Genomic DNA, 72089 nt, shown 5'->3' on the forward strand with positions numbered 1-72089 from the left:
GTCCCAGTTGTGTATTGGACACGATGTGGGCTGCACGACCGCTGTCTGGGACCTCCTGTTGTGTTCATTTACGGCCTGGTATCACCGCTAGGTACCAGGGCTATTATGTCACGCTGCCTGCTTGCTGCCACACTCACACTACTCCTCCATTCCTCCTGTTGCTGCTGTCTGTCTGTGTTTCCCACTGCCAGGGTACACAGAATTACCTTCTGCTGCCACACTGCCACCAGCTATTACGTCAAACAATAGCTGCTCACATTACTCCTCCATTCCTCCTGCTGCTGCTGTCGGTCTGTGTTTCCCACTGCCAGGGTACACAGAATTACATTCTGCTGCCACTCTGCCACCAGCTATTACGTCAAACAATAGCTATATATCTGTGTAATTTGTTTTACAAACAAAACCAAAAAACCATTAAAAAAAAAAAGGTTTAATTTTTCTGAGGTGCCTGGGTTGAAAACTGTGTTGTCCCAGTTGTGTATTGGACACGATGTGGGCTGCACGACCGCTGTCTGGGACCTCCTGTTGTGTTCATTTACGGCCTGGTATCACCGCTAGGTACCAGGGCTATTATGTCACGCTGCCTGCCTGCTGCCACACTCACACTACTCCTCCATTCCTCCTGCTGCTGCTGTCTGTCTGTGTTTCCCACTGCCAGGGTACACAGAATTACCTTCTGCTGCCAGTCTGCCATCAGCTATTACGTCAAACAATAGCTGCACACATAATTACTCCTCCATTCCTCCTGCTGCTGCTGCTGTCTGTCTGTGTTTCCCAACGCCAGGGTACACAGATTTACCTTCTGCTGCCACTCTGCCACCAGCTATTACGTCAAAAAATAGCTATATCTGTGTAATTGGTTGTAAAACCAAAACTACAAAACCATTACAAAAAAAAAGGTTTAATTTTTCTGAGGTGCCCGGGTTGAAAACTGTGTTGTCCCAGTTGTGTATTGGACACGATGTGGGCTGCACGACCGCTGTCTGGGACCTCCTGTTGTGTTTATTTACGGCCTGGTATCACCGCTAGGTACCAGGGCTATTATGTCACGCTGCCTACCTGCTGCCACACTCACACTACTCCTCCATTCCTCCTGCTTATGCTGCTGTCTGTCTGTGTTTCCCACTGCCAGGGTACACAGAATTACCTTCTGCTGCCACTCTGCCACCAGCTATTACGTCAAACAATAGCTGCTCACATAATTACTCCTCCATTCCTCCTGCTGCTGCTGTCTGTCTGTGTTTCCCAACACCAGGGTACACAGATTTACCTTCTGCTGCCACTCTGCCACCAGCTATTACGTCAAAAAATAGCTATATCTGTGTAATTGGTTGTAAAACCAAAACTACAAAACCATTACAAAAAAAAAGGTTTAATTTTTCTGAGGTGCCCGGGTTGAAAACTGTGTTGTCCCAGTTGTGTATTGCATAGTTTCTCAACCTGCGGTACGCGTACCCCAGGGGGTACTTCTGAGTGTTCCAGGGGGTACTCGGGCTTGATATACTTAACCAAGAATAACAAATTTAGAGTTTTAGAAAATGATAAATCTTATTTAAACAACACCAAATTAGTATTTTAGCTAATTAAAAGCAATAGTAAAAGCTTGGAAATGGTTTAAAACCAATTATAATGTACTAAGATTAAATATATATTTGTCAAGGGGTACTTGTGATAATGTTTACTATGCTAGGGGGTACTTTGTGAGTATATGGTTTTAAAAGGGGTACATACCAATAAAATGTTGAGAAACACTGGTGTATTGGACACGATGTGGGCTGCACGACCGCTGTCTGGGACCTCCTGTTGTGTTTATTTACGGCCTGGTATCACCGCTAGGTACCAGGGCTATTATGTCACGCTGCCTACCTGCTGCCACACTCACACTACTCCTCCATTCCTCCTGCTGATGCTGCTGTCTGTCTGTGTTTCCCACTGCCAGGGTACACAGAATTAGCTTCTGCTGCCACTCTGCCACCAGCTATTACGTCAAACAATAGCTGCTCACATAATTACTCCTCCATTCCTCCTGCTGCTGCTGTCTGTCTGTGTTTCCCAACGCCAGGGTACACAGATTTACCTTCTGCTGCCACTCTGCCACCAGCTATTACGTCAAAAAATAGCTATATCTGTGTAATTGGTTGTAAAACCAAAACTACAAAACCATTACAAAAAAAAAGGTTTAATTTTTCTGAGGTGCCCGGGTTGAAAACTGTGTTGTCCCAGTTGTGTATTGGACACAATGTGGGCTGCACGACCGCTGTCTGGGACCTCCTGCCTGCTGTGTTTATTTACAGCCCTGGTATCACCGCTAGGTACCAGGGCTATTATGTCACGCTGCCTGCCTCATTGACTGCCTGCTGCCACACACTCATCCTCCTCCTCCTGCTGCTGAATTTACCTCCTGCTGTCTGTGTGTTTCCACTGCCAGGGAGCACATACAATGGCGCTTCCAACATGCGTGCGCCACCAGCTATTTGTTACGCTCAAAAATAGCTGCATTTCTTTAAAAAAAAAATTGAAAAGAGAAATAAGTGAAGAAGAAGACGATATAGAAGAAGATGAAGAAGATGAAGAAGAAGAAGATGAAGAAGAAGAAGAAGAAGAAGGAGAAGAAGAAGAAGATGAAGATGAAGAAGAAGAAGATGAAGAAGATGAAGAAGAAGATGAAGAAGATGAAGAAGAAGATGAAGAAGATGAAGAAGATGAAGAAGAAGCAGATGAAGAAGAAGAAGATGAAGAAGGAGAAGAAGAAGAAGATGAAGAAGAAGAAGATGAAGAAGATGAAGAAGATGAAGAAGAAGATGAAGAAGATGAAGAAGAAGATGAAGATGAAGAAGATGAAGAAGATGAAGAAGAAGAAGAAGATGAAGAAGATGAAGAAAAAGAAGATGAAGAAGAAGAAGATGATGATGAAGAAGATGAAGAAGATGAAGAAGAAGAAGAAGACAATATAAAAGAAGAAGAAGAAGATATAGAAGAAGATATAGAAGAAGAAGATATAGAAGAAGAAGATATAGAAGAAGAAGAAGAAGATATAGAAGATAAAGAAGAAGAAGAAGAAGAAGTATATACAGTACTGAACAAAATTCTGGACACAACTTCTCTTTTCACCTTTTTTTTTTTAAAGGAACATCCCCACATAATCACTTGCTGTTGTTACTTGGAAAAAAAGATGTTTCTTGCATCATTCACCCTCAAAACAAGTGGAGGAAGCTATTTAAGGCCAATTCGAATAGTCAGCTCGAATAATGAGCTCGAATACCGACTCGAATAGTGAGCTCGAAGTCCGAGGTCGAATCGAATAGTAAAATTTATTCGACTCGAATATTCGACTGACCTCGAATAATTTACTATTCGAATTCGACCAAACTCGAATTTTGAAAAGGGGTATTTGAGCACCACTACTTATGAGTAGCAACCATTGGGAAAAAGGTTGCATTTGGTTGTACCTAAATGTAGCAGACTCCCTCATGCTTCCAGCACAGAAAGAATTTATTTTAGATGGCCTGTACTCACGCCATTTTAAATTCCTGGAGCAGTTTTACCTCAGAATCAAAGAGAACAGTGATATAGGCAAAGTTTGTAACAGTCTTCACAGACAAGTATATGGGGTTCTTCAAGAAGCAGTACATCTTTGATCCTCAGAGCAAACCTTGCCTTTTACTGGTGGTATATCAATGATATAATCTCTTCAATAATATCAACAATATCATCTTCTCAGCTGGAAGACGGTTCCAAGACAAGTGCATAGTATACCTGTGGGAACAATGGGAGGAAGAAGGAATATGTTGAAAGGATCCCTCTGTTGTCCAGAAAGAACAGCAAAACCCTGAGCAAGAGTCACCAAATGGAGCAGATGTCTCTTTTAGTGATCTTTGGCAGGAGTTATTATATAAGGCAGAAGATGTCAGGTACAACAGTGATGGTTATTTGTAGCAGGTAGAGCAGTAAAAAAAGTAGGCCAATGGAAAGAAAGCCCGCTGGCCAGTTGGATCAGAGAAAACAATCACAAAGAACAGGTAGTAGCCTAAGGCAGTGATCAACACGCTGCCAAACTCAACACAGTGCAGCAAAAACAATTTCAGCTGCAGAGCTGGGACAAGGTCCTCCAGCACCCAAGGCTGAGAAACCAAAGTGCTCCCCTCCATTCCTCCCACCCCAATCCGCCACACAGTGATTGCTATTAGACTAAGAGGCACCCCAGGGCCCCCAACACCTTAATTTCTAGTTATCTGGCTTGCAGTGACTGCCATGTATCCCCTTTTCTTATTTCTCTCTGCTTCAAACATAACAGGAGGATGATAACTGAGTGGGGTGTGCGCCCCCTTCTACACTGTGCCCTGAGGCTGGAGCCTCTCTTGCCTCTGCTTCGGCTCGGCCTTGATTCCAAGCAATAAAAATACAGTACATCTGAATCAGGAACACTATATTCCTGCATCACGCATACTTTGCCAGCAGATTCAAGTATCACCTTAAAGGATACCACAACCGAAGGGTTGTGGTAAAATTGATTGCATCACTGTGTTGGTAGTAAGCAGCACATACCTCCTGTCCCTCCAGCCCCCCTCCTTCTTGTGCCATTCTCACTCTATCCCTCCCGGTGTTGTGCGACTTTCTTGAACTTTGCCCCAGACATACTGTGCCCTGTGTGCGCAGTATGTCCTTCCCCCTTCACTTCTCGCCGGCACATAATGCGAGGCTCAGAAGCACGCTGTCCCCTCTGTGCTGCGTGTGCGCTCCATTACACCGAGCGTCATGTGACTGGCATTAAATGCTGGCATTTAAACACGGGTTTTTATTGCCGCGCTAAGAAAAAGCTTGGCAAACGTGTCTGTGAACCTGCCCTAAGTTGCCTGGTGCAATAAACATACCACCTTAAGCGTTGAATGCTGCCATCAGGCCTATTGGTGGGCAATTTCTATCACTTTTTGTGTACATCCTTCAGTTAAACACATCATACTGTATATTGCTTATTACCACACCAACCTTAAAAAAAATATTTTTAAAATGCTTTTTTTCCCATTAAATATAAAATCTTTCAAGACATATTTAAACTTGTCCCCCATGCAGCCTAGCCAGAATAGCTGAGCCTTCCATCCATCCAGGCTGTTTAAGCTATATCAGCCCCCCAACTTGCAAAACAACCTTGTTCATGGCAAGGGCAATGGGCCCATCTCCCTCCTCAGGAGAAGGTAGGGAATCTTACTTCCACAGATATGTAAGTAGGTCCTGGGGTGAGTGATAGTAGAAATGGTAAGCCTTCTTAAATTGAAGAACTCTAATAGTTATGTACTTCCTGCCGGAGAATGAGTATGGGCATGCATCATCCGAGACAGGGCTTCCCTGTGCATTGTGAGCCGTGTGTTGCCTGAGTTCCACGCGGCTATAGCAGCAATGCTATAGTCCTCCCCCCATCTACAGGTAATTCAGGGATCCGGGATGATTGCCGGACCGTAAAGTACTTCTCCCTCCGAGTTGCTACAACTCGGAGGGGGAATAGTAATTAGCGGCACCAGGAATTTGTGCATCATTCGGCTCACCCTGCACCAAAATGACAGGTGTCCACACCGAATGTACACTGCATCATCAGCCCTTCCAATTCCTGCAAATAGTCTAATGTAAATAAAACACCAAATAGGTATAAAGACAATGAAAAAATATGGAAAGCTGCACACATTTTGTACTACAATGTTTTGAAAGTGTGAAAAGCCATTTAAAGATCAGAGAAAATCTGGATCATGTTTTACCACTTTTGTCATTTTTAACTTTTTCACCATTTTACTGCATTTTAGTGGAGTTTTGCCATGCCTCATTTTCACCACTTTGTTGCATTTCAGTAAAACATCTCTCCCTCACTTCAGGGCATTTACAGTATTTCTCCACCTTCCCAGTCTAGGCCAAAAATGCATGGTCACTTTTATAAATATGGAGAAAAACAACTAAACTATGCTTCTGAGACATAGCAGCATGCACCTCTTCTTCAATATTACACTTCTGGTGATCTAAGGGTGGACAGTAGTGAGTGGAATACACATGCCTAGACTTGTTAGTTGAGGCACATTTTTTATGTGCATTTAACAGAATATCATTGTAAATTAATTATGCATAAAAAATGTTTTGTCGTTTGAAAAAAAAAAAAGACCTGTTGCACCACTTTATAAATCTTCAGTGACTCATATCTACTGCTCTTATTCCCAATCCATTTAAAATCAAGGGTGCCTACAGAATATTAACCATTTCAGCCCTGAGTCATTTTTCACCTTTTGCATCCGTCAATTTTCACCTCTCATTCATTCACCAATAACTTCATCACAAATTATCACAATGAATTGATCTATATCTTATTTTTTTGCCATCAATTAGACTTTCTTTAGGTGGTACATTTGGTGGTGCTAAGATTTATTTTTTTTTAAAATGCATTTTAGCAGGAAAATTAAGAAAAAAATGGAAAAAATGCATTATTTCTCAGTTTTTGGCCATTATAGCTTTAAAATAATACATGCTACCATAATTAAAACCCACATATTTTATTTGCCCATTTGTCCCAGTTATTACACCCTTTAAATTATGTCCCTATCAGAATGTATAGCGCCAATATTTTATTTGGAACTAAAGGAGCATTTTTTCAGTTTTGCAGCCACCACGATTTACATGCTTATAATTTAAAAAAAATATTAGTAATATAATTTCTTGACATGCATATTAAAAAAGTTTAGACCCTTAACTATGGTTTTTTCCAAATTATAATTTTTTTATTTTTTTATTTTAGTTAAAAATTGTATTTGGGTGTGGGGGGTAAACAGTTAATTTCAAATGTAATTTGTTGCGTTTTATGTAAAAAAAAATAAATGTATGTACATGTAGTTTTACTATTTGGCCACAAGATGGCCACAGTCATTTTTTTAATGCCCATCCTACAAGCGAGCACCCTCTCTTTCAGGAAGTATTAGGAGGCCTTTTTTTTTTTGCTCAGAAGGACTGTGGCTTCTTATAAGAAGCTGTCAGTGTTTCTACCGGGGACTTAGATCAATGAATGGGAACTATGTTCCCATTAATTGATCTCCAGGCTAAGAGGGGAAACACGGGAGCGTGCAGGGGAGCAGCAGTGCAACAACAGCCGCCTGGACGTGACAATCCGGTCCAGGCGGCTAAAATGGTTAAGGAGGTGGTTTTGATGTTTTAGCTGATTTATAGTCTTATTTATTTTAAACCAGTATAAACTGAAGCAAACAATTGTTAGTTGTTGCCTTTTAGCTATTAGGAGAAATAAAGATGGAGGTTAGTTGTCCTGGGCAACTGCTCTGTCTCTGTTCCAGCTTTCTTTGCATCTGTCTTGACAAATCAGCCCCGGTGTATTTGATAACATGTTTTTTTTCCCAACACTATAAAATGTACAGTATGGTCAATGCAGAGGCTGTGGAGAGAGTTTCCAGTTTCAAGTTTTTGGGAGTCACTATCACAGAGGACCTGTCCTGGGCTGACAATGCTTTAGCTGTAATTAGCAAAGTGCAACAATGCCTCTAGTTTTTGAGAAAGCTAGGGAGCACTAACTTTCCACAGAAGCTGCTGGTTAATTTCTACAGATGCACCATAGAAAGCATCTTGACCAACTAGATAACAGCATGGTACAACAGTTTCACCAAGGCTGGTAGAAAAGCCCTGCAGTGTGTTGTAAAAACAGCAAAGGTCATTATCGGCACTGGGCTACCATCATTGGAACTCTTGTATAAGACTCGCTATATGAGAAGGGCCAAAAACATTATCAATGCTCACCCTGGAAATGCCTTGTTTGAGCTTTTACCATCAGATAGATGTTTTAGGTTAATTCGCATTCACATAAACAGATGGAAAAACAGCTTTTTCCCATCTGCCATAAACTTGTTAAACTCAGAATCTTCTCTGAAATATTTAACATTAACACTGTGTGCAAATTGTTTACTTATTAGAAATACCTGACATACTTGTATAATTCCTCTATCTCTACCTTTGTTACTATCTCTATGTTCCCCATATGCACCGTGAGGCTGTTATAAAAAGTAATTTCGTTGTGTTACACTATGACGATAAAGTGCTTGAATCTTGAATCCAGTTACATAACTTATTAAGCATGGGGCCCCCACAAAAACTTTGATGGGGCCCCCAATGTATACACCCTTTTACTCGATAACCCGTTGTGACCCTCAGCATGGGACCCTTCTTGCGAGGGTCATAAAACAAGTGTGGCCATCATGATTTTCACACCTATAACAAGTGTAGCCACAAAACACACCTGATCTGATGGATGGACCCATTTATCAGAGGGAGTAAAGTAGTGGTTGGGGCCAGAGCAGGATCATCCACCAGCCAACCTAGGCAAGTGCTTGGGGGTCTAGTGGGTGTCAAGGGGCCCACCGGCCACCTTCATTGACCTCTCTCTAATTTAGCTTACCAAAAGGACCACAAGGGGGCACCAAATCTACTACCTTGCATGGGGCCCCATTACATATTAATCCATCTATGGTTGGGGCCCCCATTTCAGCTCAGGGCCCCCCTGTAGTTGTAGGGACTGCTCCCGTCTAGTTACACCCCTGTTTGAATATTCTATATAAATGTATAAAATATGTATCATTTGTACCATAAATATGTATCATATTTTTTTCACAAGGAAATGTTATGGAAAATAGTTTCTTGGTAGGAAAGCCCTGCTATGTGCTTGGCGCATTCTGTGTGAAGCGAGCAGCAGTGATCAGCCTTTACGTGTGAACTGGGAAACTTGTAATGTACAATTAGCACAGCAAGCAGTAATTATATAGCTATGGAGATACTTCAGATATAGAAATAGTCTGTATTTCCTAATAAGCTATATTTATAGCCTGTTGTGAACGCACTATATACATGTATCTGCAATATATAGAATAATGTTACAGCAGCAGACAGATTTAGTCATAGAAAAAGAATGAATTGTTCCTTTCCCCCCCCACTACACTGCTTTCCAGTTGTAACTTACTATTCTGTCTCAAAGTACCATTTTACAGAACACACTTTTCAAATCAAATAATATACATTTACTAGCCTGTTTCAATTAGCATTTGTTTTACTTGATGCAGAAGGCTGACGGTTTGTGTAATAGAACCTGTAAACATCACTCTTACAGAGATGTTACAGATACGCCAGTTGCAGAGCCCTTTCAATGGGGTTTTACATTGGAAGAGCGGCTTGTACCAGGGGAGTTAAAACAAAGGACACTTTTTTCAGGAGACAAGCTTGCTATACACAAAGCAAATGCTCCCTAGCGCCAGCCTCAATATAAAGTGGCAGTGTTGCAGTATTTTTGCATGTACTTGGGTGATTGTCACATGGTGTCTTTTTATAGATGAAGTGTAAATCACAGTTATATAACGTTTTTTCCTTTTTTTTATGTGATCTCTTCCCTCAGCCAGGTTTGATGCTAAGAAAGGAAAGAAGAGAATGAGAGTAAGTATGCAGCACGTAGGGCTGAACATAAGCTTGAACATTACATGAAAATGGAAAATTGGAGAGATAATAAAAAATAAGGAGCTAACTACAAATTATACTTTTATCTAAAGTAAACCGACAACTGAACAAGGCAAAATTGTAATAGAAGTCAGCATAAGTGAGTATAAAACATGAAGAAAAACAAAATGCTGGACAGAGTACTTGCTTCATAGGCTAGAGTACAGCTCACTTCCTCTCAATTTAGGTAAAGCGAGTGGGCGGGTCAATCATGTTTGACCATGTGACACCCAAAGTAGGAAGAAAGACAAGCAAAAAGTGGTTTCGAATATGAAAAAGTTAAAGTGAAACCAATTATCATTTTTAACTCCCAGGGCAGCTCAAAAGCACATTAAAAATGTGTCCCATTCATAAAAAAAACTTTAATTTAACCTCACCTTTTTACATTTCAGGCAGAATCCTTCTACTTCTGTAAGCTGTCCCGTCCTGCAAGCCACAGAAAATGGAAGGCAGGTAAGGACTCTTCTAATTAGACTTAATTGCCAAAGAGCTGAAATCAAACAAACCCATTCAGCATTAGGGCTGGTTCAGACGGACGTCTGTGGAGCGTTTTTAAATGCAGCGTTCAAAAGCCTGCGTTTTTTTTTCCAAGAACGCCAGCATTTACAGTGGTGTGAAAAACTATTTGCCCCCTTCCTGATTTCTTTTTCTTTTGCATGTTTGTCACACCTAAATGTTTCTGCTCGTCAAAAACCGTTAACTATTAGTCAAAGATAACATAATTGAACACAAAATGCAGTTTTAAATGATGGTTTTTATTATTTAGTGAAAAAAAACTCCAAATATACATGGCCCTGTGTGAAAAAGTGATTGCCCCCCTTGTTAAAAAATAACTTAACTGTGGTGTATTACACCTGAGTTCAATTTCTGTAGTCACCCCTAGGTCTGATTACTGCCACACCTGTTTCAATCAAGAAATCACTTAAATAGGAGCTATATGACACAGAGAAGTAGACCAAAAGCACCTCAAAAGCTAGACATCATGCCAAGATCCCAAAAAATTCAGGAACAAATGAGAACAGAAGTACTGTAATTGAGATCTATCAGTCTGGTAAAGGTTATAAAGCCATTTCTAAAGCTTTGGGACTCCAGCGAACCACAGTGAGAGCCATTATCCACAAATGGCAAAAACATGGAACAGTGATGAACCTTCCCAGGAGTGGCCGGCCGACCAAAATTACCCCAAAAGCGCAGAGAAAACTCATCCGAGAGGCCATAAAAGACCCCAGGACAACATCTAAAGAACTGCAGGCCTCACTTGCCTCAATTAAGGTCAGTGTTCACGACTCCACCATAAGAAAGAGACTGGGCAAAAATGGCCTGCATGGCAGATATCCAAGGCGCAAACCACTTTTAAGCAAAAAGAACATTAAGGCTCGTCTCAATTTTGCTAAAAAAAACATCTCAATGATTGCCAAGACTTTTGGGAAAATACCTTGTGGACCGACGAGACAAAAGTTGAACTTTTTGGAAGGTGCGTGTCCCGTTACATCTGGCGTAGAAGTAACACAGCATTTAAGCAAAAGAACATCATACCAACCGTAAAATATGGTGGTGGTAGTGTGATGGTCTAGGGTTGTTTTGCTGCTTCAGGACCTGGAAGGCTTGCTGTGATAGATGGAACCATGAATTCTACTGTCTACCAAAAAATCCTGAAGGAGAATGTCCGGCCATCTGTTCGTCAACTCAAGCTGAAGCGATCTTGGGTGCTGCAGCAGGACAATGACCCAAAACACACCAGCAAATCCACCTCTGAATGGCTGAAGAAAAACAAAATGAAGACTTTGGAGTGGCCTAGTCAAAGTCCTGACCTGAATCCTATTGAGATGTTGTGGCATGACCTTAAAAAGGCGGTTCATGCTAGAAAACCCTCAAATAAAGCTGAATTACAACAATTCTGCAAAGATGAGTGGGCCAAAATTCCTCCAGAGCGCTGTGAAAGACTCGTTGCAAGTTATCGCAAACGCTTGATTGCAGTTATTGCTGCTAAGGGTGGCCCAACCAGTTATTAGGTTCAGGGGGCAATTTCTTTTTCACACAGGGCCATGTAGGTTTTGAGGTTTTTTTCCTCACTAAATAATAAAAACCATCATTTAAAACTGCATTTTGTGTTCAATTATGTTATCTTTGACTAATAGTTAACGGTTTTTGATGATGAGAAACATTTAAGTGTGACAAACATGCAAAAGAATAAGAAATCAGGAAGGGGGCAAATAGTTTTTCACACCACTGTAACTGCTAAGTGTTTAAAGGCTTTTAATAGCTTTCATGAAGTAGCGTTCGCGAGCGTTGCGTTACAGGAAGTGGGCGTTTGTTAAAGGGAAAGGGCTTGGTTATGTGTCTACAGGAAGCGGAAATACCTTTGTACTTTCTGTACTCCGAGTGCTGGTGACATACTTTGCCCAGAGCTCTGGTTTGTATTTGGAATTGCGTTTTTCTTGCTGGAGATATGGATGAGATTCAAGCTTGCCTTGTTCAGCTGAAGCTTGTGGCTCTCAGGGCGCTTCTGTCGAGGCCTCCGACAGACCAGAGCTCTGGTTTGTATTTGGAATTGCGTTTTTCTTGCTGGAGATATGGATGAGATTCAAGCTTGCCTTGTTCAGCTGAAGCTTGTGGCTATCAGGGCGCTTCTGTCAAGGCCTCAGACGGGTCACAGGGTGAGTGCTGGGAGGCTGTGGATTCATCCTATTGTTGCAGAGAGATCCAGTAGAGGTGCATTTATGTCCCTTTACCACGATCTCAGAAGACATCCTGCTCGTTTCTTTGGCTACGTGCGGATTACCGTGGATTCCTTTGATGAGCTGTTGGTCCTGCTATCTCCTTCCCTTCAGAGGCAGCATACCAACATGCGTTCACCAGTGAGTCCTGCTGAACGTCTCCTGGTGACACTGCGGTGAGTACACCTAACGTATGTAGTTTATTAGATATGTTATCAGTTTTTTTTTTGTGTTTTTGAAGGCTAATTTTTTTCCATTCTTCTAGATTCCTTTCTACGGGTGAGACTTTTGCCTCTTTACACTACCAATTTCGTTTGGGTAGATCAACTGTGCAAGGGATTGTTCACGACACATGCCAGAAGATATGGGAAGTCTTGCAGCCAATCTTCATGCCTTCACCGACCGAGCAGTTGTGGAAGGATGCTGCAGACTCCTTCCTTAAAAAGGCCACGTTTCCAAATTGTGTTGGCGCCGTGGATGGAAAACATATTCGGATACAACTTCCAAGTGGTTCTGGATCACGGTACTACAACTATAAGAAGTACTTTTCAGTGGTGCTCATGGCAGTTGTCGATGCCAACTATAAGTTTCTGACGATTGATGTAGGATCCTATGGCAGTACTGCAGATTCCAACATCTTCCGATCGTCTATCATTGGCAGCCGGTTGTACAATGGTACTTTGAACCTTCCGGGGCCTAAACCAATCCAGGAACATGGGGAACCAATGCCACATGTGATGGTCTGAGACGAAGCCTTTGCACTTCATGTCAATTTGATGAAGCCATACCCAAAGAGAGATCTGGACACAAAGAAGAAGGTGTTTAATTACTGTCTCACCAAAACCCGCCGTTTTGTGGAGTGTGTCTTTGGAGTGTTGTCTAACAAATGGCGGGTTTTCCACAGCACTCTGGTGATGACCTCGGACCATGTAGACAATGTCATAAAAGCAGCATGTGTACTGCACAACTTTGTGCGTAAAAAGGAAGTGGTGAATTATGATAAAATTGTGGATGCGGCCTTCACAGATCACATTGGCAGCTTCGTACGTCACAGCTCAGCAGCTGGAACTGTACGGGGTGGTGGGGTGGCATAGGGAAGCAATAGCAAGTTCCTGGAAAAATCCTTGGGAACAAGCATGCGGTTATAGTGACCCTTGGGGAAGCAGCAAAATATGGCATGCTAGTCCATATTCTGGTGCTTACTTACTCTCCTTGTAAGGGGTGGTGGGGTGGCATAGGGAAGCAATAGCCGCTTGCAAGTTCCTGGAAAAATCCTTGGGAACAAGCATGCTGTTATAGTGAACCTTGGGGAAGCAATACACATTGAATAAAGTAAAAACTGACATTGTTTTTCAGAATGATTTCTTTTTAATAAAAAAATTAACAGAAAAAAAATTCTTTTTCAATATTATTAATATATTAACTGTATATAACTGTATTACAAAAATTATTTACAAATCCTTGGTGTGCTAACAACAGGCACAGGAGGATAGCCTGAGAGGGCAAAGGTTTGTGGCTGAGGTAGAGAAAGTCCATCACCTCATGGGGGACCCTCTGCCTGTGGCCTCGGGAAAGCAAAGCCTCAACCAAAGCCACAGACAGATGTTCCTGCCATGAGGGGATGGACCATCTCCACCTCAACCACATGTGCTGTAGCACGTCAAAGTTACATTTGGAGGCAGAGGAGGATAGCCTGAGAGGGCAAAGGTTTGTGGCTGAGGTAGAGAAAGTCCATCACCTCATGGGGGACCCTCTGCCTGTGGCCTGGGGGAAGCTAAGCCTCAACCAAAGCCACAGACAGATAGTCCTGCCATGAGGGGATGGACCATCTCCACCTCAACCACATATGCTGTATACAAAAGTAGTACACACATTACTAGGCACCAGGGGATAGCCTCACAGGAAGGAGGTCTGTGGCTGAGGTAGAGAAAGTCCATCACCTCATGGGGGACCCTCTGCCTGTGGCCTGGGGGAAGCTAAGCAGCATACCAAAGCCACAGACAGATAGTCCTGCCATGAGGGGATGGACCATCTCCACCTCAAACACACAAGGCACGTACACATAGTATTAAACAACATAGCAAACCAGTGTAATTATATGTCGTCTATTATTGGTGTATCACTCCTGGACTGCATCCGTAGAGAGGCAGATACAGCCTCTGCTGTGCTTTCTAAACTGGTAACGGTTGATGTTGGTGCAAGCGCTGGACAATTTGCCTGTCCTTGGTCATAAGTGATTGGCTGCTGACTATATGGATACCAGCTTGCTTGGTAAGGGTGCAACATATGTGTGTAAGTGCCGGGGGGTGGGGCATAGTAAGGTGGGCCTGCTTCATGTGGTGCTTGAGTTGGCCAAGGTTGAGTTGGTTGAGTTGAGGTGGGTGCACTAGTGGTTTTCATTTGCATAACCATAGTAAACAGTTTCTGTTTCATGTCGTCCCATTTGTCTTTTGGGACCTCCCGTGCCTCTTTTTCCAGAGCCCTAAAAAATGTCCCCAAACTATCCTGCGGCTCCATTATTTTTGCAACATTTTTCTCCACATCTTTAATTAAAGAAACGACATCCGCATTATTAGCTTCCTGAAAGGTTCTGGGCCTATTTCATCTAGAGACAGTTATCACAGGTGATGTGGGTCGTTGCGCACTAGTCGGTGTGGATGTTGACTGTGTGCTCACATTTGTATTGTCCTCTAGTGACTCCTCCTCTGTCTCTCTGTTCTCAGATGATGACCTTAATGATTGACTGAGAGATGCAATACTTCCGTCATCTTCCTCCTCAGGTTCCTCCTGTGCCTCACTTGTAACTGCATTTGTCGTTGTTCTGGAATTATAAGAAAAGATATAAAAACATATATATTAATTTGCAGTATTAGCTGAAAAAGCAGAAAATTAAAACTTTTGATGGTATGGTTTTTAAAAACTGAACGGTTATTTTATTATTACCTTCTCCTTTCCTGTGTGTTGCGGAGAAAAGCTAGCTGTTCGAAAAGTGGGTGGTAGCGGTATCGACTAGGAGCTTGCCCACTCCTGCTTTCCCTGCTGTGGCGGAGGTCTTTTCCATACTGGTCCCTTATAGACTTCCATTTTTTCTTCAACATTTTTACTGAGAAACAAAGGCAGAGAAACTTGATAAAATATGTGTAATTTTTACATCGGTTCCATATAAAAATTCAAAATCCTTTCAATTACTTTTCCTTATTGGAAGGTGGGGAGGTACAATGCGTTCAGTGGGCCAGTGGGGAGGTACAATACATTCAGTGGGCCAGAGAGGGAGGTACAATACATTCAATGGGCCAGTGGGGAGGTACAATACATTCAGTGGCCCAGAGAGGGAGGTACAATACATTCAGTGGGCCAGAGGGGAGGCACAATGCACTCAGTGGGCCAGTGGGGAGGTACAATAAATTCAGTGGGCCAGAGAGGGAGGTACAATACATTCAGTGGGCCAGTGGGGAGGTACAATACATTCAGTGGGCCAGAGAGGGAGGTACAATACATTCAGTGGGCCAGAGAGGGAGGTACAATACATTCAGTGGGCCAGAGAGGGAGGTACAATACATTCAGTGGGCCAGTGGGGAGGTACAATACATTCAGTGGGCCAGAGAGGGAGGTACAATACATTCAGTGGGCCAGAGAGGGAGGTACAATACATTCAGTGGGCCAGTGGGGAGGTACAATGCATTCAGTGGGCCAGTGGGGAGGTACAATACATTCAGTGGGCCAGAGAGGGAGGTACAATACATTCAGTGGGCCAGAGAGGGAGGTACAATACATTCAGTGGGCCAGAGAGGGAGGTACAATACATTCAGTGGGCCAGTGGGGAGGTACAATATATTCAGTGGGCCAGTGGGGAGGTACAATACATTCAGTGGGCCAGAGAGGGAGGTACAATGCATTATAAGATCATACAGTGAGCCGCATCATGTACTGTACTTACAAATGTTGTCTCTAGTAGATGCACTATACTCCAGATATTGCTCGAAAAAATGTTTGCAAACTTCCTCCCAAGCGCGTGCCTTCCGTACATTATTGCTGTAGTCCCTGCAGCTGCTGTCCCAAATGGCAGGGCGGCCATGAACCTGCTCCACCAGCTCTCCCAGCTCCACATTGCACTCAGCTGCTGTCGCCATCGCTCTAGCCTGTCTCATCACTTCCTCTCGCATTGAATTATGGTTCTCCTTCCTGTTCTGACCCCTCCTCCAGACGCCTTTGCAGACTTTTTACTGGCTTTCACTGGCTTTCTAGCGCGTTCGAACGCTACGCGGCCAGACACAACCGCCTTCCAGAAGCTGCATGTTGCTTTCGAGACTAGACGCGACGCTGGGATCAACCGCCAGGCGTTTATGAAAGCTTGCAACAGCCAGGCATAAACGCTCCCATTCACTTGAATGAGACGGCGGTAGATCCAAAAAAACGTCGTGTTTGAAAGCCCGCGTTTAACGCTGCAAAACCGTCCGTCTGAACCAGCCCTTAGGGTGGGGAGGAGCTGTACACTGTGCTTCAAACAGATATGATAAGTCACACTTGATGAACTTCACACCAACCCTGGATAATGGCAGTGAAAGGGGGGGGGGGAGAGTTAACTCAAACATGGCAGCCCTTTCAGCTGCTTGAAACCACAAGCTGCTAAGATCCCTTTCAGTTCCAAAAGTAATTCTTATAATTTTGACTATTCAGTATGATTAATTTTGAGAATTTGTCTACTTCAATTTAAACTTCTGGGCTTACTACCAAAATAACAAAAAATCACACCCACTTTGCTTGGTGTACACTAAGGACCTCTTTATACTGCTAGCATTGTCAAGCAATTTTTACTGCTGGGCAACATCCCACACCATTCAGATTTGAATTGCCTACTATAGCAAAGGGCAGTGGGCTATTAGTCGTGCTAATAGCGTAACTTGCAGTACACTGCTGGCAATAGTACCGTTAATATTGCCATGCGCTGTCTCCACGCAGCATTATTACCACTGGTTGGGCATTATGTGAAATCAAGGTACCCGGATATAGCCGATATATCTGTAACTTTTACCAATATTTTACTATTTTAGAGTGTTAATTTTCAGTAGGAAAATATCCTACCTAATAATAGGAAAGTGTCCCTGCGGCAGTGCTTTTTGGCACTGCACATGTGCAGGGACAAGACGCAGAGACACTGCCGAGAGGCGGCGGAGCACAGGGCCAGAAGGGGCAGTTGTGTGTGCGCGCGGCGGGCGTCGTGCGCATGCACGGCGGATTACTAACAGACCTAGGCCTCGATTCATCATTGTCTTTGAGATAACTTTTTCCAGTTTGTTAAATTACCGAATTCGAAGTTTATCGATTTCTAATTGTATTCATCAAGGTTTTTCTGCATTAGGTGTGAATTCGATAAAATATCGATAACAATTCGGTAACTATTTGGTAATGTGTCGATATTTCCATTTTACAGCGGTAATTTAACACAAGGCCATAAGATTTCCATGGAATTGTGGGTGAAAGGCAGTCCTTTGAACATCACGTAGCAACATTCTGAATAGGGCTTAACACCTGGACCAGGATTCTGGAAGTGACTTGGGACAATCTCACAATTTCGCCAGCTTCGGCTTGATAGGAGCCTTTTCTAAAAAAAATATAGTGCAGCTAGCAAATAAGTTAACCCTGGCACTGCCTGTGTTCTCTTACAAGATGATTCAAGAGAAATGCAGATGTCCTGGTATAGCAAATAAATCTATTCTCTTGCAAATTGATATGGTTCTAGACCTTTTTCTTGCCCTTCTGCGCCTTTGAATCACTCTCAGCTGATACATAACCACTTCAAATGGCTCCATCTTCTGTGTCAGCAATGATCTGACAGGAATAACGACAGAGCAGTGAAGGAGATAACTAATCCTAAATGTAACGCTAAACCACGCCCACTTTCATTTTCATGAATTGCACTTTCTTCCGTTTTAAAGGACTTACGAGGCCAAATTAGTCAAAAAAGTTAATTACCTGTATAATCTTTTACGGCACGGAGGACGCCGTCTGCGCCCTCCGTGCCGATCCGCCAGGTCCCCCGCTCATTAGCCCCAACCTCCCCGATCCACGCTACGTAGCGTGGATCGGGGGGGTTGGCCCTAGAGCTGCGCAGCCGCACTCGCGGCTATGCGGACTGCGCAGCCGCGGCCAGAGGAAGCGGCCATTTTGGGAGAGGCAGGGGAGCCCGACCCGGGCCGTGGGGTCGGGAGCCGGCCCCGGGGGGTTAATGAGCGGGGAGACCCGGCGGATCGGCACGGAGGGCGCAGACGGCGTCCTCCGTGCCGTAAAAGATTATACAGGTAATTAACTTTTTGACTAATTTGGCCTCGTAAGTCCTTTAACGCATCACTAACGAATGATTACCGAATTATTACCGAATGCTCGCTAACAGCTGTAGATAAATATGATGAATCCTGAAATCAACTTAACGAATTCAGTATTTTACCGAACGGTCGTTAACGAATTAGATAAGTCTTGATGAATTGAGGCCCTAGCCCGTATTAAAATGGGCTAAGGTCATTAGTCAGTAAATATTACCTAACACCTAAACCTAACCCTACTCTCACACAGAACACTCCCCCCCTCCTAATACCTAACCTACCCTCCCTCCTGAGGCCTAACTTTAAAACTCCCCTTCCTGATGCCTAACTCTAACCGTTCCCCGCGGTGCAAATCCCATTTCCGATGCTTAACCTCAACCGCAGCCGGGTGCATACCCCGTTCCTGATGCCTGACCTTAACTGCTCCCTGAAGAGTCACTTCATAAAGATACATTTTACTGGGGCCCCAAATTTTTGCTTGGGTGACCACTAGCCGCTAATTAACATTACTGTCAATGGTGGTGCCCAAATTGTCCATTTCCCACAGGCTCCCACATTTCCTGTTTCCCAGGTTAGTGCATCAGGCCCCTTGAGAGAGATGGACAAAATTTCCTTTTCATGAGTCAAATGTACTTGCCACAGTTATATACCTTGTTTTCAGCCCTCTGATTGGGTGGATGAATTGAAGCCAAGCTACATTTCCAGTATTACATTAGAAAGTATGTGTGATGTTAGTGTGACAAGGGTACAGCATGGAAATGCTTTGAACATTTCTTTGTTTAGCTGCACACAGAGCCGGGACAAGGTCCTCCAGCACCCAAGGCTGAGACACCAAAGTGCGCCCCTCCATCCCTGCCACCCCAGCCATCGCACACTGATTGCTATTAGACTAAGAGGCGCCACAGGACCCCCAACCTCCCCAACACCTTAATCTCTAGTTATCTGGCTTGCCGTCACTGCTATGTATGTCCTTTTCTTATTTCTTTCTGCTTCAAACACAATTAGGAATGACAGCTGAATGAATTCTGCGCCCCCTCCTACACTGCGCCCTGAGGCTGGAGCCTCTCCAGCCTTTGCCTCGGCCCGGCCCTGGCTGCACAGTTCCCCGCTCTTGTGCTTTATGCACTAGGGATTGGCAGCAGCTTGTGTCAGTCACTATGCTTGCATAGCCTACTATAATTTTATAGATGACAGGAAGTGGGTTTTTCATTTATGTTAAATATCCCCCTTATATGTATGGAGCGAGTGTTTGTTACTTAATTACAGAATCGGTGTCTGAGCTGACTCAGCATGCTGTCTTCACAAAGCTCAATGGAGCGTGTCCCACTGAGCAGAGGCATGTCCTCACAACCTCAGGCCATATACCAGGTGCAGCAGGGCTGTATTCAAGGTTTGGGCTGCCCTAGGCATCTCGGACCTATGATGCCCCCCCCCCCCTGAAAATGGGCATGGCCACAAAATGCAGTGGGCATGTCCAAAACATGCAGTGGGCGTGGCCAATGAAAATTTCCTAGTAAGAGTGCAACCCAAAGCCAGTGGGCCCGTGTTTCCTCCCCAGATATAAAGTAAAGTAACCCTTAAAGGAAACCTTAACTGAGAGGGATATGGATGTGTCCTGTTAAACAATACCAGTTGCCTGGCAGTCCAGCTGATCTCTGTGGCTGCAATAGTGGCTGAATCACACCCTGAAACAAGCATGCAACTAATCCAGTCTGACTTCAGTCAGAGCACCTGATCTGCATGCTTGTTCAGGGGCTGTGGCTAAAAGTATTAGAGACACAGGATCAGCAGGGGAGTCAGGCAACTGGTATTACTTTAAAAGGAAAAATCCATATCCTTCTCAGTTTAGGTTCCCTTTAAACAAGCAAGTAGGAAATGTTCCCACCATAAAAACACGTTAGCCGGTGCTCTCTCCCACAAAATTGTGGTAGGTATTTGATTGTGAGCTCCTCTGAGGACAGTCAGTAACATGACTATGCACTCTGTTAAGTGCTACAGAAGATGTCAGTGCTTTATAACTACATATAGACACGCAGTTTGCTATGTGGCAGTAATTCCCTACAAAATACACATGACGTGGCTTTTCCTCCAAAATAATGTGGCAGTGTATCCCCATAATAAACACAATGTGGCAGTGTAACCCCCAAAAATACACATAATGCAGCAGGGTATCCCCAAAATCATCACAATCCGGCAACATATCCTCCAAAATACACAGTGTGCCTCTTTTGTCCCCATGTCACGTCTGTTTCCCTGTGTCATGTCTGTTCCCCCTGTGTGCCACCTCTGTTTCCCTTGTGTCTCACCTCTGTCTTCCTTGTGCTGCCTGTGTTCCCCAATGTGTGTCACCTCTGTTTCCCTTGTGTCTCACCTCTGTCCTCCTTGTGCTGCCTGTGTTCCCCAATGTGTGTCACCTCTGTTTCCCTTGTGTCTCACCTCTGTCCTCCTTGTGCTGCCTGTGTTCCCCAATGTGTGTCACCTCTGTTTCCCTTGTGCGCCTGTTCTTTCCTGTGTGTCACCTCAGTCACCCTTGTGCTGCCTGTGTTCTCCCGTGTGTCACATCTGTCACCTTTGTGTGCCTGTTCCCCCCTGTGTCACCTCTGTCCCCCTTGAGTGCCTGTTCCTACTGGTTTTTATCACCTTCCGGTCCCCCGGTTCCTGTTACTCTGGCAACCATGTGGGACATGTGTGTGAACGAAGGACAGAGTCTAGAGCCAGGGGAGGGCAAGCGACAGCCACGGGCAGGTAATGTATAGTGCACTGGGTACTGGGAAGGTACATTGCACATTAGGAGGGACAGCGTCGGGGGTTTCGTCGTGTTCGTCACTCGTCCCGATATCACTTGCCATTACCGCCACACACAATCAAGCTAGTCAGCTCAACATCTTGCAGCATGTCCGACCGATTAATGCAACCAATTTCGGTCCAAAAACGGTTGCATTGTAGATCGGGCATGCACATGGCGGCACCAATTTTCATCTGATTATAATAATCGCCACCAAGTTGCCTGATGCATGGCCACCTTAACAAAAATGGCCAAAATAAAGATAAATAAACACATCTGAAAAGCCTGGTGCTTTGACTTGGACTAGAGTTTAGTTTGCCTTTAACTGGTGTCACATTATTCAATTTCAGCAGCAGGTGGAGCTGCCGCCAAGACATGTTACTTAGCTCCAGAAATAAAAACAAAGTTTGAACAAAACAAAAAAAGAACTTAATTAATGAAGCGTTGACAAAAAGAATCACCCAAATTATATCAGTTATTGCAATTAATTATGTAATTTGAAGCAAGCATGAATAGGTCCTTATTACCCAGAATGACAAACTAGGTTGCGTTAAATATTTAAGAATAAAAATTGTTGAGTTTGTCAGCTGCATATTAAGAGATTGGCTTGTGCGTGGCTTGCATTGATGCCAGTAGTTTAAACTGTAAGATTCCTCTATGTTAGGTATGTCTATAAGTCCCTGACATGAGTCTGGCCCCGCTTACAGTTTAGCCATAGCAAAATGCATCTAGAAATGAATGCAAATGTGTGAATGATCCCTTTGGTTTAAAAACAGAACTTAGAATTCAGCTGATACAGGGTAAACATTGTATTATGAAGATGGATTTCCCAGCATAGCACATAACCACTTGGGGCTCGATTCTTAAAGATTAAGCCGTCCAAACTGCAGCGCAAACGACTTTGTGCGCCGAAAATGATGCACTGCGCGTGGTACCACGGTGCGCCGAAAACGTTGTGCGGTGCACCGATAACATCGCATATGGCGCCTCTAGGGGCACCATATGCACCATTTTCATCGCACCACGTGACGTTATTGGCGCACCGCGCTTCACGCGAAGTACAATGTTTTCAGCGCGGTGTAGCTTTGCGCAACTATTAGTGCGCGCAAAGCTACTTTACATGCTTTGTGAATCGAGCCCTTAGTATACACTATATACAGTTTTACAATTGCGTGTAATAAGTAACTGTAGCAGAGTGAAAACTTATAGGCCGGATGCCCACTGTGCGCATTGTGTTGTGCTGCTGTGCACACGTTATATTCTGTGTGCAAACTTATAGGCTGGATGCCCACTGAGCGCATTGTATTGCACGTGCTTTATACTATGTGTGCATGTGCAAACTTATAGACTGGATTCCCACTGTGCGGATTGTATTGTGCACGCATTATATTATATGTGCAAACATATAGGCTGGATGCCCACTGTGCGCATTGTATCATGAATGCTTTATATTATGTGTGCAAACTTATAAACTGGATGCCCACTGCGCGCATTGTATTGCGCATGCATTATATTATATGTGCACACATATAGGCTGGATGCCCACTGTGCGCATTGTGTTGTGCTGCTGTGCACACGTTATATTCTGTGTGCAAACTTATAGGCTGGATGCCCACTGAGCGCATTGTATTGCACGTGCTTTATACTATGTGTGCATGTGCAAACTTATAGACTGGATTCCCACTGTGCGGATTGTATTGTGCACGCATTATATTATATGTGCAAACATATAGGCTGGATGCCCACTGTGCGCATTATATCGGGAATGCTTTATATTATGTGTGCAAACTTATAAACTGGATGCCCACTGTACGCATTGTATTGCGCATGCATTATATTATATGTGCAAACGTATAGGCTGGATGCCCAGTGTGCGCATTGTATCATGAATGCTTTATATTATGTGTGCAAACTTATAAACTGGATGCCCACTGCGCGCATTGTATTGCGCATGCATTATATTATATGTGCACACATATAGGCTGGATGCCCACTGTGCGCATCCAGCGCATGCTTTATATTATGTGTGCAAACTTATAGGCTGGATGCCTACTGTGCACATTGTATTGCGCACGCATTATATTATGTGTGCAAATGTATAGGCTGGATGCACGCTGTGCTCGTTGTATTCCACATGTGTTACATGTGTTATATTATGTGTGAACTGCAATGGAGAGTGGACATAGACGTTAAAGGACAACTGAAGTAAGAGTGATATAGAGGCTGCCATTTTTATCACCTTTTAAACAATACCAGTTGCCTGGCAGCCCTGCTGATCAATTTAGCTGCAGCACAGTAGTGTCTGAATAACCCCAGAAACAAGCATGCAGCTAATCAGATCTGACAACAATGTCAGAAACAAAAAAGATATTGCAGTTTTAGAGCAGGTGCAGAGACGAGCAACAAAATTGATGCGTGGGATGGAAGGTCTCACTTATCGAGAAAGGTTAGATAAACTGGGTTTATTTAGTCTAGAGAAAAGACGCCTTAGAGGGGATCTAATTAACATGTATAAATACATCAGAGGGCAATATAATACCTTGGCGGATGAGCTTTTTGTCCCTAGGCCTTCTCAAAGGACTAGAGGACATGATCTGCGCATGGAGGAAAAACGTTTTAGCCATTTATTTAGGAAAGGGTTCTTTACAGTAAGAGTGATTAAGATGTGGAATGCATTGCCACAGGAAGTCGTTATGGCAAACTCTATACCTGCATTTAAAGGGGGCTTAGATGCTTTCCTTGCGTTGAAAGACATCCATGGCTACAATTACTAGGTAATGCCTAATGATGTTGATCCAGGGATTTTATCTGATTGCCATCTGGAGTCGGGAAGGAATTTTTCCCTTTTGGGGCTAATTGGACCATGCCTTGTAAGGGTTTTTTCGCCTTCCTCTGGATCAACAGGGATATGTGAGGGAGCAGGCTGGTGTTGTACTTTATACTGGTTGAACTCGATGGACGTATGTCTTTTTTCAACCAAAATAACTATGTAACTATGTAACCTGGACTGCTGCATGCTTGTTCAGGATCTATGGCTAAAAGTATTAGAGGCAGTGGATCAGCAGGATGTCAGGCAACTGGTATTGGTTAAAAGGAATTAAATATGGCAGCCTACATATCTCTCTCACTTCAGTTGTCCTTTAACTGAAGGTCTGCATGCAGTGAGTTAGAATAAATCAGTTTCAATGCATTGATGTGAACAGCACTATAGAATTGTATGACCAGTGAGTTAAAATATAGTAAAACCTTGGATTGAGTGGAACTTGGTTTAAGAGTGCTTTGCTATACAGTACAAGCAAAACATTTTGTGAAATATTGACTTGATATACAAGCAATGTCTTGATATATAAGCAAAAAAAAGTAGACATGCGTCACGTCATCACAACTCAGCTGATAGTTCTTCTCCTTTTGGCCCTGCAGGATTGTACTTAAAGTGGACTTGAACTCTTGCACAGCACATAAGGAAAACCTAGATCTGTATGTATTTAGAGAGCGTAGCCTGTCTAATTACCCCTCATCTGTGTTTAATCACAAGTCGTAATTTGATCTCTCACCTGTGTCACCTGACTGCCATGACAGATAAGGCAGATAAGCTCATTTGAAAGCACAGGCTGTTAACAATATGTCTGCTTCCATGAATCAGTAAGTAGAAACAGTGCATATTTATTTAAAGAAAACCAGAGATGTCTCATTACAAAAAATTTTAACTTGCCTGGGGCTTCCTCCAGCCCCATAAGCACGCGTGCGTCCCTCGCTGCCCTCCCGTTTACCTCCAGTCGTCCGCCATCAACCCCGGTAACTGGCTCAGTCAGCTCCAGTCTGGGTCAGCCTGGGTCTTCTGCACATGCACGGACCTCCTGCGCATGTGCAGAATAGCCTAGCTGACATCACTGAGCCAGATACCGGGGCTGATTGCTGCTAAACGGAGGACTGCGAGAGGACGGCGAGGGACGCATCCATGCTTATGGGGCTGGAGGAAGTCCGGAGTAAGTAAAAAAACGTAGTAATGTGACATCTCTGGTACACTTTAAGGATGTGTATCAGCTGTAACAAAGAAATTTTTTTTTTTTTTTTTTTTTTTTTAAGTTTATTATGCTGTTGTGTATCTTTTAGGCCAGAAACCCACTAGGAGCAATTTTCTGAGCGCTTTGCGATATGAAAACTCTTGCTAATGTAATGCTATGAGTATGATCCCACTTGAGCGGTGTGATTTTATAAAAAGCCCCCATAGCATTGCATTAGCAAGAACGGTTTCAAATCACTAGCGCTTAGAAATCGCTACTAGTGGGTTTCTGGCCTTAGAGCAGAGAGGAAGTTCTGAGTTCAGGTCCACTTTAATTGTGTTTAATCTGAGTATAGAGACTGTGCAAAGTCAAATTTCCATGAGTAACTGTCATTGGATATCGTCCTTGTTAAAACCACACAAAAAAAAGGTTGAGGTTAAGCAACAGATGCCAGTGATTCTGTTAGTTATAGTGAAAGTCTTGTTTAAATTTTTATTTTATACTATTCTACTATAACTGTTTTTGGATTGTGGAACAAATCAACTGGGTTTCCATTAATTCTTATGGGAAAATTTGCTTTGATATAAGAGTGCTGTGGATTACAAGCATGTTTCTGGGAACAAATTATATTCGCAAACCAAGGTTCCACTGTATAGTGCATATAATTCTTCTCCAGTACAACTGATGCAGTGTAAAAGATCCACCTTGGACAACATGTACACGCTACTACTCCTCCAGTCAGAGCCGGCGTTTGGGGGTGGCAAGTGGAGCAATCGCCCCAGGCCCCGCACCTGAAGAGGCCCTGCACCCTCTGCGGCGGTGGGGAGAGCGGGCATAGTACTTAAAACTCACCTGTCTTCGCCGATGCTCACAGCTTCCATCTCTTTCCTCTCCCAGCATCTGACGTATTGGTAACACAGGGGGCGCTGTTACCAATACGTCAGATGCTGGGAGAGAAAAGAGATGGAAGCTGTGAGCATCGGCGGAAAACAGGTGAGTTTTAACTACAATGCCCGCTCTCCCCACTGCTGCAGCCACCTTCCTATCTAACCTGTACTGCAGGGCACCTACCTATCTAATCTACACTGCAGGCACCTATAATCTGTACTGCGAGGCACCTACCTATTGTGAGAATCCGCTCAGCTGCCTGCGCAGGCAGGCAGCCTTTTGACCATTGTTTAGGTTTGCATGCTGCAGGACTCTGGAACAGAGACCTGTCTTTCCATTGCAAGTTTTGGTCTGTTCTCTTGCTGGGGAATTTGCATACATTCGTTATGCAAATCCCGTACCTGCCTTCTTTGATGACTGGCACTATAAGAGCTTTATGTTTCCCAGAAGGCTTTGCTGGTCATTTTCTTTTCCATGGTCTGTTCCTGATGGACACTGCTGGAGTGTCAGCCATTGCTATCTAGTATAGTTAATTCCTGGGGGTTGCTTTAGGCTCCCCTTCTAGCCCAGTCAGGTTGTATTATCTGTATTGCCTGTTCTGTCTTGTCTTGCCTGTTGCCATTGTCCTGTCCCTATGGTGGTTGACAGGAAATGGTTCTGATCTCTGTTCTTGGAGTATAGCTGGTGCAGCGGTTGCTACCAGCTATCTCTTCTGTTCTGTCTCCTGGGATCGCACTAGCTACTTTTCGCTAGAGCTGGGGATCCTTCTGTTCTGTCTCCTGGGATCGCGCTAGCTACTTTTCGCTAGCGCTGGGGATCCTTCTGTTCTGCTACTCTGTACCTGGATCGCGCTAGCCACTTTTCGCTAGTGCTGTGGATCCTATCTCTCGCTTGTCCCTGTTTTCGTGTGTCTGTCTTATCTGCTACGACCGCTTGCTGGAGGCTCGGTGAGGTAACCGTTAAGCAAGCGTTCGCGTCCTCTGTTTCATGTTTGTCTGTCGATGGTTAGTTAGGCGTGCTTGTCTCTATTGTGCTTATCACGTGGAGACCGCGCATAACCGCGTGCACTGTTGCGAATGAGTGCGGTGTTCGCGGTTAGCTAGCGTTTGTTGTTTTCCGCATCTTCTCATTGTATTATTTACTGTGCCTTTGCTACCCTCGTATTCTGTCCTGATCTGCCTTGTGTCACGTCTGGCGATCGCACCTCTCGCGATCGTGTTCCTATTTCATATCTGCTGTTGTGTGCGCGCGGTCGCGGGGTGGTGACTAGATTGGCGCACACACATACAATCTGTCCCTTTGCTCGTTCTCATTCGCAATCGCCTCTCTTGCGATTGCGTTCTGCGCTTCGTACAATTCCTGTCTGGCATTTGTGGAGGTACAGAGGATTGGTTCTTCTGCACTCCCCAGCGCCATCTGCCGACAGGAACTTCCCTCTACGGGTGCGTAGCACCTTTTGCTGGGTGCCTGCAAATATACGCTTGTGGAGGATTTCCGCCGTGTCAGCGCACGCGTTGTGCGCTGATCACGGAGAAAGTTCCACAATCGTTACACCTATCTAATCTATACTGCAGGCACCTATCTAACCTGTACTGCAGGGCACCTATCTATCCAATCTATACTGCAGGCACCTATCTAATCTATACTGCAGGCACCTATCTAACCTGTACTGCAGGGCACCTATCTATCCAATCTATACTGCAGACACCTATCTAATCTATACTGCGGGATACCTACCTATCTAATCTGTACTGCAGGCACCTATCTAATCTATACTGGAGGCACCTATCTCATTTATACTGTGGGGCATCTACCTATCTAATCTAATCTGCAGGCACCTATCTAATCTATACTGCAGGGCACCTATCTAATCTATACTGCAGGGCACCTATCTAACCTGTACTGCGGGCACCTACCTATCTAACCTATACTGGGGGCATCTACTTATCTAATCTATACTGCAGGCACCTACCTATCTAACCTATACAGAGTGTGTGTTTCCACAGTGTGTGTGTGTATATCCACAGCATATGTCTCTAGGCCCCGCATATGACACTCGCCCCAAGCCCTGCGTACTCTAAGGCCACCTCTGCTCCAGTCACACCTTCATCACACCTTTAGTCAGGCATGCCATTAAGGCTACTTTCACATTAAGGCCTGTACACACTGTTGCCCTTGCAAGGGCAACAGTGTGTACAGGCCTTAATGTGAAAGTAGCCTTAATGGCTTGGGGCGAGTGTCATATGCAGGGCCTAGAGACATATGCTGTGGATATACACACACACACTGTGGAAACACACACTCTGTATAGGTTAGATAGGTAGGTGCCTGTAGTATAGATTAGATAAGTAGGTGCCCCCAGTATAGGAAGAGTTGATAGTTCTTCTCCTAGGATTGTACATAAAGTGGACTTGAAAGCTGCGCTTTTAAAATCACATGCGATTTTTAAATTGCAAAACCTTCATGAAAATAGAAAAAATCGCATCACACCAGTGTGTAGAGGTCTTTGCGATTTCCATGATTTTTCAAAAGACTTTGCGATTAAAAAACATGTGATTTTAAAAGCGCAGCAGTGTGTGCAGGCCCTTATTCTTGTTGAATTGCAATAAGATTGCAACGGTGATGAAAAGTCGCATCATGTGACACATACAGTGAAGCATACAGTCTATAGACGTATGCATCACTACCACTGTGAATGCATGTTATTCTGACGAAACCGCTGCACCACTGATTCATCGATGTGGCCATACCACTGAAATATAACTGCATCACACTACACAACTATTATATTGTCCGTTGTGACGGAAGGCAGTGGCTGCAGGGTGAAAAGAGCATAACAATTTATAAGCAAAACACATATTTTCATTTTTCAAATCACACTCTAATATTCTTTCATTACTGATCTCCCTGTCTTCCTTGATATCAATATTTGGAGATAACAACAGCAGTTATTTAGATGTTGGGTTTAAAAATTAGCACAGTGTTACCACTTTTTAGCAGGTAAGTAAATTTTTTGTATACATAACTGCACATCAGACTAACAAGAGGAAATTTGCTTCCAAAAGAGGGACAGTCACGGTGAAAAAGAGACAATTGTGAGCTGTGTGTAAGAATGTAAGATTATGTTGGAATGTAAAGCCAAAATAATAAAAATAACAATACTCTTTGCAGTGACAAATAATATACAGATAAATCACTTTCTGACGTAGTTACACTTGCATCCTGTATGACCTGCATGAAACTATACCAGATATATACAGTATATACTGTATACTCCTAATGACAGCTCAGCAGTCACAGGAACACAAACACATGTTTAAAAAAATGTCACATTCCTGCATAAAAGAATTTCAGCAAATGAGAAAAAAACAAACAAATGCAAAAGCGACTGCCACTCTGCTGCCTGCTGTTGACAAAGCAGCATGCTTCAACTGTGTACATTGTCTAAAACTAGCCTAAAGGTTTAATGAGAAACTAAAACCTATTTATAAGTAATGTATTTTAGCTGCCGGATAAATGATTTTTAATTCTAGGAGCCAAGATTGCTTCCTTTTTCGCAGCTGTCTGGTTAATACAACACCAACAGGACCGTTTCTGTGTTTCCCATGGCGTGAAAGCAAGCTTCGTGTTACTGCCTACTCATGCTTTCTATCTGACCACTGCTTATCCCTCTCATGTATGCAGCTGCACACATCCTTCAAAACAATTAAATCACCCCAATGTGCTCTGGGACAGCACACTAGCCAGCATTATGTGAGCAGTTTGCCTCTCCTGCTAACTGTTATTGACAAATCCATCAAAGGCAGTGATGCATTGGCTTCCACCTTCCCTAGAAGGACACTAGGGCAACAGTGACATGCTGTCACCGTGGTAACTGCAGCTGAAGTGAGCAGCCTGCTGGGATAGGTGACCTGTCTTGGCAGAACGCCTAGTGAAGGTAGCTCTGGCGTGGCTGCCACAGCGCTGAGACCCAGAGGAGCAGCCTTGTGCCCTTCCATAGAGTCATTAAGCTTAAAGATATTGATTGCTCCAATTTGCAGGAATTTATATATTGATTTCAGTCTGATTAACATTTTGCACCAGACCAGCTCGATACGTGCTTGTAACAGCCTTTAATGATTAATTGACTTTTATTATTTCATCCTTGTGTTGTCAGAAATCTTCTGAACTGTGGACAGGCTCATTCCCAAGACGCCTCTCAAGTGGCGCAGGCCAGTGATTGAACACCTAGGAAATTAGTGTCCTTGCTGTCCCAGTTTATGAGAGATAAATGCTATGACATTTAATTTAGGCCAGATTCTAAAAGATCATTTTGCAATTTAATCATAAACAGGTAAATATTCCTGGGTGTTCTGCTTGCCTGGAAGTGCTGAGACAGGCAGCTTTCCCTAAGCACAGGGAAACGCGAACGCTTACCGGTATTTATTGTTTACTGTTTATTAGATACCTCTGCTGTATTTCAATGTATTTCATGCAAAAGTACTTGCATTGCACTGTACTACTACAAGCTAAATATTAGGAGACATGTGTAGGAAGTAGGAGTTAGTAATGATGTTTTATTATTGCACAGGTTTTCCTGCATTTTTGAACATTTATAGCATATAAAGAGAATTTGTCATCATAAAGATATAGCTGCTGTTTTTACCGTAGGCCAATGCTACACCAGTGAAAGTCTATGGGGCCTTTCACACTGATGCAATGCAGCAGAAGTGACGTATTTGCCACAACCCCGACGTGAACGCATACCTACGTTACTGTTAACTTGCAAGGTGATGTGCGGCGGAGTGGAAGTCATGTAAGTCTATGGAAATGCTTATAGTTTTAAACATTCATGTGGTAGCTATGCGGCATGCATGCGCTGAATCGTATTTTATCAATACACTTACGCACAATTCTTCTTTTCGGCCACAGGAACTGAGCACTAGAGTGCCTCACTTCCTGATGCCAGTACTTGCATTACCGCGTATTAATGCGGAAATCCTCGAAGGCTGTTTTCAACATTGCGATGTGACCCTCACACCGCAACGCTAACGCTGGTTAGCAGTGTGAAATCGGCCTTAAGGTGTGTAAACACGTGTGACTGATATTGACCAACGGTTATCAGGATCCATTTCCTTGGGCAACATCGCTGGGCCGATTTGATTTTGTACAGATGCGTAGTCAGCTATACAACTACTGAGACGTTCTTTTTCTATGCAGGAGGCGGAGGGCTGATAGAGTGGCGCAGACATGACATGACAAGACATGACATCAGTCACACGGCAGGGAGAGCAACAGGAAAAAGGATATCGGACGATACTTGAGCAAATAAATCCACCTGGTGGATCGTTTGCTGAGTGTCAGTTGGGGGTCAGAGGGCACAACACACGCCGAATTATTGGCTAAGGCGGTTGTTGCCAGCTGCCTCAGCCGAATTGAATCTAGTGGATAGGTCATTCAAGACCGAACTGGACTGGGCTTTCAAGACTGGACTGAAGTTGACAAGTCCTTGGCTGTTATGTTAATCAAACACAGGGTCACTAATGACCAGCCCTTTGAGTATAAATATAGGAGTATTTAGCTCCACATTATTGGACCTAATGGTCAGTAAAAGAAACACAACTTTAATAGTGCCTAACAAGATTCACAAATTAATGTATAAAACCTCTAGTGTGGAGGTATTGGCTTATCCACCACAATAAGACATATAATGTGGTATAGCTATTCCACATAGAGGTTTAGAACCCTGCTGGTATAGGAGATGGTTGTAGCCACTAGCATTCAGTCAGCTGTCGTATAGACTGCTAGAGCTCTGACTTGGACTATTTGCTGGGGGACATTTTGCTGGTGGGGGGTGCACTATGCTCATTGTATATATGTATAGCACTTTTTAAAAAAGCCGTAGGGTGAAACATGTTAAAGAACATTATACAACCACTTTGTAAATAGCACTATCACTCCTCTATATTACCTCCTGTCCTGATATGTATATGTAGGTGATGGTTTGTACTGACTACAGCCAGCATCTGCTGGCAGTCTATACTTATTACAGCATTGACTCCTGTATATAAGACTGTGTTGGCCAAATACCACATTGTCAGTGGCATAGCTTAGGAGCTGTGGGCCCCGATGCAAGTTTTACATTGGGGGCCTCCCCAAGCACTCTATACATAAAAATTGAAGCGTTGCACCAAAACCTGCCAATAGCAACTACACTGTCAGAGGTACAAGAAGGGGATGGGGAACAATTTGTTAATGGTTACCACTATTCAAAGTGTCTATATAATTGATTATTATGAACACAGGACCAATAGACAGCTAATACTGAAGTTTAGGGAGGGCCCTACAGGGCCCAAATGTGGTCACAACCTCTGCACCCCCTATTGCTACGCCCCTGCACATTGTGGATCAATTCATATCAGTTTACAGAGGCGTCGCTAGCCCTATTTTGGGGGGCACGTGCCCCTAATCTGTCCTGGGGTGCCCCAGATCTCTTCCCCATGGGTGCCCAGCACTGCCCGCTGTCCCCTCCTGGCCGCCACTGCCCCCCCCCCCGGCTGTCCCCGTGACCAGAGCTTCAGACCTCGATCAGCGGGCGACCAGACACAGTGGGCGCTAGGACCAAGCATACACCGCTGATAGGCGGAAGTGACACCACTTCCGCATATACAGCGAGGTGCGCCCGGCGCCAGCTCTATCTGGTCGGATCGCCCACGGGTCTGCTGGTCTGCGAGGTAAGGGGGGGGGTCCCTGTCACTCACTACCTAACGGGGGGGCGCCTGTCACTCATTATCTAAAGGGGGTCCCTGTCACTATCTAACGGGGCTCCTTGTCACTATCTAACGGAGGTCCCTGTCACTCACTATCTAACGGGGGTCCCTGTCACTCACTATCTAACTGGGGTCCCTGTCACTCACTAACTGGGGTCCCTGTCACTCACTAACTGGGGTCCTTGTCACTCACTAACTGGGGTCCCTGTCACTCACTATCTAATGGGGGTCCCTGTCACTCACTACCTAACGGGAGTCCCTGTCACTCACTACCTAACTGGAGGCGCCTGTCACTCACTATCTAACGGGGGTCCCTGTTAATCACTATCTAACCACCCATGACCACGCCCACTCACCGCATGGTCACGCCCATTTGTCGCGGCGGCGCGCCACATATACCTCTCCACCTGGTGCCCACAGGTGCCCCCGATCTCCAAGGACCCTAGAAACGCCCCTGTCAGTTTATCATTATTATTTAACCTCGGAACTTACTATAAAGGAGTAACTGTGACAAGTTCAAATACTCCCTGAGCCCAAAATAAGTACTTTCTGTGGTAAGGTTAGAAACTAGGCACCTGTTGTGTGAGATGTATTGAAGAAGTTACCACTGCTGACCTAAAACATGTTAGCTGCCTCTGGATGTAATGTTTATCTGGATTTACAGAAATCTCAGAGGATCTACAGAGGGGATTTTACATTGTTCACCTGGAAGGGGACTGTAGATCAGCTTTCTAGCGCTAACAATCAGGATAATTTTTCTTTCAGAGTGTTTAGGAAAGTTGTACAGCCACAGAACCAGCATTACTGCCAGGCAACTAACAGTGTCAGGAAGAGATCAGCAATGTCTTACATTTTATCTGTCATTACATGTATACTATAACGTGAGTTGACATTTAGATATATAAATGTAACGATCGGTGTAACACAGAGAGGATCTGATTATCGGTGATCTGCAGTATCACCGAGAATACAGATATATACCCGATTATTGATGATCTGCAGTATCACCGATAATCAGATATATCTCTAACCTCTGGACACCTGAGTAATATGAGTGTTTGGTGCAACAGTAATACTTTGAGGAGAGCACCCGTATAGAGGGTGCAAGGCAGTAAGAGATACTGCCCAAAGAACAGGCTCCTTCCAATAGCCTGAGGCTCCCCAAGGGGAGGAGTCAGGCTGAGAATGGGAAGGACCAGAGTGTGAGTGACACCAATGGTGGAGTGTCACTGACAGATCTGTGAACTATCTCCAAACAGGGAAGATAGTTCTCGAGGTCGGACAGGCCAGGTCGGCAACAGACAGACAGATCAGATACAGAGGAAAGAGACTGATTCAGAATCCTAAGACAAGCAAGGTTTGGCAAAGTAGTATCAGATATAGCGAAGTACCAAATCAGAGATCAGAAGAGAGGTCAGGAAAGCAGAAGGTCATAACAAATAATCAACAATAAAACAAAAAATACACACTCCGCGCTGACCTGGGAACACACTGAGTGACCCCGCACTGGCTCGCCCCTCTGTTTGCAATAGTAGTTAACACATAAATCAGAGGTTGGCGCTCACAATGCCACCTACCCTCCCACCTCAATTCAATACAAAGCCATGTTTCCCCTTTAGAAAACAAACATATGCTCAAAGTCCACCTGGCAGTTATACAGTAGGCTATGATTTAAACCAATTCCAGTTTCAACATCAACAGTCTGTGTGTATAAGAGAGTCCTATCACAATCAATGTTCAATCAGGGATTATTTCTTAAGTTGCTAGCAGACTCAAGATTCCAAAAGACAATAGCCCGTCACCACACCTCTGTGAGATACACTCACCAGATGCTTAGACCTGCTGATAGGTCAAATGGCACTTTGGGACAGTCACAGGGTCGTCCCTCACCCCCTCTGGCAAGATCCACCCGACTTCCGAAAATCCGATATGTTCTATTTCCTCCTCAATGCACCTCAATAAAAATACTCCACATAGCGTAATACTGTTACTTTAATTAAAATTTTAAAATCAGTTGCACTTACAATTTCCACAGTGATAATTCGCACAGAGTAATTTATCCTGCGGGCTCTCCCCCGCCAGGGTGGCCGGCTGGCTTGGGTCTCCCTTCGCCTCTGGTGGACTTCCGACCGCCGCGCGCTCGGTCAGCTTTGCCCTCCTATAGCGTCCCGGGTCCCGCCGTAGCCTCGTATGTCCAGCTGTCTCTTCCGCGTTAGGCCCCGCCTTACATGTTTCGTCACACCGTGACTCATCAGAAGCTGGGGCCCAACGCGACTGACAGCCATTTATGCTCCCTCCCCTCCCTGCGCCGATTCGCCGCTCTGCCACCTTATTCCTCCTAGTACGCTGCTCCTACCTTATTCTCCCTAATTATCAGGGCCAGCGTACCAGGACCCAGCCAATCAGCCTTACATAGAGCATTCACATAGAGACTATTGTGCTACTATCCACATCATACCTAAATATTAGGCTTCTTACATTTAACCATTAAAAATTGAAGATAAAAATCCTAAGAATGCTAATAACATTTATCAACATCTGGGTTACATTGTCTGAGGAGAAAAAACATATATAAAACATCATGATCACCGGCATGCTCACTCCCCCCCTCCCCCCATATCGTGTCAATGTTCTCTCACCCTCTTTCCCCACACTGTCATTACCATAACCCCTCCCCCCGTTCTGGTCCCTCATTACGCCAGAAAAACCCTAACACTTAGGGTGACAGGAGAAGAGTGAACACGCCATCCCCATTCATATACATGAACCTATTTACATCCACCCTGCTGAGGAACCTACCCCTCTTTACATTATGCTCCACCTTCAAGTCATTCTATTACAGCTACATACCCATTGGTTCCCCCCCTTTGTAGAGATCCACAGCATAGGCACCAGACACCCTCCTCTAGTCCCCCAAAAAACAAACCAGGTCTATATCAATATTCAACCCCTCGGGTCTCAGGGTGCCCATGCTGTGGATCCATCTTGTCTCTGCCTGCGACACCTGTTTTATCCTGTTAGATCCCCTCCAATCAGGGGTCATTTTATCTAAAGCACAAAAGGACAAGACCTTTGGATCACATCCGTGCTCACGGGCAAAGTGTGCGGACAAGCTGTGATTCATGTACCCCTTTTTTATATTCCGCACATGCTCCCCCATTCGCTCTTTGAGGGTACGAGTAGTCCTACCTATGTACTGCCATCCACATGTACACCATGCTAAATACACAACATACCTATCATTGCAAGTGATAAATTTTCTAATAGGGTACTCTTTTCCATTGCTGTACGAGGTTACTTTTTCAGTTTTGACCCCCTTACTTTCCCTACAGCTTTTGCAAATCCTGCATGGGAAAAAACCTGGAGTCTGCCATCCCTGCATTCTCTCCTTTTTCTTAGGTTCCACACAACTGGGTGCTAGAATTTGCTTCAGGTTCTGTGCTTTCCTATAAATGAACCTTGGTTTTTGGGGGAGTATACCCCTCAACGTGTAGTCTGTCCCTAATATGTCCCAATGCCTTTCAATAATCTTTTGAATCCCCCTATATTGCGTACTGTACCCAGTGATAAAGGCCAGTTCATACTCACCTTCTCTCCTGTCCTCTTTTTTATCCTCAATGAGAGCTTTCTTTCCCTATCCCTCACATTTTTCATCTCTCCTTCCAAAAAATTGGGATCATACCCTTTTTCCAGGAATCTATTTCTGAGGATGCCTGCCTGCTGATCAAAGTCTCTAATATCAGTACAGTTCCTTCTCATCCTCAAAAATTGTCCCTTTGGGATCCCTTTTATCCAGGTGGGGTGGTGACAACTGAGTACAGAAATGTAACCATTTCTGTCAGTCTCTTTGAAAAAACTTTTTGTCTGGACCACTTCATCCTTTCTCATAATCTCCAAATCCAAAAAAATGGATATTATTTTGTTCTATCTCTGCTGTTAGGGCTATTCCCAGGCTATTGCTGTTCAAAAATTTCAAAAATATATCCAAATTTTGCCTCCCACCCCCCCAAACAAAGAACAAATCATCAATAAATCTACTCCACAATTTTAGGTTGGTGTTACCCCCCACAATAGATTCCTCCCACTTTCCCATAAACAAATTTGCCAGGCTTGGAGCATAACTGGCCCCCATGGCACATCCCCTATGCTGCTTGTAGAATCGTCCATCATGCCAAAAGTAGTTTCTCTCCAACGCAAACCTCAACAGCCTCAGAATATATTCCCTCTGCTCCTCTTTCAGTGTACTATCCTTATCCATATAATATTTCACAGCCTCTATTCCTAAATCATGGCTTATGTTAGTATATAATGAGGCGACATCTGCTGTTACCATTAAATCCCCCTCATCCAATCTTTGACCCTCTAATTTCTGTAACATATGTTTGGTATCCTTTAATACATTTGGAAGCATACCCACCAGCGGCTGGAGATATTCATCAAGGTATTGCCCCAATCGGTGGGTCACCGACCCTATCCCACTAACAATGGGCCTACCCGGGGGGCTCTTTTTATCTTTATGAATCTTGGGTACTGATATATAATAGGGATTCTTGGGGTATCTGGTATAATAAATTTAAATTCCTCATCCGTGATCAAACCTCTATCCAAACCTTCCCTCATAATTTCCCTCAGCTCCCTCATATACTCACCCGTTGGGTCCCCCCTCAGTGGGGTGTATGCTTCTCTGTCAGCCACCAACCTGTCCAATTCTGCTTTGTACTGCACCTTGTTTAAGACCACCACCCCCACCCCCTTTGTCCGCTGGAAACAAGGTGCAGTACAAAGCAGAATTGGACAGGTTGGTGGCTGACAGAGAAGCATACACCCCACTGAGGGGGGACCCAACGGGTGAGTATATGAGGGAGCTGAGGGAAATTATGAGGGAAGGTTTGGATAGAGGTTTGATCACGGATGAGGAATTTAAATTTATTATACCAGATACCCCAAGAATCCCTATTATATATCAAGTACCCAAGATTCATAAAGATAAAAAGAGCCCCCCGGGTAGGCCCATTGTTAGTGGGATAGGGTCGGTGACCCACCGATTGGGGCAATACCTTGATGAATATCTCCAGCCGCTGGTGGGTATGCTTCCAAATGTATTAAAGGATACCAAACATATGTTACAGAAATTAGAGGGTCAAAGATTGGATGAGGGGGATTTAATGGTAACAGCAGATGTCGCCTCATTATATACTAACATAAGCCATGATTTAGGAATAGAGGCTGTGAAATATTATATGGATAAGGATAGTACACTGAAAGAGGAGCAGAGGGAATATATTCTGAGGCTGTTGAGGTTTGCGTTGGAGAGAAACTACTTTTGGCATGATGGACGATTCTACAAGCAGCATAGGGGATGTGCCATGGGGGCCAGTTATGCTCCAAGCCTGGCAAATTTGTTTATGGGAAAGTGGGAGGAATCTATTGTGGGGGGTAACACCAACCTAAAATTGTGGAGTAGATTTATTGATGATTTGTTCTTTGTTTGGGGGGGTGGGAGGCAAAATTTGGATATATTTTTGAAATTTTTGAACAGCAATAGCCTGGGAATAGCCCTAACAGCAGAGATAGAACAAAATAATATCCATTTTTTGGATTTGGAGATTATGAGAAAGGATTGAAGTGGTCCAGACAAAAAGTTTTTTCAAAGAGACTGACAGAAATGGTTACATTTCTGTACTCAGTTGTCACCACCCCACCTGGATAAAAGGGATCCCAAAGGGACAATTTTTGAGGATGAGAAGGAACTGTACTGATATTAGAGACTTTGATCAGCAGGCAGGCATCCTCAGAAATAGATTCCTGGAAAAAGGGTATGATCCCAATTTTTTGGAAGGAGAGATGAAAAATGTGAGGGATAGGGAAAGGAAAGCTCTCATTGAGGATAAAAAAGAGGACAGGAGAGAAGGTGAGTATGAACTGGCCTTTATCACTGGGTACAGTACGCAATATAGGGGGATTCAAAAGATTATTGAAAGGCATTGGGACATATTAGGGGACAGACTACACGTTGAGGGGTATACTCCCCCAAAAACCAAGGTTCATTTATAGGAAAGCACAGAACCTGAAGCAAATTCTAGCACCCAGTTGTGTGGAACCTAGAAAAAGGAGAGAATGCAGGGATGGCAGACTCCAGGTTTTTTCCCATGCAGGATTTGCAAAAGCTGTAGGGAAAGTAAGGGGGTCAAAAACTGAAAAAGTAACCTCGTACAGCAATGGAAAAGAGTACCCTATTAGAAAATTTATCACTTGCAATGATAGGTATGTTGTGTATTTAGCATGGTGTACATGTGGATGGCAGTACATAGGTAGGACTACTCGTACCCTCAAAGAGCGAATGGGGGAGCATGTGCGGAATATAAAAAAGGGGTACATGAATCACAGCTTGTCCGCACACTTTGCCCGTGAGCACGGATGTGATCCAAAGGTCTTGTCCTTTTGTGCTTTAGATAAAATGACCCCTGATTGGAGGGGATCTAACAGGATAAAACAGGTTGTCGCAGGCAGAGACAAGATGGATCCACAGCATGGGCACCCTGAGACCCGAGGGGTTGAATATTGATATAGACCTGGTTTGTTTTTTGGGGGGACTAGAGGAGGGTGTCTGGTGCCTATGCTGTGGATCTCTACAAAGGGGGGGAACCAATGGGTATGTAGCTGTAATAGAATGACTTGAAGGTGGAGCATAATGTAAAGAGGGGTAGGTTCCTCAGCAGGGTGGATGTAAATAGGTTCATGTATATGAATGGGGATGGCGTGTTCACTCTTCTCCTGTCACCCTAAGTGTTAGGGTTTTTCTGGCGTAATGAGGGACCAGAACGGGGGGAGGGGTTATGGTAATGACAGTGTGGGGAAAGAGGGTGAGAGAACATTGACACGATATGGGGGGAGGGGGGGAGTGAGCATGCCGGTGATCATGATGTTTTATATATGTTTTTTCTCCTCAGACAATGTAACCCAGATGTTGATAAATGTTATTAGCATTCTTAGGATTTTTATCTTCAATTTTTAATGGTTAAATGTAAGAAGCCTAATATTTAGGTATGATGTGGATAGTAGCACAATAGTCTCTATGTGAATGCTCTATGTAAGGCTGATTGGCTGGGTCCTGGTACGCTGGCCCTGATAATTAGGGAGAATAAGGTAGGAGCAGCGTACTAGGAGGAATAAGGTGGCAGAGCGGCGAATCGGCGCAGGGAGGGGAGGGAGCATAAATGGCTGTCAGTCGCGTTGGGCCCCAGCTTCTGATGAGTCACGGTGTGACGAAACATGTAAGGCGGGGCCTAACGCGGAAGAGACAGCTGGACATACGAGGCTACGGCGGGACCCGGGACGCTATAGGAGGGCAAAGCTGACCGAGCGCGCGGCGGTCGGAAGTCCACCAGAGGCGAAGGGAGACCCAAGCCAGCCGGCCACCCTGGCGGGGGAGAGCCCGCAGGATAAATTACTCTGTGCGAATTATCACTGTGGAAATTGTAAGTGCAACTGATTTTAAAATTTTAATTAAAGTAACAGTATTACGCTATGTGGAGTATTTTTATTGAGGTGCATTGAGGAGGAAATAGAACATATCGGATTTTCGGAAGTCGGGTGGATCTTGCCAGAGGGGGTGAGGGACGACCCTGTGACTGTCCCAAAGTGCCATTTGACCTATCAGCAGGTCTAAGCATCTGGTGAGTGTATCTCACAGAGGTGTGGTGACGGGCTATTGTCTTTTGGAATCTTGAGTCTGCTAGCAACTTAAGAAATAATCCCTGATTGAACATTGATTGTGATAGGACTCTCTTATACACACAGACTGTTGATGTTGAAACTGGAATTGGTTTAAATCATAGCCTACTGTATAACTGCCAGGTGGACTTTGAGCATATGTTTGTTTTCTAAAGGGGAAACATGGCTTTGTATTGAATTGAGGTGGGAGGGTAGGTGGCATTGTGAGCGCCAACCTCTGATTTATGTGTTAAATAATCAACAATGTCTAGTCTTTAGGTGTGAGCTCCTTGATCATCAACACCCTGGAACTAGTCTGAAGTATAACAGGATGGTAAAGCTAATTCCTAGTCTTGGGTGTGAGCTCCGTAGTCATCAACACCCTGGAACTAGTCTGAATATAACTAGATGGTAAAGCTATTTCCTAGTCTTGGGTGTGAGCTCCGTAGTCATCAACACCCTGGAACTAGTCTGAATATAACTAGATGGTAAAGCTATTTCCTAGTCTTGGGTGTGAGCTCCGTAGTCATCAACACCCTGGAACTAGTCTGAATAATAACACAGATAATACACAGTATTCCTAGTCTTGGGTGTGAGCTCCGTAGTCATCAACACCCTGGAACTAGTCTGAATAATAACACAGATTCTGACAAAAAGGTCTGAGTGCTACCACGTAGTGATCGCAATGGCAGACACCAGAGAAATGACCAGCACCCAGTATATATACCAAAGCGCTCTCCAGCGCCTCCCCTAAGTGCTGGACCAATGGGAACTGATAGAATTGTCAGCTGACCGGCTTGGTCAGCTGACACCCTTCTGGCTGTCATAAAAGCTCTGCCTCTCAGCGCGCGCGCGCGTCCTTCTGAACCTGTGTGGACTATCAGTCCCAGCCACACCAGACATATGTTGTAATGCATCCGCTGTGCTGGTCGCGGAACCAGCTGCACCGCTATCAGAGAATGCGGCGGTCTCTCCGTGTTCAGCCATACTGACAGATGTAGGCTTATGCGTGCAAACCGCCGCGTTTTCTCACAATAAAGCTTTTCCTACATAAACTGAAAAACAACATTTTTGTATGTTTATTTTTTAAGAAAAATATAATATTACTATCAGAACAGAAGTTGTTGTTTTCCTAATCTATTGCTACATTAGAGGTAAGGCAAGAATATGCAGTAAATGTACCCCGTGGGGTAGCTTCTCTTCTACACTCAGGGGATACTTGACTTTATTGCAGCTACCTTAATTCATTATAGTAAGCATTGGTGCAGCTATAGTCTGACCTCAGATTCTTCTGTAAATGCCCCCCCCCCCCACCACCATAATGACTCTGGACCTGTGACCTCCCCCAACACGTATATACAAACAATTGTAGACACGTGTGTATGTCTGCATTTAGAATGTGTTTCCACCCAGTAAATGTGGCAGTGAACAATCACCACTGCTGTACACCAACATGTGCTCTTAAGGAAAAATGACGGGAAAACAATCTCCAGAATTCTTGTGTGAAGGAGCCCAAAACCTTCTGCCTGCAGATCCCTGTCAGAGCAACATTCACACATTATGCAGTCACTACCTGCAGGTGATTGGCAGTTTGTTGTCACTGTCTTTAAAACTCCATGTGATCCTATGGTCTCTGTTATTTCATTTGCTAAAAGAAAGCCAATTTTATTGCCTCCATTATAGGGCCCTCCTTTGCCATAACATGCTCTATTACTTTTTTCATTGTAGTGCCCTTTCTTTTCCTGCACCTTTCTCCTTTGTTGTCCCTATAGTGTTTTCCTCTATTGAGTCATGTAGTGCTCACCTCTATTGCTTTCTATAGTGTCCATCTTTGTTGCTGTAGTGCTCTTTTTTATGTTGCTCATTGCCTAATATAGTGCACTCCTGTTGCCTCCTGTAGTGCCCTTTAGTCCTGTTGCCTCACCTTCTCTAGTGTTGCTCTCTGCCTCCTTTAATGGCTTCCTGTTGCTCTGCCTCCTTTAATGGCTTCCTGTTGCTCTGCCTCCTTTAATGGCTTCCTGTTGCCCTGCCTTCTGTTGTAAGTTATTTTTGTCTTGCCTTCTCTAGTGCCCTCCTCTTTCTCTCTGGCTCCTGCAGTGCCCTCCTGTTGCCCTGCCTCTTGTAGTACATTCCTGTTGCCTTGCCTTCTGTTGTGCTCTCCTGTTGCCTTGCCTCCTGTAGTACCTTCCTGTTGTCTTGCCCTCTCTAGTGCCCTCCTGTTGTGCTTTCCTGTTGCCTTGCCTTCTGTAGTACTTTCCTGTTTTGCCCTCTCTAGTACCATCCTATTGCTCTCTGCCTCCAGTAGTGCCCTCCTGTTGCTCTATGCCTCCTGTTCTGCTTTCCTGTTGCCTTGCCTCCTGTGTTACCTTCCTGTTGCCTTGCCCTCTCTAGTGCCATCCTGTTGCTCTCTGCCTCCAGTAGTACCCTCCTAGGTTTCCTCCAGTCTACTGTCATGCCCTCCTTTTGCCCCTTGACTCTTGCAGGATCATTTTCTGTTGCCCACTGGCTTCCACAGAGCTCTTTGGCCCAATTTCTTGTCTAGTACCTCCTTTGATGTCCCCTAGCCAGCTGAAGCAATGCCAAGTTTTTCCATCAAGGCAGAGCACTGTGTAGCATGTTTTTAAGTAATTCACCAGTGCTGCTAGCCCACTCCCACCTATCCTCCTCCTGTTGGCTCTGCATCACCGTTGTGATCTTATGATGTACTCAGAATATCATGTATATGGAGTGTTGTCCCTTCCTTATTAGTATAGTGCTGTGTAATCACATCCTTAAAGTCTCCTCCAAAGCCAACCATCAAAATACTTATGGAAGTTGGACCTGAAGGCTGTTGCTTAACCCCTCCAGATACACCTGTATAGTGACATCAGTCTCCGTCTAATTTTTCCCTTGTAAGTGCCCTGCACCATTCATGTAAAAGTGGTTGTTGTGAGTTAACCAATGTGAAGAAATACGTGTGAGAGTGAGCTCTGGTCAGAAAATTATCAGCTTGGAGTTTCTTTTAATGCCCAGCTTCTTCACAGAAGCAGTTGCCACCATCAGGAGAGTGAGTGAGAATGGGGAAGAGTAGAGGGTTTACATTTAAATTAAATTATACTGTACTACTTATAAAAAAGCATAAAAATTGTGAACGGTTTGCTCATGATTTTACAGCAAAAAAAGCTGGCATCCTATTTATAAAGATGTGTTAAAGCACATAACTGGGGCATCAGAAGCAGCATCACATCTTCTTCCAAGAGTAGCTTTGGCACCTGGAAGGTGGTGAGCATGATTCATGTCTATGCTACAGAGAAGCCTACCATCAAGTACCTCCCACTCAAGGGGTGGTCAACCTTTAGCAATTGGCTGATGGTGGCCAACCCCACAGGCCTGTAGGCTGGATCCACAGAAAGCTTGGTGTATGTGCAAGGCCGGATTTATACTTTTTCTGCCCCTAGGCCAAGTATGTTGTGGCTCCCCTTTCATGTGCAGCAGCGCCCTTCCCCTTCCATGTGTAGCCCTCTCTTCCATGGGTAACATCCATTTAATGTAGCTCCCTTCTTTCACATACAAGGCCCTTGGGCATCATGTCTCCTTTTTCATGTGGTGCTCCACATTCGCAGCCTTCTCTTTTTTGTGTAGCAACCCCTATATCACATCCAGGTGCCGCCTTGGGCTGCAGCTACCCAAAGCCCGGGCCATTGTGGCCTTTCCAGAAATCCGGCCCTGTGTATGCGTTACGTCTGATGGTAAGTGGATGTGAAAAGCCAGGAGCCAAAAGTCTTTCTAGCTCTCCAGGGTACAAAATCGCACATCATTACAACTGCATTATTGATCAGGAAGACACTTGGAGACAATTTTGCATATTTATGCTCTGTATAGCTTACTTTAGATTACCTTTTCATCTGTATCATGGAGAGATAATATTGTCTCAGGTGGCCCCTTCCAAAGATTGGCAGACACAAAGTTCTCACTTAACATACAGCTGGGTGAGTGATGGTACTAGAGAGGTTCGGTTATGGTTCTTTAGCAGGAAACCCCAATCCATCATAATTTTTAATCACTACCTAAAATGAATGATGAACTATACAGTGCTATACAGAACACCATTAGTCTGCACTTCGACAGCCAGCCTTTGTCTTTGCAGCCACTATGGCAACAGAAAGATGCTGAGGTTTAAAATGTAAACACAAACTGTACTGGAGCATCTCAAACGGTATTCTTTATTTTTGTAGGATACATGTTTAAACATATGCAAAAAGTGTAATGCTGTGTGTTCCCCAGAGTACAAAGCGTGTCTACTAAACATTTGCTTCATTGTAATTGTGATACTTTGTGACAGAATACTTGCCATGCGCACTGTTATAACTTGAAACAAATATTTAATCTTCCTGATGGAACTCCAGGGACAACTTTCTCTCCTGAAGATAAACTTTTATATACCTCCTGTGTTATTCTATGACGTCTCCCTTTCATGCGGCTCCAGTCTTTTTACTCTATGGTCTCTATAGTCTCCCTATGACAACAGCAGCAAAAGGTTTGTCCAGTAGTGACTCCACTCTCTTCCCGCTCATGCCTCACCCCCCCCCCCCCCCACACACACACACACACACACACACACAGGTAACTTGAAGTACTGTAAACAAAAGCTAACAAATCTGAGATGCTTTAATAATTAGTTTTTAGATTTTTGTCCTATAGATGTCCAGGTGTGGAACCTGTCTGTTGAAGACTGATTTTGGAGTAGGTTGCACAGATTTGGGCTGCTTTTGAGTAGGCCCGGGCACCATTATTTTTAAGCAAATTGAGAGACTCACCAAATACTTGTTTGTAGTGCACATTGTTTTCTGCTGTCTGTCAGTTGGACATATTATACTATAATTATACTACATTAAGTGTACTGTATATTACACCAAGTGCAGCACATATTACACTGAGAAATGTTCAACTCTGCTATTGTAGTCTACTCTGCACTTCATTTAGTCAATTACTGTAACAGTTACTTTCTGCTAGTTGGTCAGTGGGGCTTTTATTATATTTTTAATATTTTTATTTTAATATTGTGGAGAAAAACAGCTTCCCGGGGCGTGGCTAGCGGCCGCTCGTAATGGACGTCTTCTAGCGGAGCTCCGCCAGCCCTGCCTGCATCAGCACATTTCTAGCAGCGCAATCGCCCCAAAAAGCCCCGCTCGGCAACACAGAAGCCCACCCAATCCTCAGCAGCTTGAATGGGGGGCAAAAGAGGCAAACGAGAGGAAGAGCAGACCGAATCCTCCCAGCGTGAGTCGCGCGCTCGGAGATCCAAGATGGCGCCCAGCTCCAGTCAGCAGAGAGTGCAGGAGCATATAGAGAGCGACTCGGACGCTGAAAGCAGATCTACCAGCCTCAGCGGACCCCCACCCACCGGTCGCCAGACTGAGGTAGGAATAGACACTCTGGACTCCCTCCCAGCCCGTGACCAGACGCTGCTCAATATGTTTAAAGTGATCCTCCAGAGAGAGCTGGAAGAGGCCTCTAGCAAACTGGCCACTCGCCTCTCTAAGGAGATAAAAGAACTGGGGATGAGGACAAATGAACTCGAACGGCGCTTGGACTCAGTGGATGTAACATTAGAAGAGCATGTCAAAGACCAAGAAGCGACTCAGGCAGACCTCCAAGCAGTACACCTGCGTATGGAGGATTTTGAAAATAGAGCCCGCAGAGGCAACCTTCGGGTCAGAGGCCTGCCAGAACACATAACTGACTTAACTTCCACGGTGACTGCTCTTTTTCAGGAGCTGGTGCCCAGCATACCGATCGATAGGCTCGAGTTCGACGGGATACACAGAGCCCTTGGCCCGGTAAAGTCTAATGGTCTCCCTAGGGACATCATCATTAAGTTCACTTACTACAGGTCCAAGGAAACCATTCTAAAGGCAGCAAGAGCTAAAGATGACCTCGAGTTTCAAGGCCACCATTACCAAATTTTTGCAGACCTGGCACCCGCCACGATTCTGAGACGTAGAGAGATGAAACCTTACACAAAGATCCTGCTGGCTCACGCCATTAAGTATAGCTGGGGTTTCCCTTTTAAACTCATGTTTTCCTACAATAACCGGGCACATGTCGTGTCGAGTCCTGAGGAGGCCCAAAGGAAGCTGGAAAGGCTCAAGCTAACGCTCCCAGCATCTTCCCCACCTCACAGCCATAGCTCTCCCCGTTCTCAACCGATGTGGGAAAAGGTGTCATCGCAGCGGTCCTCTAAGAAACGTGACACGGGATCCTCACAATCAGTGGCGCAACCTGACCCCGAAGCCCCGAGGGCTGGAGCCTTATCTGATCCGGGGTGATTTTACTTGACCAGAGTGGTAGGCCTTGTACTCTGACTTTGTATCCCGAGTAGGCTGGACCATGCCTACAGTGTTCCTCCATGTTTTTATAAGCATTTGAAAGCATATCAGCAGATCCTAACTGTCAACAGGTTATATATGTCTCCCTCTCCCCTACTCCTTTAGTTATAGGTATAAATGGCTCTGCTTCATCGGTCACTACGTGATACGGATAACCGTTTTGAGACTTCTAAGTAGTCCATAGTTTTTTATTGTCTATAAGCTGTTTTTCTTACTTGCTGCCCAGGTCGCTCCGTATTTGGAGTCTAGGCGGGTGATACTGTTTTCCATTTTTTTTTTCTTTTTTCTTTTTTTCTTTCTTTCTTCGCCTCCCCCATAAAAATGGTTAAAGTTTATTTTGTGAGGGTGGGCTGGTTTGGCACAAAAATATAACGGTTGCGGGTTTGTTAGCGCTGTTTCATGTTGTGTTTTGTTCTGAATTATGTAGCCATGCAGGCAGGGCGGGGTTCTCCCTCCCACGCGAGCGATTCATTTTTTCGCTTGCTTCCTGGTACCGAGCCTGGAGGGCCCAATCCAGGCTCAGGCGCCTCTAAACTCGGACATCGCCTTCTTGTCCTGTTCTCAGGACAGCTGGCGTGCTAATCTTGGGTCTTTTCCCGCTTTTCTCTTTCCTTTTTACTGTCCTCTCTATCCCTTTCTTCCCCCCCATCTTTATTTCTGGTCCCCCCTGGTCGCGTCCAAAGCTCTAACTTTAGATCCCACATCTACATATATACCAACGCTTAGGTGGCTTACTCGGGCTTTCTCCCTTGCCTTTAGATATGGCTAGTTCACAATTGAAATTAACATCACATAACGTGCAGGGCTTCAACTCCCCACAGAAACGGAGTAAAGCCTTCCACTACTATAAGTCTCTGCACACAGATATAGTGTGCCTACAAGAGACCAGATTTTCACGAACAAGTCAGCCCTCTTATCTTAGTAAGCATTTCCCAATGGCTTTTCATGCATGTGCGAGGGAGAAAGTCCGAGGGGTGACAATAGCTTTTAGAAGGGGCCTGCCCTTCAAATGTGATCATGTTATTGCTGACCCTACAGGGAGATACCTACTGCTGCGGGGAACACTCTTCGACTCTAAAATAACTTTGGTCTCCTATTATGCACCTAACCAATTTCAAGACCGTTTCCTCTCCCACCTCCTCCAGGTCGTAGATCAGCACGGAGAAGGTATGATCATTCTATGTGGCGACACAAATATGGTACTAGATGTAGAGATGGACAAGGCGCATAAGCTTGGTTCTGCAGTTGCTCCCCAGCCTGTTTCTACAGCTCAGTCATTAGCGGTCTCCCGATTGTTTCGGAATAAGGGACTGTTGGATGTCTGGCGTGAACTGAACCCACGGGCACGCGATTACACCTTCTATTCAAACCCACACGGGAGCTTCTGCAGAATTGACCACATTTTTATGCATGCCCCTTACTTGCATAATGCCGTCGTGGCTAAAATACTCTCAGTTCCCTGGTCAGACCACGACCCAGTGCAAACTCAATTGTCCTCCTTGATACCCAGGGGTAGGGATTTTACTTGGAGGCTAAATGACTCTCTGCTCTCAAGGCAAGATTGCCGAGAGAAGATTCTTTCTTTCTTAACAGAATACCTGGAAACCAATGAAGGCTCAGTCGACTCTGTTGCATCTCTCTGGGGAGCCCTGAAGGCAACAGTAAGGGGACGAATAATAGGTTTTGCTTCCTACTTAAAAAAACAAAAAACTCAAACTATAGACGATTTGAAAAAGCAGTATGAGGAGGCAGATATAGTTTGGAAATCCTCTCCATCAGTAGCCTCCAGACTGGCTAGGGATAGACTGCGCTTGCAATTAGACTCACTACTGAGTGAAGAAGTAGAAAAACAGCTCAGGTGGCGTAAGAATGTTTACTATCGCTGGGCTAACAAGCCACACACTCTTTTAGCCCGTAAACTAAAAAATAGAAAATATAGCCCCCCCACCCTACGGGTAAAGGGCCCCCGTTCCCCTCCCACTGCTAACCCGTGCAAGATTGTCCAGTATTTCCAAGACTTTCTTCAAGAGCTATACGGAAGGGAGGGTCGGATTAATAACGCCAGGTTGGAAGCCTACCTGAACTCACTTCAGCTTCCCCCCCTTAACACAGCCGATGTGGACGATCTTAACGCAGACATAACCTCGGAAGAGGTCTTAATGGCTATCAAGTCACTCAAAAATGCAAAAACACCGGGGCCCGATGGTTATTCCCCATTTTTCTACAAAACATTTGCGCAAATACTAGCTCCTATCTTATCCAGAGTATACAATGAATATAATAAAAACAAACTCCCGAACCAAGAATCTCTCCAAGCTAATATCGCCATGCTCCCCAAATCAGATATAGAACCATTAGAAGTCAGTAGTTTTCGCCCCATCTCACTCCTTAATGTGGATATAAAACTCTTGAGTAAAATATTGGCTACACGAATCAATAGATTTCTTCCCTTACTAATTCACAAAGATCAGGTGGGCTTTGTCCCAGGGCGCCAGGCCTCAGATGCAGTGTACAGGGCCATCCAGGTGATTGATAGCCTCCACTATAGGAAGATCCCCGGAGTCTGCCTGAGCCTAGACATATACAAGGCGTTTGACACACTGTCGTGGGATTACCTTTACTCCATCTTGCAGCACTGGGGATTCGGGCCATCTTTCATAGCCTGGATCCAGGCCCTTTACTCCTCACCGTCAGCCAAAGTTCATTACGCGGGATATCTTTCCCCTAGTTTTGCAATTGAGAGAGGGACCCGCCAAGGGTGCCCTCTCTCCCCAATCTTATTTATCATAGCAATGGAGCCGTTAGCCCAAACAATCAGAAAATCGACAGAGGTTCTTGGTTTCCAAATAGCAGGCACACAACATAAATTGAATCTTTTCGCTGATGACTTATTACTATTCCTGTCCAACCCCAAGTCCTCAATCCCCGCCTTAATGGAGATCATGAAAGAGTTTGCACTGGTCTCTGGCCTGAAGATTAACCCCAAAAAGTCGCAGCTAATGAATATCACGCTTGAACAAACCGATTGGCAGGAACTGATTGCATCAGTCCCTTTTCAAATAGCAGTAAAACACATCTCCTACCTAGGCATCAATCTTACAGCCAATTATGACTCCCTCTTCCAGGCCAATTACCACGCGCTGTCTGGGCTCATTACACAATATACCTCAAGCTGGTCAGCCATGCAACTATCCTGGCTGGGGCGGGTACACTCTATTAAAATGGTCCTGCTGCCTAAAATACTTTATCATTTCCGACTGCTGCCTGTCCGTATCCCCCCGCACTACCTGAGGCTGTTCCAGAGCAAAATAAATAAATTTATCTGGGGTAACTCCAGACCTAGAGTCGCTAGAGCCTCCATATATATACCCAAACCTGCTGGAGGTCTGGGATTTCCCAACCTAGGGGCATACTACCAGGCAGCCCAGATCGCGCCGATGGTTGGCCTATATAGAGGGTCAGACATGCCACAATGGGTACTATTTGATATTGCTCCCGCAGCTCCTTTATCAGTACAATGCCCTATCTGGCTTCCACCTAAGCTACGGCCACCCCTATTAAGCAACATAATGAAGCACTGCCTAAGGGTCTGGGACTCTCTCAAATATTCCCGAAGATTGCTATCCCCGCACCTGCCACTTTTGCCGATCGCTGACAACCCTCTCTTTCCCCCAGCATATGAAGACCCAGCAGCTTTCAGGTGGTGGGTCTCAAATAATTTATTAATCGTACACCATTTAATCAGCGACTCAAAGGTGGTCAGTTGGGACCTTTTGAGGGATAAGTACCAAATCCCAGGCTTAGAGTATTTTAGATACTTGCAGTTGCGACATTGGGTTAACTCTTTGCTGAGGCCCAACTCAAACCCCAGTTTGTCCCTGTCGTTATTTGAAAACGCATGCCTGTTGGACATTAGGAGCAATGGGCTTATAAGCAAGTAGTACTCATCCTTAACCACCCCTATCTCCTCCTTCTCACACGAGTATGTGAAAAGATGGGAGGTCGACTTGAAAGGTACCCGGACTACAGAAGAGTGGTCCCAAGCCTGGCACAGCCTTTTCCATCTTTCCATCAACCTAGGCCTTGTAGAAGCCTCCCTGAAAGTGATGATGAGATGGTACCTGGTTCCTTCCAGGCTCATGCATTTTGGAGGGGATGACAAATGTTTCCGGGGGTGTCAATCCAGAGGGGACCTACTGCACACCTTCTGGTCATGTTCCATGCTATCTCGCTTCTGGTCCAAACTCTACCGGCTGATACAGGCCGTCTTTCACACGCAACTGCGCAAAGACCCTTGGTCCGCTTTACTACACTTCAAATCCGGCTCCCTCACTAACGATCAGGAATCCCTCCTTCAATTTATTTTTGTAGCCGCCAAACAAACAATAGCGAGAGCCTGGAAGAAACAACTAGTACCGTTTGAGGAAGTCAAGCATAGGGTCTCGGGATATATGGTACAGGAGCAGATGGCAGGAATCCTTTTGGATAAGCGCCCTAAGGTCGACAAAATTTGGGAGCCCTGGAAGGTATTTCTAGCAATCACGGGCAATAGTTAGCCAGCTGAAGCCACTCAATTATTCATGGTGAGATCCAGAATTAGGAGTCATAGACCGTGGCAGGGACCAGACCTCCCTTCCCTTTCCTTTTTCCTCCTTCTGTCCTCTCTGTTCATCCCCTCCTCCTTTCCACCCTCTCTCCTTGTTGAAGGTATTTATGCCTACCCGTCCCATCTGGATGGGGCCAGAGGCTTTCGGGCGGAGTCCTCAGTTTGGGGCCTGGTGTTCGCACTGGAGCACTGGACTCCTACACCTACATAGAACCCGGGGCCTCACAGCCCCCCCCTTTTTTTTTTTTTTTGAAGGACTCCTCATCATGACTCTATAGCGGTCTTGCTTAACATGTGCAAATGTCAACTAAATGTCAGCCATGATGTTTTGTCTCATTGAGCATTTTGCCCTGTATTGTACACTGTAATATTCCTTTGAAAACTTCAATAAAACTGTTTGAAATAGAAAAACAGCTTCCCATTTTGAATGAGGTGCTTAAAGGCAACCTTCACTCTCAAAAAAAAAAAAAATGGGTTTCACTTACCTGAGGCATCTACCAGCCCCTTGCAGCCATCCTGTGCCCTCGCAGTCACTCACGGCTCCTCCAGTCCCCCGCTGTCAGCTAGTTTTGTTTTTGATGACTCAGAGACGGCAGGGCAGCCACACGTACGTTTGCACGTATTCCCGTTGGTGCAGGAAGCTATCATGGGAATTAACACATACATTTTTACGCATTTCAGGTGCAACGCATAAATGTTTACGCATTGCACCAGCAACGCGTAAAAATGTACGTGACCGGAGGAGCCATGAGTGACTGTGAGGGCACAGGATGGCTGCAGTGGGCTGGTGCCCCAGGTAAGTGATACTCATTTTATTTTTTAGAGTTAAGGTTCCCTTTAAGTGGTATTGTAATCATATTTCATCTATAGTCTAAAGCATTGAACACCGCAAAAAATTAAAAGCTAAAACCATCTGATTGTTTTTAAGGGTTAAAATTTAAGTTTTACACATCATTTAGCTGCTAATTGATAAGCCTGCCTTTGCCAGCCAGAAATATCAGCTTGAGTGGGAAATGTATACTCTGTGTAAACAAGGCAGACATGTTTCTGCTGTATCTGGGGGGTCCTGACAGTTTCCTGTCTGTGAACCTCATTGTACTGTGAGAAATAACGGCTGTTTCCAACTGCCAAGCAAGCAGTCTCTCTTTCTGTGCCTGTGTACATTTATAAAGGAACAAACTTTTAGCCTATCACATTGTATTAGGCTTCACTGCCTCTGTTACCGAATGCATTATGCGGTGCGTTGGGATACCATAGTGCGTTGGATAAACTTACTATTGCAGTGTGTCTTTCTGCATTAAGATGCCCCCTAAGTGTGCAGTGAAAATAACTTTTGATTTGACATAATTTATATTATATCTTACTGGTGTCACAAAAAAACCCTATTTTTGCTATTAGGACTGCAGTGAGAGTATTTTGTATGCATACCCTATTCATTTAGATTATTGCCTTGGGTGTTGCCATGATAAAGAGACTCTGCACGGTCTGAAAGCGCTGGCTTATCATCGTTCTTTTTGAAGCAATAAAGTTTGCGGATTTGAAGGAGGTGCCAGCTTTACCTCAGGATGGAACTTTAACTCAGGATGGAACTTCATCCCAATAAGTAGCTGATACCCATTAGAAATCTTTACCTTTTCTCAAATACATCATGAGGGGGGTCCGTGTGGCTGATATTGTGGTGAAACCCCTTCCAAAGTGTGATGTCATTACATGGTCCGGACAGTTTGCTGTCTGTGAACCTCATTGCATTGTGGAAAATGGCAGCTTTTTTCAACTGCCAGTGGCAAGCAAGGAATATCTCCCTCTGTGCTTAGACCTCTAGATCACCTGGCAGAACTAAAGATGTCCCCATTAGTGATCAATTTCAGAATGTAAATCAGGGAGAGGAAAGATTTTACAATGGGCAAACACTGACTAAATCATTTATAAATGAATATTGCAAACATAAGCAATTTTTTTTATTATGTTAGTTACACTTGTTTTATAAGTATAAATAACAGCATTTAGTGTATATTATTTTATACATCTTAAAGTCTTGTGAATAGACCTCATTGCGTCCTGTGTACTGAGACGGCTACTACTGTCTACCAGTAGGATTTCAGCAGTTTCTACTCCTTTCAAAGCCATCTGCGGAGATGCAAAGTCCTTATGATTTTCTACTCCTTCCTCTCCATTTTAATTCCAGATTATAACAATATAATAAGAAAAGCCTTGTGTGTGTACATGTGTGTGTGAGTATCGCTGTGTGTGTGTGTCTTTGTAGGGGGAGGGGGGGGGTATAAATGCAAGGTTATGTGTATATTAATTAATTTGGGATGCAAAGGATCACAGCCAGTGGTGGTGCTGAGCTTTCTGCTTTGCATAGCACTGCTTCCAATCATTTTTTTTTATTCTGACACGGTTTCTTACTACTGGTGTATAAAACCACATAACACCACATATACATAGAATCAAATTACCAGAGAATCAGAGTAACTGCTGACAAGCGAGAAAACTGTTATATGCCCAAATCCGTTTCCATTGCTTCTTTTAGCCAGTTCCGAGGACAGCTGATACCCTGGCTGACATTATACCAGGAGTTTGTAAGTTTTGCACCAAACAATTAACGTCTATATTGGTTGAAACATCTTAGGAGGATCTGATCATTGCCAAACAAACCATTAGAACCATTACACAGGATTTGCTTAACACTAGACCTCCGGGACAGAAAGAGAGAAAGCAGTAGCTGAAAAATGATGTGCACAGTTAAAAAAAGACTTTGATTACCATTAAAACAAACCACTTATAATCATGGTTCCAATTACCTTGCATGTTTATAGGCTTTGAAATTGTTATTTTCACCTTGATGTTCCGAAGGTTTAGGATTTTATGATTATTATTCTTTCATCATATGGATGTAACATTGCATTTCATCTTCTTATGGCTTCTTCAATTGTTTATATTTCACCTGCATGGTTATGATTCCCTTTAACTCTTCAGTTTTTCCAAATTATGTGCTTGCTTTGGAAATGGTTCGCCTTTGGCTATATTTACTTTTATGATACCTTCTGTTCAGTTAACTGAATGCAGATAGGACACCAGCACTGGAAACCTCAAAGCTCTTTGCTAATGCTTTCAAATTGAGAACGCAGACACATAATTGCTTTTGTTGGATCACAATCTCAAGTAGCAAAAAGCATTTTAAACATCTGCCCAGCTTTTGATTGGCTTTTTGTCATCTTCCCTTTTGGCCATAGTTTGATGCTCTGAAAATCTCTTTCACCAAATCAGCAAAAGACATAGTAAATAGCCTTTATGTGGAGCTTCACAACAAAGATTTTATGTTTCAGCCGATTCATCATCCGACAGTAAATTGTGTGAGTAGTCACAGAGGGGTGTAGCGTTCATATGTCCTTTTGCTGCATCATTCGTTAAGGATTCAGTTCATTTTAGTTTATTCCAATGACTTACACTTATGCTGATCATCAGCAGACAATGAGATGTGCTCAATCTACCTGCCTTTGTAATGATTTTAGCACACTGGATACTTTAGTAACCTTTGCTTTTAAGGAATATTTGGCCAGGTTTCACAGGACCGTTTTTCACACCTGGCTGTATTAACATATAATACAGTTATAAAATATCTAGCTGTTCTGTGCTGCAGTCACACATCCAGGTGCTTCTAAATACAGCACACACAGTCATGCAATGACACTATGGAAAGGTGAGGTTACCATACAGCATTATTTCCAATCTACTGTTACGTTTACAGATGGTGTCCTGTTGACTCAGCTACCAGTGGTTGGTGTGGGCTCTCCGAAGGCGTGGAGTCTATGTGGCTACGGGTCTTCACCAGAGCACCCCGCAAGGGTTGATGGGCCGCTACCCCTAGTGGGCAACGGACTATTTTGCTGCCTGGTAGCCACAGGTCACGACCCTCAGGATTGCCCTACTGGTAACACGAGGGAACAGTTGACACTGCGATGTGGAGTTCAGTAGATCGGGCGAGGTACAGATTAGCAGGCAAGAGCATAGTCAGACAGTCCGGGGTCGAGGCAGGCAGAGTTCGTTCAATATGGGTAAACAGGCAAGTGGTCGAGGCAGGCAGAGTTCGTTCAGAATGGGTAAACAGGCAAGTGGTCGAGGCAGGCAGAGTTCGTTCAGTACGGGTAAACAGGCAAGTGGTCGAGGCAGGCAGCAGATAAGCGGAGTCAGGAACAGGCCGAGGTCAGTATCAGGAATCAATCAGAAGAAATGCGGGCAGAGTAACGAGCACAACTGCTAGCAAGCTGCATAAACAGACAGCACTGCTGCTCTGACCCAGTGGCTTTATATAGTCTATGGCGGCAAATTTGCACAAGAGTCCGCATTACGGTAGCGTGCATGCGTACTAACAGCCGCGTTAGAATGCCGTTCATGCGTACAAACCAACGCGTCTTGCCACGCATGCGTGACCTCCTGTCTGCAGCGGAAATACTATTGGCGTCACTCCGAAAGGCGTGACGCGATGGAATAGGCGAACATATCGTCGTCTGGACCCGCGCGCGCAACAAACACTGGGCCAGGCGACCAGGAGAAGTACGCTGAACAGGATGGCGAGTATGACATCTACTTTATACTGATACTTTATTGAAGTTAGCTGAACATTATGAAATGGTTGCAAGACCTTATTGCATAACCAGAAATGTATCCAAACACCTTAAGCTTTGTATTATTTACATTTTTTTTTTACCATAATGACACCAGCTTACTATTTGATTTGGTAAAATGAGTGTGATCAAATACAACAAAGTAAGGAAAGCAAAAGAAAAATGACAACTGTAACATAATTGCCATAAATAAGTAAAAACAATGTAAAGGGAATGTGAGGTACATGAGGTGAGAGGGATGTGGAGGATGTTATATTTATTTATTTTTAAACAATACTAGATGCCCGGCTGTCCTGACAATCCTCTACCTCTAATATTTTTAACGATAGACCCTGAACAAGCATGCTGATCTGACAAAAATCTGACAAGATTCGTTGTATGCTTGTTACAGGTGTGTGATTCAGACACTACTGCAGCCAAACAGATCAGCAGGACTGCCAGGCAACTGGTATTGTTTTAAACGGAATGAATATGACAGCCTCCATATACCTCTCAATTCAAGACTGTCTTTAAACCAACATTGAAAAAAAAAATAACTCAATGAGATGTATATGGGCTCAGAATCCATCTATAATTTTTTTTATCAACTGCAGTTTTAAATAAAAGTTTGCATCTAATTACATTGGCCCAAATCCAAATAACTTTTCTCCAAAGAGATATTTGCCTACTTTACCAATAAAATACCTTTAAAGCTCTCACCAAGCAAGAAATTACTCAAAATAAGTGTGACTTTACTTTTTCATCTACTTTTTGTATTTTTTCAATTGTTAAGCACTGATAACATATTTATTTTAGATAAGATAAAACGTTATTTTCTCAGGAGAAAAGTTGCTTGAATAGGACTATTGTGCCCCAAAGTACTTGCTACAGATGCTCTTAGTAATGCTTGTTGGCTTCAGGCAGGGCCGGGCCGAGGCATAGACTGGAGAGGCTCCAGCCTCAGGGCGCAGTGTAGGAGGGGGCGCAGAATTCATTCAGCTGTCATTCCTAATTGTATTTGAAGCAGAAATAAATAAGAAAAGGGGATACATGGCAGTGACTGCAAGCCAAATAACTAAATATTAAGGTGTTGGGGAGGTTGTGGGCCCTGTGGCCCTCTTAGTCTAATAGCAATCAGTCTGTGACTGATGGGGTGGCAGGGATGGAGGGGCGCACTTTGGTGTCTCAGCCTTGGGTGCTGGAGGACCTTGTCCCGGATCTGGCTTCAGGTACCCTCCTGTCATCTGTTGTGTAGAGTGTTTCATGCTTGGAAGTTCACTAGGCCGTGAAGCAGTGAATTTCAACTGGCTGTGTTCAGTTTGGAGCCTGTGCATGCCCAGTAAGTACGCCCTTGTGCATAGCATGGGTGCTTCTGGCCGAGAGGAATATTATAATTGGGCAGAAAAGGGAATGGAGGGACCATGGAGGCATTGAGCACTACTAGGAGCATCTGTAGTAAATACGTTATCCCACAATGTATTTAGTTTTAAAGCGTCTTTTCTGCTTCAGGTATCCTTTAACTTTCTTTCTCTCTCTCTAGGCAGCTGGCTGACTTTATGCTATTATAATTAGTCAAGAATTAGCTAGAAAACATATTCAGCAATCTTTCAAAGCATATTCTATGGGATAAAGACTGTATTCAAAGATAAATGATGTCAATCATCTATAAGCAGGGGAGTTACCGGTACCTGTATTTTCCAAATTCAGGAGTTCTCATTCAATCAACAAGCTGGGCGCTCATGGATTTTCTTAAAAAGCACATTTAACTTCCATATTTTGAAGCTCAGCTGATGATTTTACACTACTTGATGTACAGCCCACGATGTATACATTGTATGGCCGATGGAAAGTAAGTAGCAATGAGCTATCACACCACCATTTTTCATGTCATGTAGCTGTACAACACACTTGTTATGTGGTGTTTTTATAGTGGTGCATAAAGTTCAATCACCCTTTAATACTTTAAAGAATGTAATACTGAATTACATGTTACAATTCATGGAAGGTTCTATATATTTTGTTAATGAAATTGGTCTTGAATTTCTATCCTATGTACCCATATATTTGGTGGCTACGGTCACTAAGGTGGCGTAGTGGTTAGCGTTCTCGCCTTGCAGCGCTGGGCTCCCCGGTTTGAATCGCAGCTAGATCAACATCTGCATGGAGTTTGTATGTTTTCCCTGTGTCTGTGTGGGTTTCCTCTGGCCACTCTGGTTTCCTCTCACATCCAAAAATCATACAGATAAGTTACGGTAATTGGCTTCCCACTAAAATTGGCCCTAGACTATGATACATGCACTAGGGACTAGATTGTGAGCCCCTCTGAGGGACAGTTAGTGACAAGAAAATATACTCTGTAAGGCACTGTGTAATATGTCGGTGCTATATAAATACTGAAATAAATAAAACATAAATATCAAATTTCTCTTCATGTAAGAAGTGTGTCTGCTGGCTTTTTATGGACGAGCCAGGGATTTTCTTTGTATTGCTTTCCCAATCACTTGCCTGGTTTTCTCTGAATGGAACCTACAAGCATGACATAGTTCTCAACGTGTGGTACGCGTACCCCAGGGGGTACTTCTGATTGTTCCAGGGGGTACTCAAGCTTGATATACTTAACCATGAACAACAAATTTAGAGTTTTAGAAAATGATAAAACTTATTTAAACAACACCAAATTAGTATTTTAGCTAATTAAAAGGAATAGTAAATGTTTGGAAATTGTTTAGAACCAATTATCATGTTCTGTGATTAAATATATATTTGTCAAGGGGTACTTGCGATAATGTTTACTATGCTAGGGGGTACTTGGTGAGTACAGGGTTTTAAAAGGGGTACATACCAATACAATGTTGAGAAACACTCCATCCAAACATGGGCAGACCAAATATCTGTCATCTCACTTCTCTAGATGCTTGAAACATGACTTGTCAACAAACCCCTCACATTTAGAGAACTCTACTTCCTGTGGAAACCTGAAACAGAGGCCCTGAAATATGCAAGCACTATTCCAGGCATTGCAGCCATGGCTCGGCCACAGGGAATCCAGTAACAATTGCAAACTCAAGATATAATGTTTGACTCTTTGAACATGTCAAAGGCCACATTGCAGGCTCTCTTTATCTAGTAAGCTGACCACCACTTGTGTAGACAATCAGGATTTAGTAACTTACAACAACCTCACCCCTTTCAGATATGCATCAATTCTACACTGTGTTTCAATATTCCAGCATGTTGGCAGAAAAGGATTAACTATTCCATATATATCAAGATTAACTATTCCATATACTGTATATGCCACAATAAGCCACACTAATGCACACTCCTACCAGCAGAAATCCTATGAGTCAGCCTCTGCTAGTACAGCAATCAACAAGCCGCTGAGGGAAAATAAGCAGGCAACAAGGGAAGAAAAGGTATGAAATATAGATATTACCTAGAGGATGGAAGGTGTCTGCCCTGATGCCTCCACATGCTTCCTCATGCATTCCGTGGCAAAACCGCTTCTCTAAAAACACGTGGGGAACAAAAAATTCAGTAAAGATCACTATTTTAGCTGAAGAGTTATGCTCTGCTTTTTCAGTGCACTAATGCAGCCTACATACAGTTGAGAACACATAGCAGGAAATGGACACTGAGTAACATCCTGTTTCGGTATGTTCCACCTATCATTTGATCACTGCATCCCACAAGAACCCTCAGCACAAGCATAGCTGGAAACCTGTACATGTGGCTGGATCTATTGTTACCTATAACCTGAATGAATTCTTCCATGACTCACAATTTAGAAAAAGGTACCAGGATCAGAGGCGTCACTAGGGTTGGTGACACCCGGTGCGGAAACTCATGGTGTCACCCCTCTTTTACCCCATGAACCTTCAACCTCACCAGGTTAATCAAAACCAATAATACTTTTTTTGTAGTAACATTGCTTGTTACTGACATTTGTTCAGAATGGGGTTAGGAAGGGGTTATTTTAAACCTATTGCTATAGAAGGAGGGAGGAGTTGGGGATTGTTATACTGGACACACTTTGCTATAGGGGGTGGGGTGGGGGAGGCGTACCAAGCTTGGACATACTTGATATTGGGGTTGGGTAGTTGGATGGGACACCTTTGCTAAGGGGTGTATAGGTGGTCACCATGTGGCCCTGGTGACCTCTGAACTCTGTTATCAGCTCAAGATGGAGCAGCAAACAGGGAGAAAAGCAGGACTGGGAAGTACATAAGGCACTAGCCTGGTCTATATTTATATAGCCTTCCACCCTCCCTTAATTTGGTGCTTGGTAACACCCCCTCTACTATTGACACCTGGTGCGGTCCGCACCTACCGCACCCCCCTAGTGACGCTACTGACCAGGATGAGACATAGCCAAGAATTGCATGCATTTATTTGTCATTTTTCATTTTTGTTGAATTCATTTTTTTTTTTTAAGATGGAAAGTTACTACCCCATACAGCAAGAGTAATTTAGTCTATTAGCCATGGAGCTAAAACTTTTTAGAGCTTTTTATACTGTTGCACTCATAGAGAGACATAAGGGATTAAAAAGTGACACAACATTGCTGGATGTGAACGTTTAGTGTTTCTTAAACAAGAAACTGCACCAGAGTTAAGTCAAAAGAACAGTAGATTTGAAGAAATGACTGTTATCATTTTGTAGCATTTCTGTTGCCTTGAAATGACACATGGACGCAGCATGGCTTCACACAGATGTAATTAGCACCCCTAGGTTCACTGCTTTGGGCTCACCCCTGGTGATGGTAACCCTTCTTGCATTCGGCATTGTCTTTCATGTACCACCCCATGGTGCTGGATCCCAGCCATCCAATTTAGCAGTTCCTGTGATGTCATGCTGAGTGTAACCTTGTGCAACCTTTGCATCTACACTGAAGCAAAAACCTCAAGTGGTAGCACAGCTTCACCAGTGTATCAGCTTGGTTATCACACCAACAGCTATCTGTATGCAAACTTGTTAATTGATGGAGGACTACTGCGAGCAGCTCCAACATGTATCAAAAACTAAGAACATCTTCAGTTATCAGATGAGGAACCTGAGGCTGTGGTGCAATAAAATTCTTATTTTTGACAATTTTGAGGGGGATGTTAACTTTATACTGGCAACTTTCCTTTCCTGAATGCAGAATACTGAATGACAAAGCTAATGTGATGTTTGTGTAAAGCAGTAAACAAAGAAACACAATTTATAATGTTTAACATTGTACTTTTAATTGTTGTGAAAATGTATTCCTGTGTCAGTCCGCTGCTGAAACTCCTTTGTATGAAGCCCTGAGTTGGTCATTGATCTGCCACAAATTGTTTCTTAACCACTTTGGATCGTGGTAGTTGAAATGTTAAAATCTACACCCTGTTTATGGCTTGTTAGCCCTGCAAGGGGCATACATTTCAACTAATCTGGCCGTGTGGTGTAGTCACTCTCGACGTTCATGCTGCTCTGTCGTTGCTGCAGTTCACTCACTCAGCTGTCTGATAGGCAGCTGAGCTTCGTATGCCAGTCAGGAGCTGATTTTATTGGCTCCTGACCTATTGACCACTGTGAGCCAATTACAGTGATCACAGCTTGGTTTTTAAGAAAAAAGAGGTTTAAGGGGCCAGAGACATTCAGTCCTTAAAGTGTTGATGGCACCAAGAGAAGAAAGTGGCAGATTTGAGCGCTGGAGAGCTTTTTTTTTAAAAGTTGCTTTGAACCCACATCTTATTGTAATAAAATCATTTTTCAGTTACAACGGTGTTAGCGGGTGTTATTTTTCCAGCTTACCACAACTAGGTTGATGTGTTTTGCATAGTGGTATTCAATAAAAAAAAATCCTTTTCCTATGCTTACACTTCTCACATACAGTGGCTGTACTGGGAAATATAGTTTTGGTGATCAGTATCATGTAATTATTATATACAGAGTGCTAAGGGAGGGAAAACCCAGTAAATTTTAAAATTTGCACTGGGGCCCATTCCTTTTTAGCTATGCATGGTATTCATACGTTTGGCCTGTAGATGGCACTTTGATACTTGCAAACCTGATAGGATTGTCTGTATTGTTGTGTGTCGTTGGTTCCTGTTTTCTGCTGCCTAGAAAACATCAAGGAAAATGCTGCTCCATGTAGAGAAGTGCTGAAGCTTGTAACTAAACCTAGTTCCAGTTATCCTGCATCCATGAGGGCTAATAAGGGAGCTGCTGTACATGGAGGTAGGGCAGCAAGCCGCAGCAGAAGACTTAGGCCGTGATTCACAAAGCGGTGCTAACTGTTAGCACGCCTGTGAAAACCCCCTTAGCACGCCTAAAAGAGCTTTTCGCGCGTTAATTTGTGCGCGAACCGCATCACGTGCAAAGTTATGCGCAAAACTTTACATGCGCACTGCACAGAGCGCAGGGCGCTCCGCGCAAAGTGCCCATTAAAGCCTATTGGACTTAGCGTGCGCATAGGACTTTGCGTGCGCAAAACTTTGCGCGCGGTACTTAGCGCGCGATCTGATCTGAAAACCGGTGCTTACTTACTTAGCACCCTGGTTAGCGCGCCTAAAGACTTTAGATGTGCTAAGTAGGTTAGCACCGCATAGTGAATCAAGCCCTTTGTGGGCAAAGTATATGGAATGCAAACAATAATCTACATACATACTAATTCAGTTGACTTCTGTTGCAAAAGTTAAGTTAGTTATTAATCTGCTAACCCTGCCCAAGAAAACCTTCAACTGGGCTAAAAGTCAGATTTTCTTGTATGTACAAAATCTGACTGTGGAATTTACAGCCAGCTCTCCAGATTTCTTGCAGGACTTCTGGGAAGCTTGGCACTTTCTGTGCAGTGATTGCTACTGTATATATGCAGATTTAGGTCTATACAAAATACACAGATTGGCCATAGGAATCATTCTGGACAGGAACCATGTGCAGAAAATGACAGCTAGGCTGAAAGTTATAAGTCATTCAACCCATCCAGGTTCTGTAACTTTAGTCTGTTTAAATGCTGAATTGCCTTGTTTTACCGGATTGTACCTGTCATTCCCAGCTCCCCCTCCCACCCTGTTTTCTTCCCCCATAACCCTTTCCACTTTTCAGATTTTGATGGCTTCTTTTAACAGCATATCCCTGACAAACTCAGTTACAGCAAGTAATTAACACATTTAGGGTGATGGGTTACTGCTAGTTTTAATCTAGTCTCTACTCTATCTTCCTTCAGGTACCCTGATTTCCAACCATATTCCAAAAACATACAGGTGGGTTACAGGGGGTACAGGGAGCATCCCCTGAAAGATAAGCAATGCCATGTGCTTGTATTGTCTGATGCAATGCACTGCAAAGTCGTATCTGTCCATCTAAGAATCCAAAGCATAGAACCAAGTAACAAGTAATTGAGTAGGTATCTAACAGTGTATACATTTATATCAGTACTGGGATGCTTCAGTGACGTGACCTGCATTACAAACATGTGGACACAGACTTGTATGTGTCAGATGACTAGACCATGGCTGTGAAATTAAAAGCAGACATTGTCCAGCGAGGGCTGCTGCCACTGACCAGGCCTCACAGTCAGGCAGGTGGACAAGCTGCATCCCATCGCACCATATCAGTGGTAAGCAATTGTTTGAATCAGAGAAATATGTACAATATTATATTACTATACATGTTGTACATTTTGGCTGACTTACTGTAACTTCAAACTGGTGGGGCCTTTCACTTCCATCACTGCTTGTGCTGACACACTGATTCCCCTGCTGGTGCTGACTATTGGCTTAATTACTGTGGAGCAGCCCCTGCAACTGCATGGGGCCCCAGAGCTCCAAGTGGGTCCCTACTACTACTAATACTACCCCCAGGCTGTGAATGTCACCAGGGGTAGGCAAGGGAAAGGATTGGGGACTCCATCAAAGTTTCGCTGGGAGGCCCCATGATTTGTAGTTATGCCCATGCTGTGGCGTACCTACCAAAGGGCTGCAGGTGCTCACAGCATCGGGTGTAGCCATGGCTAGGGGTGCCTCTGTGGTGCTCAGCCACTGTGTTCTTCCACATTAGACCTTTTTTAATAGTTTGGGTAGCATTCAGGAAAATAGCAGCAGGCAGTGCAGGGGACTGTACTACTTCCTGCACTAGATGTAGCACCCTCCCCCCTTCCTGTCCCATGGGCAATGTGTCTCCTCACTCTATACACACAGCCTGTAGTGAGTAATGTGCAGAGCAGCAGGGTGAGTAGAGAGAATGATTGCTGTGCTGCAGCTGGGACATTAGCAGAGAGAGGTGGCAGAATGAGTTAAGAGCTTCAGAGTCATTAGTAGCCAACTAGAAATGTGCAATGGCTGCTGAAATACCAGAGTGCCCGGGAATATTGATTATTTGTCCTGATCAGGGCAATTAATCAATAATGCAGGGCAGTCTGCTGTTGCAGAAGCCAATGACACAGGTGCTGACAGCCGACTTCTGTAGTGAGGCAAGCTCCAGGCAATTTAGATTAGCTTGAGTGCCGGTAATCTTATCTCTTTTCCCAGCTCCCCCTCCCACCCTGTTTTCTTCCCCCATGACCCTTTCCACTTTTCAGATTTTGATGGCTTCTTTTAACAGCATGTCCCTGACAAACAGCACTGGTGATGTCTGCAGTCCTGATGAGAGTCCTTCCTGCCATTTCTCCTCTGCCACCAGGCTCTCTGTCTTGTGCCTCTACTTATTTATCCCCCCTCCTCCTATGCACCCCACTCTTTCGTATATCCCCCTTTTCTGACTGTCCTCAGAGGAGCTCACAATCTAATCATACTATTGTCATAGTCTAAGGTCCTACCATATCATTATTGTGTAGTTATATAGCATTGACATTTTCTGCACCACTATAGAGTACAAAGCTTCATAACGGTTAGCTCTGGCCACATCCTGACGACTCCTTTTTCCCAAAATTTGCAGCAACATGCTCGGCACCCCAACCCATCAGCCCCCCCCCCCCCCCCAAAAAATAGTTTTTTTGTTTTTTTTTGGGGGGGGGGGTGTCTGTAAATAATCAGCACCAGGTGTCAAATTCCCTAGGTACACCACTGCGCTCATGGTACTGACACCACATGTACCATAGGTGGTTCTGTCTCCATTGTTGTTTCCCTATCAGTCCCATATCCACTGGTCACCTACAACCTGCCCCCTCCTTCCATAGTGCAGTGCATACTGTCAGAGCCGGGTCAAGGTCCTTTAGCACCCAAGGCAGAGACACCAAAGTGCGCCCCTCCATCCCTCCCACCCCAGCTGTCACACACTGACTGCTATTAGACTAAGGGGCGGCCCAGAGCCCCTCTCCCCCCTCCCCCCCCAACATCTTAATCTCTAGTTATCTGGCTTGCAGTCACTGCCATGTATCCCCTTTTCTTTTTTCTCTGTGCTTCAAACACAATAGGGGAATGATAGCTGAGTGAGTTTTGTGCCCCTCCTACACTGCGCCCTGAGGCTGGAGCCTCTCTCGCCTCTGCCTGGGCCCGGCCCTGCGCACTGTGAAGTGTCTGTCCAATTATTACTGGTCCCATTATCTTTGAGGTTTCTTCATCAATCAATTCTGCATACCTTTTTATCCAATAATATGCTAATTGAAGGGGTTAAAGGCATTTGTATATATAGATAGTAACACTGCTGATCATCAGTTCATGTAATTCTTGCACTGCTTATAGCACAGGCTGGCAGAGAAAACTATTTCTGTAAGCCATTCAGGCTCCTCTGCTGTTCTTTTTAACCTCTAGCCGACCCCGTCACGCCGGTGGGCGTGGCCGCGGCAGCAGCCGCAGGACCGCCTAACGCCGATCGGTGTAAAGTCCTGAGGCTCTGTTTTGCAGGAGATCGCGCGCATGATGCGTGCACATCTCCTGCTTGGTGGGCGGAGCGGAGCTGATCACGGGGATTGACTGACGGGGGGAGGAAGGGAGGGGGGTATACAATAGAATAAAAAAAACACACTTTTTATAAAAAAAAAAAAACATAAATAAACAAACACACACAAACAAACATCTGGGGGGCGATCAGACCCCACCAACAGAGAGCTCTGTTGGTGGGGAGAAAAGGGGGGGATCACTTGTGTGCTGAATTGTGCGGCCCTGCAGCTTAGCCTTAAAGCTGCAGTGGCCAATTTAATGAAAAATTGGCTGGTCTTTAGGGGGGTTTAACACTGCGGTCCTCAAGTGGTTAAACTAATGGATTTCAAGGTGGTGAAACATTTTCATTGAAAACGTGTCATATAGTTCTTGTCACACTGCAGTGTTATAAGTAGCACAGTGAACTTTGTATCTAAGACATATAAAATTATGTTTTGCTTATTTTCTACCTGTGTATAGATAAGCATCTTATGTGAAAAGCCAATTTTTAATAATATTTGATATTGAATAAAAGGGTTTCATTTCTGTAAGAAGAGCTGTAACTGCCTTAGGAACAGCCCCAGAAGCTTCAGGGAAGGTAGGTGGGCACTGCTGCTTTTTCCAAACCATCCTATTATGAAGGTGACAGTAGGTGGCTCTGCACAAAGATGGATTAAGATTCAATGGGGCCCTAGGAAAGATAGAGGCACTAGCTAGGACACACCTTTATTGTTCTTTAGGTAATTTGGTGGAAGAGTGGTCAAAGAAAGTGGCTTTTGGGTCTCTGGCACCCACTAGGCCCCAGGTACCTGCCTAGCTTGCCTTGTGGGTTATCCTTCTCTGGCTCTGCATGTGCAGATGGGGTCTCCTAGTAGCCGCAAGACCTGGAGATAAAGCTTGAGTGGGGACAGTGGTACCAGTGATCTACCTTCTTCTTCATATGGAGAGATTTTTTTTTTATGTCAGTGGGTCCAATGAGTAAGGGTTAATCTCTCCAACAAGGAGATGAGTAACAGTGAAAACCAGTCATAGGCCCCTATTCTATTCACTTTTTCTCCTAAGTTTTCTCCTAGAACTTAATTTTTCATCTTTTGTTTAAAATAACTTGTCAGAACTCTGCAATTGAAAAAGTACCATCGAGTATGGTAGATGAAAAAGTACTGCCAAAATTATTCAGGGAATTTTCTTGCTTGCCGGTGGCTTAAAAAACATTTTCTTGATAAGGGACCATATGCAATTAACTGTTTCTCCCAAGTTTTCTTCTATGAGGTCGTTTTGCATCTTCTGTTTAAAATAACTTTCTAGCAATTCTCAACTGAAAAAGTAGGTATCAAAATTATTTTGAGTATTTTCTTGCTTGGCATCTTAAAATACATGTTATTGACAAGTTTAAAAATATCATCTAGGAGAAAACTCAGGAGAAAAAATGAATTGCATATGGGGCAAGGTGTGAAAACAACACCTAACCTAAGAGAAAACTCAGGAGAAAAAGTAAATTTCATATGGGCCAAGGTGTGAAAGTGACAAAACTCTGTGCAGTGCTGCAGAAGATTTTGGCACTATATACATACTAATAAAAATGTCACCAAAGAGAAAACATAGGAGAATAAGTGATTTGAATAAAGACCATAGACTCTAGTTTTCTATGCTCTAAACCTCACCCAAGCTGTAAGGCTTTCCAAACACTACACAAACCTAAAAATGCTCATGACATTGCTAACACAGTGCTCATGTTTTGTGCGGTTTTGTACATGTTTTCACAGCATGTTAATTTCTGAAATGCACACCTAAATTGCTTCTGTGGTGTGTTTCAAAATCACATCATCCACATCACATTTGATGTAAATGGTGCCACTTAAAAGCACTGGAAGTGGTTTTATTAGGTGAGTAAAATGCATGCATTATTGCATGTGAAAACATGTACAAAAATGCTGTACCCATTATGAAAACACCATAGTGTGCATGAAGCATAATACTTGATCTGTGACGCTTAACCATAACCCACGTTAACCTTAATACTTAACTAGGATCTAGCTACTGACGGTGAGAACAAAACCAGAAGTTACATTTTTGCCAGACTGGCCTGTTCAGTAGGACATTACGGACACAAAAAACTAATAATTTAATTCAAAGTAGCATTAAGGTGGCCATACACTGGCCCGATTCGCGGCCGTTTCGACAGCAGATTCGATCCTGGGATCGAATCTGCTGCCAACTGTTCGCGCTAAACGCACCCGCCGATCCGATTTCCTCCCGAAATCGGATCGGTCCGTCGATCGCGCCGTGCGGGAAAGTACCCTCGATCGCCCGCGGGTAGGGAGCGCGTCGCTAGCGGCGGCCGATCCGATCAGGTATACATTATCTGACGCTGGCTCCCGGGCGTCTTCTCCTCATCTTCTCCGCATCTTCTCCGCGCTGCACCCGCTCCATCCCGGCGCTTCCTGTCACTGCAGTGACCAGGAAGTTCAAATAGAGGGCGCTCTATTTGAACTTCCTGGTCACGGAGTGACACAGGAAGCGCCGGGATGGAGCGGGTGCAGCGTGGAGAAGATGCGGAGAAGATGCCCGGGAGCCAGCGTCAGGTAATGAATGCGCGGGGGGGGGGGGGGGGACAGGTGGCAGCGGCGGCTCCACAGATTGTGATCGGTTTCAGGCCGAAATCGATTCACAGTCTGTTTGCAGTAAAGGCAGCCATACGATCCCTCTCGGATCAGATTCGAATAGATAGGGATCTGTCAGCTGGTCGATCTACTGGCAAATCGACCAGTGTATGGCTACCTTTAGTTTAATTTTAAATATGTTTGCTCTAGTGCAAACATATCCAGAGTTTGTTTACCGATACTACTGGCTGTCCATTTCATCTAATGCTAGTCTTCATCAAAGTGGCATTAATAATAATAATCCGAACATTTGTATAGCGCTTTTCTCCTGTCGGACTCAAAGCGCTCAAGAGCTACAGCCACTGGGGCGCGCTCAAGAGGCCACCCTGCAGTGTTAGGGAGTCTTGCCTTGAACTCCTTACTTAATAGGTACTTGACCTAGCCAGGATTCGAACCCTGGTCTCCCATGTCAAAGGCAGAGCCCTTAACCAGTACACTTTCCAGCCACCACACAAAAAAACTAATAATTTAATTCAAAGTAGCATTAGTTTACTTTTAAATATGTTTGCTCTAGTGCAAACATATGCAGAGTTTGTTTACTGATACTACTGGCTGTCCTTTTCATCTCATGCTAGTCTTCATCAAAGTGGCATTAAGCTATGGGTGTGTTGTTAGTTCACCTATGCATGTAGAGAATTAACTTTGCACCATTTGTTTGTATTTCAAATATTGTATGAAAGCTATCATTTTCAAATAAATGTTTAACACAAGGCACTGCCATGTTAATCAGTTTACAAAGCCTCAGGGATTTCCCAACGACAAAGCATAACAGTGCCTGCATGCCTGAAGGCACCTCTCTAACACTAAAGTGAATGGACAGTATATTGTACCTTTACTGGGGTGAACATTATTCTAAAATATCAGGGCTCTTGCCAAAAGCCACCGGAGTTCAGAATATTTAGTCTGGATTGTTTGGACCTCCACCTGCCAAGTTCAGAATTTACATATTTACATATTAAATATTCATCTGTAATATTTCAGCTGGATCTGATGATCTGGCTCCTGGATATACTGAATAAAATACACAATGCATTCTCTTTAAGTATCACACATAATAATGACTTTCATTTTCTCTTTACATATATGTTATAGAATTTTCAGTGGGTATTGGCTCAGGCTTCATTTAATTCTCTAGGACATCAATGAAACAGTAACTTTGATTGAAAGAACAAAGCTACAGTTACAGTCTACTATCACAAAGCAACAGAGGTTATTGCATTTCTAATATCCCTTTCAACTAGGCCTTCACATCTGTTCCACAGTCTAATTACAAATACAAAAAGGCCATAATTCAGAATTGCATCATAACAAAGAAAGATTGAAGTGATTTAAATTCATGTGCATAGTGTTCGTTCATTGTGGCATACATCTGTTATGTTATTTCCATGTCGGAAACACAGATAGGGAGTCAAATTGTTGTTATCTAAATAAAGAAAATTCCTCCAGCTTGTCATTTTTTCTAGATAAACCTGTGATTTTCTTAGAATGAATTAATGTCACGCAGGACGCTAGGAAACAACCTTTAAAACTAACAAATAGGTTTCATAGATTGGTGCTCATGCATTTCCTAAAATGTAAATGTTAGTAATGTACTGTGACAAATTAGACTCTGCCATCATTAGTGTAAAGAGTAATGTCTGGTTGCTAACGGTTACTACACCTTGAGTCACCATGTAAGCACCTTGTACTGATATAGCTTCATAATATAATAATAAGGGGGATGTTTATGTGGTAGGGGAATCCAGGTAGTTTTTCCTCTTTAAAGCAGACCCAAACCAAACATTTTTTTCAAAATATTCAAATATTTAGTTGCACCACTCTGACACATACAAAGATAAATAAACACTCCTTCAAGCCTATGAGCATTTCAGTGCATGCTTTTCACCCTTCTCTTTTTATAACTAGGGTTATACAGGTGGCAGCCATTACTTCTGAGCTTAGTAGGAGGTTTTAGATTATGGGTGTGTTTGTCATCAGCTACCCTCCCTCACAGGGGTGTCTCTATGTGAAATCTCACACAAGCTGAGATCACCTCCCCTTTGACATCATCAGTAGCAGTCTGTGTTTTGTTTTTTATCTCCTCCACCAGTCTGCCGGATTCTGTCCCGGCAATATGAAAGGAAGGGAGGGGTTGCTCCAATAAATGTAAAATATTTTATATTTGTCATTATGCAGCTGAAAAAAGGCTGCTATTTATTATTATAATTTAGAAAATAGATTTTATTTCTGAAATCTTGTATTTTTAAGTTGGGTCCACTTTAAAGGGAACCTGAACTGAGTAAAATTATTTAAAATAAACACATGAAGTATCTGCAAATGAATATGACATACTTACCTCACTGTCAGTTCCTCTCAGAAGCTCACCATTTTCTTCTTACAGTGATCCCTTCCAGTTCTGACAATATTTTGTCAGAACTGAAATATACCAGTTGCTGTCAGTTAAATATCGGCAGCTGTCAGATACAACTGAATGTGCAAGTTAAAGTCCATGTTTCCCTATGGCTCAAGTGGATGATATTACAGTTTAACAGTGTGCTGACCAGGAAGCTGTTATGGGGTAATGGCCATTTTTAAAATGGAGGACGGAGAATTCCATTGATCACAGTGGACAAATGGGACGCAGGAGAGGAGAAAGAAAGTGAGGAGTAGACTACACAGGAGGTAAGTATGACCTGTGTATGGTTATTTTGACTTTTTGTTTTCAGTCCAGGTTCTCGTTAAGTAGTATTTATATAGCTGGCTGGGTGAATGCTGCAAATGCAAGATGATATATTGGAGGAATCTGTTCCCAATTTTTGTGAATGCTTGGATGAAACTGTAAAATGTAACATATATGTGTATACATTGGTATCAAAAATACATTTATTACATAGTAAAATGCTCTATATATTATAATTTATTATTTATGTATCTCTGACAGCTTCCACAGCCCTACATATGTAAGCTTGTCACTAACTAATTCTACCATAGTCATATATGTCCGTTGTAGTCTAGGGCCAGTGTAGGAGGTAGCTAATTAACTTACCTGTATGTATTTTGGGATGTGGGAGGAGACTTGTGTGCCCGGAAAAAAACCCATGCAGACACGGGGAGAACATACAAACTCAGTGCAGTTAATGCCCAGGCTGGGATTTGAACCAGCATTGCAAGGCAAGAGTGCTATCCACTACACCACCATGTTGCCCATATGTTTGTTGAGGTACTTTTTCTATGTCACTGTAACTTACAGTACATAGTATAAACAGCTCTGACATGTTTTGGGCTAGTCCATCTCCTCTTAAAAATAATCATGCTAACACTTGTGCAGCTCTTTTCACCTGTCAGACTGAAAGTGC

The 72089-nt window shown here is 43.9% G+C and overlaps 1 long non-coding RNA gene across 1 annotated transcript; it reads left to right on the top strand.

Moving 5' to 3' along the window:
• Positions 1 to 30114: 30114 nt before the first annotated feature.
• Positions 30115 to 58197, top strand: LOC137544232 (uncharacterized). Its single transcript, XR_011025788.1, has 3 exons — positions 30115 to 30164; positions 30878 to 31022; positions 57811 to 58197. It is a non-coding gene; the product is annotated as an uncharacterized lncRNA (long non-coding RNA).
• The last annotated feature ends 13892 nt before the right edge of the window (positions 58198 to 72089 follow it).

Source organism: Hyperolius riggenbachi, chromosome 2, assembly GCF_040937935.1.
Source record: "Hyperolius riggenbachi isolate aHypRig1 chromosome 2, aHypRig1.pri, whole genome shotgun sequence".
Classification (NCBI taxonomy): Eukaryota; Metazoa; Chordata; class Amphibia; order Anura; family Hyperoliidae; genus Hyperolius; species Hyperolius riggenbachi.